General features: G+C 53.1%; 4 protein-coding genes, 1 long non-coding RNA gene and 1 pseudogene across 5 annotated transcripts in view; 3 read left to right on the top strand and 3 right to left on the bottom strand.

Moving 5' to 3' along the window:
• Positions 1-7,671: 7,671 nt before the first annotated feature.
• Positions 7,672-15,937, bottom strand: LOC104668894 (putative golgin subfamily A member 8F/8G; the record flags this gene model as incomplete). The annotated part of the gene is made up of 11 exons (XM_030930847.1): positions 7,672-11,122; positions 11,209-11,364; positions 11,454-11,554; positions 11,637-11,737; positions 12,305-12,396; positions 12,824-12,899; positions 14,235-14,303; positions 14,571-14,848; positions 15,246-15,333; positions 15,529-15,636; positions 15,743-15,937. Coding segments are annotated over 11 exons (1,446 nt in total), but the record flags the coding sequence as incomplete, so codon positions are not given.
• Positions 15,938-17,544: 1,607 nt separating this feature from the next.
• Positions 17,545-20,542, bottom strand: LOC104682617 (golgin subfamily A member 8S). The gene is made up of 5 exons (XM_030930845.1): positions 20,321-20,542; positions 19,358-19,477; positions 18,714-18,773; positions 18,451-18,531; positions 17,545-17,592 (listed from the first exon to the last, which is right to left on the bottom strand). Exons 1-5 carry the CDS (start codon positions 20,540-20,542, stop codon positions 17,545-17,547), a joined length of 531 nt encoding a protein of 176 aa, XP_030786705.1.
• A 35-nt stretch (positions 20,543-20,577) lies between these two features.
• Positions 20,578-21,219, bottom strand: LOC115897585 (annotated as a pseudogene).
• Positions 21,220-29,271: 8,052 nt separating this feature from the next.
• Positions 29,272-38,891, top strand: VPS18 (VPS18 core subunit of CORVET and HOPS complexes). Its single transcript, XM_030931290.1, has 5 exons — positions 29,272-29,712; positions 30,787-30,928; positions 33,801-33,892; positions 34,038-35,908; positions 37,548-38,891. Exons 1-5 carry the CDS (start codon positions 29,622-29,624, stop codon positions 38,271-38,273), a joined length of 2,922 nt encoding a protein of 973 aa, XP_030787150.1. The 5' UTR covers positions 29,272-29,621; the 3' UTR covers positions 38,274-38,891.
• Positions 38,892-41,447: 2,556 nt separating this feature from the next.
• On the top strand, positions 41,448-44,521 carry LOC104666891. The gene is made up of 2 exons (XR_748609.2): positions 41,448-42,075; positions 44,010-44,521. It is a non-coding gene; the product is annotated as an uncharacterized LOC104666891 (long non-coding RNA).
• Positions 44,522-64,617: 20,096 nt separating this feature from the next.
• DLL4 (delta like canonical Notch ligand 4) overlaps positions 64,618-68,761 on the top strand; it is a 9,518-nt gene continuing 5,374 nt past the window's right edge. The window contains exons 1-6 of the mRNA XM_010369035.2: positions 64,618-65,019; positions 65,132-65,401; positions 65,915-65,972; positions 66,793-67,056; positions 67,490-67,550; positions 67,636-67,766. Coding sequence (XP_010367337.1) covers positions 64,954-65,019; positions 65,132-65,401; positions 65,915-65,972; positions 66,793-67,056; positions 67,490-67,550; positions 67,636-67,766 — 850 coding nt within the window. The 5' untranslated portion in view covers positions 64,618-64,953. The remainder of the gene's footprint in view (positions 65,020-65,131; positions 65,402-65,914; positions 65,973-66,792; positions 67,057-67,489; positions 67,551-67,635; positions 67,767-68,761) is intronic.

The following is a 68,761-nucleotide window of genomic DNA, read 5'->3' as shown; positions in this document are numbered from 1 at the left end:
TGAGGTCAGGAGTTTGAGACCAGCCTGGCCAACATGGTGAAACTCCATCTTTACTAAAGACATAAAAGTTAGGCAGGCGTGGTGGCAGGAACGGTTTTTTTTTTTTTTTTTTTTTTTTTTTTTTTTTTTTTTTTTTTTTAGAAGTCTCCTTCTTATCCCCCAGGTTTGAGTACAATGGCACCATGTTGGCTCACTGCAACCTCTGCCTTCCGGGTTCAAAGGATTCTCCTGCCTCCGCCTCCCAAGTAGCTGGGATTAAGTCGCCTGCCACCACGCCCGGCTAATTTTTGTATATTTTAGTAGAGATGGGGTTTCACCATGTTGGCCAGGCTGGTTTCGAACTCCTGACCGCAAGTGATCCGCCCGCCTCGGCCTCCCAAAGTGCTGGGATTACAGCCGTCGGCCACTACACCCGGCCAAAACCCCGAAAATCTTAAAGACCTTTCCCCTTCCCCGCCTGGGCTCACAACAACGCCGGAGCCGCCCTACCCTGCCCTGTCGCGGTCCCGGGAGCAGGCCGGCTGACCCCGACTGTGGGCGACCATGGGTCCCGAGAGGGCGACGGGGGCCGAGAGAGGCCAGTAGCCCCCAAGCCAGCCCCGTGCGAGGAGCCTGAGGACGCGCCCTCCGTCTCCTCCCACCCATGCCTTGCGCAGTCGGGGGCCGGGCTGGGCCAGTTGCGGGAGAAAGGGGCGGGGAACCGGGGCCTCTCCGGGGCAGGTTCCTCTTTGTCCCGGGACTCCGGGCGCGTCTCCCTCTCTGCCCTCGCCCTGCCCCTCGAGGCCGCCGCCGGGCGCCTCACCGTCATGTTGCAGTGGAGCATGAGCCTCCGCTGAGGCTCCTGGTTCTTGTGGAAGATAGACGCCAGCAACTTCAGTTTGGCCTTGAACCCAGACACAGACATCTTCCCCTCATCTCCCGTAGGAGGGACGGGGAACGGAAGCGGTCTGGAGCTGCTGTCATGGCCACGACCACCCGGCGGGGCCGCCTGGCCCAGCTCTCCTGGCTCCGCCTCTCCCCGCCGCCCAGACCCTCCTAGGAGCATCGCTGGAAAATGGCAAGGGGCAGGAAGGCCTTGGCAGGAGCTGGGTGGCGGCCTGGGGGGCTGCTCCCTTTGTAACCAACTCCACCAACAGGAGGCGTGACTCCTGTCAAGCCGCAGCTTAAAAGGGCAACAGGGCAACAGCACCACTGCCTCCGCCACCGCCTGGGAAAGGGCTGCCCTTCCCCTGCCCCGTCGCCCCTCGCCCCTGGGCGCACCCTTTTTGGAGGGTGCGCAAGTCTACAGCGTGCACGCGCCCCGGGCTGCCCCCTCCTCCCTTGACCCAGCACCTTTCTGCCTGACCCATCTGGTCCCTTCATCACACTCACCAACTGTAGCCTCAGGGTGGCGCAACCACCAACTGTGTGTGTGTGTGTGTGTGTGTGTGTGTGTGTGTGTGTGTGTGTGTGTCCCAAGGGAACAGAGCACTGCTGAGTTTAGGCTGATTATTAGCTCGTGGACTGTCAGCAAAATAGGGTCACGAGAAGGCTATGTGCTGTTTTGTCTTTTGTGGTGACATCATGTTGCTCATGTTTTATATTTTTCAGTTCATTCGTTTTTTTATCATTATACTTCATGTTCTAGGGTACATGTGCACAACGTGCAGGTTTGTTACATATGTATACATGTGCCATGTTGGTGTGCTGCATCCATTAACTCATCATTTACATTAGGTATATCTCCTAAAGCTATCCCTCCCCCTTCCCTCCACCCCACAACAGGCCCCAGTGTGTGATGTTCCCCTTCCTGTGTCCAAGTGATCTCATTGTTCAGTTCCCACCTATGAGTGAGAATATGCGGTGTTTGGTTTTCTGTTCTTGCGATAGTTTGCTGAGAATTATGGTTTCTAGCTGCACCCATGTCCCTACAAAGGACATGAACTCATCCTTTTTTATGGCTGCATGGTATTCCATGGTGTATATGTGCCACATTTTCTTAATCCAGTCTGTCATTGATGGACATTTGGGTTGGTTCCAAGTCTTTGCTATTGTGAATAGTGTCACAGTAAACATAGGTGTGCATGTATGCATGTGTCTTTATAGCAGCATGATTTATGATCTTTTGGGTATATACCCAGTAATGGGATGACTGGGTCAAATAGTATTTTTAGTTCTAGATCCTTGAGGAATCGCCACACTGTCTTCCACAATGGTTGAACTAGTTTACAGTCCCACCAACAGTGTAAAAGTGTTCCTATTTCTCCACATCCTCTCCAGCACCTGTTGTTTCCTGACTTTTTAGTGATCACCATTCTAACTGGTGTGAGATGGTATCTCATTGTGGTTTTGATTTGCATTTCTCTGATGGCTAGTGATGATGAGCATTTTTTCATGTGTCTATTGGCTGTATAAATGTCTTCTTTTGAGAAGTGTCTGTTCATATCCTTTGCCCACATTTTGATGGGGTTGTTTTTTTCATGTAAATTTGTTTGAGTTATTTGTAGGTTCTGGATATTAGCCCTTTGTCAGATGGGTAGATTGCAAAAATTTTCTCCCATTCTGTAGGTTGCCTGTTCACTCTGATGATAGTTTCTTTTGCTGTGCAGAAACTCTTCAATTTAATTAGATCCCATTTGTCAGTTTTGGCTTTTGTTGCCATTGCTTTTGGTGTTTTAGACATGAAGTCCTCGCCCATGCCTATGTTCTCAATGGTATTGCCTAGGTTTTCTTCTAGGGTTCTTATGGTTTTAGGTCTAACATTTAAGTCTCTAATCCATCTTGAGTTAATTTTTGTATGAGATGTAAGGAAGGGATACATGTTTCAGCTATCTACTTACGGCTAGCCAATTTTCCCAGCACCATTTATTAAATAGGGAATCCTTTCCCCATTTCTTGTTTTTGTCAGGTTTATCAAAGATCAGATGGCTGCAGATGTGTGGTATTATTTCTGAGGGCTCTGTTCTGTTCCTCGGTCTATATCTCTGTTTGGTACCAGTACCATGCTGTTTTGGTTACTGTAGCCTTGTAGTATAGTTTGAAGTCAGGTAGTGTGATGCCTCCAGCTTTGTTCTTTTGGCTTAGGATTGTGTTGGCAATGTGGGTTCTTTCTGGGTTCCATATGAACTTTAGCTTTTTCCAATTCTGTGAAGAAAGTCATTAGTAGCTAGATGGTGATATCCCCTTTATCATTTTTTGTTGCATCTATTTGATTCTTCTCTCTTTTCTTCTTTATTAGTCTTGCTAGTGGTCTATCAATTTTGTTAATCTTTTCAAGAAACCAACTCCTGGATTCATTGGTTTTTTGAAGGGTTTTTTGTGTCTCTATCTCCTTCAGTTCTGCTTTGATCTTAGTTATTTCTTGCCTTCTGCTAGCTTTTGAATGTGTTTGCTCTTGCGTCTCTAGTTCTTTTAATTGTGATGTTAGGGTGTCAATTGTAGATCTTTCCTGCTTTCTCTTGTGGGCATTTAGTACTATAAATTTCCCTCTACACACTACTTTAAATGTGTCCCAGAGATTCTGGTATGTTGTATCTTTGTTCTCATTGGTTTCAAAGAACATCTTTATTTCTGCCTTCATTTCGTTATGTACCCAGTAGTCATTCAGGAGCAGGTTGTTCAGTTTCCATGTAGTTGAGCGGTTTTGATTGAGTTTCTTAATCCTGAGTTCTAGTTTGATTGCACTGTGGTCTGAGAGACAGTTTGTTATAATTTCTATTCTTTTACATTTGCTGAGGAGTGCTTTACTTCCAACTGTGTGATCAATTTTGGAATAAATGTGATGTGATGCTGAGAAGAATGTATATTCTGTTGATTTGGGGTGGAGAGTTCTGTAGATGTTTGTTAGGTCTGCTTGGTGCAGAGTTGAGTTCAATTCCTAGATATCCTGGTTAACTTTCTGTCTCTGATCTGTCTAATGTTGACAATGGGGTGTTAAATTCTCCCATTATTATTGTATGGGAGTCTAAGTCTCTTTGTAAGTCTCTAAGGACTTGCTTTATGAATCTGGGTGCTCCTGTATTGGGTGCATATATATTTAGGATAGTTAGCTCTTCATGTTGAATTGATCCCTTTCACATTATGTAATGGCCTTCTTTGTCTCTTTTGATCTTTGTTGGTTTAAAGTCTGTTTTATCAGAGACTAGGATTGCAACCCCTGCCTTTTTTTCTGCTCTCCATTTGCTTGGTAGATCTTCCTCCATCCCTTTATTTTGAGCCTGTGTGTGTCTCTGCACGTGAGACGGGTCTCCTGAATACAGCAAACTGATGGGTCTTGACTCTTCATCTAATTTGCCAGCCTGTGTCTTTTAATTGGAGCATTTAGCCCATTTACAATTTAAGGTTAATATTGTTATATGTGAACTTGATCCTGTCATTATGATATTAGCTGGTTATTTCCCTGAGCAGTGGTTTGTAAGAGGTCCTTTACATCCCTTGTAAGTTGGATTCCTAGGTATTTTATTATCTTTGAAGCAATTGTGACTGGGAGTTCACTCATGATTTGGCTCCTAGGAATGTCATCCTGGGCACGCCGTACCTGTTGTGCAGTCTGAGTCATGCTGCCAGGGCAGGGCATCCAGATCCCAGCCTGGGAGTGCTGAGAGCCAAATCCACTGCAGAGGAGGGGTGAGAGTCAGGGTCCCACCTCCTCTGTCTGTCGGCAATCCAGTGGTGATCTAGGATAAAACCTCGAGAGTCCCATACACACGGTCAACCCACAACACACCTCACAGGCCAGACAGGGACACACGGCCCCGTCCCTCCCTCCCAGGTACCATCATAGCTGCCAGCGTGTGACGGAAGGCAGGGTCCCTGGTCCCTGCTGAAGCACTATCGCCGGCCAGCAGGCTCACGCACCTTGGCCTGTTGCTCCTAAAGGTCGCCTCTGCTATTCAGACAAGGGGACCACAGTGACTGCTGGCCTGGCTGAGCCCACCCACCTCCCCTGCCATGGACTCTCCCTCTTCTACTTTTCCCAGCAGGAAGGACTCAGCCTCACCTATGCAACCTGCAACCCCCAACAAGCTGAGGCTCCCCTATTAGACTTACAATTCTATAGCCAGTGGAATCTGGCTGCCTGCCCTCCCTGCCTCCCCCAGGGTCCCTTCAGAGGGTCCCGGGCTTTCTGACCGCCCAGAGGGGGCTCCAGCGATCACTCCAGCCACCCATCCCTTTTAGCTTCATCATCCTGGTTCAAGCAGTGTTCCTTCTCTATCAGGCCTGGTGGCTGTTGTGTTGGGCTCCCCAAGGCGAGAGGTGGCCCCGGACCAGTGGGTTGGAAGACAGGGTGACCAGACAAGAGGGAAGCCCGAGGGGGCCGAGCATTGGTCTGAACAGTGGGTGCACTGCCTGGGTGCCGTGGAAGAGGCCAGCGTGTGTGGGGTTGGAGGGCTGCCACAGCCCCCAGGCACTACCTGTGAAGCTCCGGTTCATCCCTCGATCATTCTCCCCTTTCCCTTCCAGCCCCGCTTTTCCAGGAACCTTGCCACACCCACCCCTGTGCCCTCCGCTCCCGGGCCTTCCGCAGCTGCGGTGGCACACCTGTGCTCTGCATTTGCCTCACCAGCTCTCTGCTCGCTTTTCTCTCTCCTGTTTTCTCTCTGTTTTCTCTCCAACTGCCAGCCGATCAAGTCAGGCAAGTCCATCCTATTCTGAGAGCCCCAGGCCCTCCTTTGACCTCTAAACAGATCCGTCCTCTTCTCGGAGACCTCCCTTTCCAGGCCTGCCTGGGAGGCTGTTCTGTGACTTGGCAGTGGCTCCCTCAGCCCCAAAGCCAGCCCCCTTCATCTGTGACTTGGTCTGTTGTAGTGGTGAGCTGACACCTCCAGGTGTGACCATTGCTGAAAACTTGTGCCCCCCTCTGTGGTATGCTCCTGCCCTGTTCTAAAAATATCTATAAATACACACACACGCACACACACACCCCTACACGTGGCCAACCAACTCAGCTCTTGCACTGGGAATCAGTCACCGTGCTGTCATTTTGGAGTCTTGTGGCCCAATAAGAGAAAGCTGTCCCCTGACATTGCCCCTCCAAAGTGCAGCACCTCCAGTGAGCCTCCCTGACCTGCCCAGCCTATGGACAAGCAGCCCCCGCCATCCCTCCCACCCCCACCAAGCATGGGAGCGCTGTGCAGGCAGCTGTGTGGCCTGACAGTCTCTAACAGTCCTGCTGTCCCTCGGCTGAGAATCAAACCCATTTCTGGATGGCGGGGAAATGTGTCCTCTGCTGGCTGTGTTCTCTGTGGAGCTCAGGGGAGGGGAAAGACCAAGCCATTTCTAGGGTGTTGCTGGGAGCGGTGAAAAGGCCATACCCTTTCCAAGGGGCACTTTTCCTGCAAAGACCTTGGAGCTTACTGGCTCTTATCCTGTGAAGCCGGCTCTGGCCACCAGGGGGCAGGGCCATGAACTCAGACTGGAGGGAGCCTGCTGGGCAGCTGGCACTCTGGAGGGACAGACAGAAGAGGCCACCAGGTGCAGACAGGAGAGGGAGGCAAGGGGACGGAACGGAAGACGCCTGGGGTGGGTGGAAGTCAGTGCCCTTAGGTGCTGGTACCTGTCTTCCCGGCCACCGCTAGATCAGGCTTATGAGCCTGTTGGCTGTCAGGGCTGGACTGCGCCCCATAGGCGCCATGGCAGTCCCCGTGGAATCCCCCAGGTGCCACCAGGCAGCATACAGGTAACAGGCCTGGAAGTTCCCCAACAGCCTAGCTGGACATGCTCAAGACACTCTGGGGCTCCTCGTTTGGTGACACAAACTCCAGAACCCAGTGAGGGAAATGGGTACACAGCAGGCCGAGGAGTATGGCTAAATCCGTTTATTCCAAAATAAAAAGCAAAATAAACAGGAGTCACATCACCAGGGATGCATGACCCCATCCCCACCTCCTTCTTCTGTCCAATGCTAGCAATAAATAAGTTTCCAGCCACAAATAATCATTAGAACCTCCTCCCCATGTGCCAGTTCCAACCACCACTAGGTCCGATACAGAGGCAGCCCTACCCTCTGGAATATACAAAAGGTTACACAGACACAGTATGTACACCGGGGAAGTGGGCCACCCCCGCAGCCCGTACCCTCGCCTGGTCCACAGTTAGCCCCACTGTCCTGCCTCAGCTACCTCTCTGAATAAGAAGATGGGAGCCCCCCTGAGGGAAAAGTTGCTATGGTGAGAGTAAGGAGGCCATCAGACCTCCTCCAAACAAACCAACTCCACCAGCCTCTGGCTCTTAAATAACAATCATCGTCATCCAGAAATTTAAAGACTCAGCCCTGGTCAAGGGGGCAAAGGGTCTGTTTGTCTTTCCCTATTAGACAGAGGTCTTGTCTTGCTACCTTAATTGTAAAGGGGTGACTGGGAAGGGGTGGCAGGGACATGGTGGCGGTGGAGACTCCAGCCCAACTTCTCCAGGGCTTGCTGTCAGGGGCCTGCTCTTAATTTTATTTTTGTCCCATGACTTTAAAATCCCGTAACTTCTTTTTCGTAAGTTTTTTTTATAACTTCCCATAAAACTTTTTTCTCCTTTTTTGCCACAACTTTTTAAATTTTTTATCCCATAACTTTTTCACCCCGTAACTTTAATCCCATAACTTTTTATTTTGTGTTCTTTTAATAAACACTTGCAAAGTTATATTACCATTTTGTAAAAATGAAACAGATGATCTCATGCCAGGTGTGCCCCGCATTTGTGCACTATCAATACCTTTAATCCTATAGTTTTCAAGACTCGCAAAATAAAATTTTAAGGAAAAAACAGCACTTTGCAACCATTTAATCATTTATTACATTACAGTAGCATGACACCAGCAGTCAATAATGCCACTTTAGGCAAAAGTCTTTCAGTATTTCCATTATACATTCTGTTTACAAGAATTCATAAATTGGTAAAATTCATTCTAAGAAAACTTGGCAAACAAAGCTTTGGGCTGGAATTGGCATTTCTTTCTCTGCTTTTCCTTCCCACCGTTTCGTTCTTTTAAACTACAGCATTCATATTTTAAAATGTTTTAACTTATTTCAGAACATTAAGTTAGCAGTTACATTTTTTAATAGTTATATTATTTTAAAATGACTCTTGAAGATAAGGTTTTAGAGAAACTATATTATGGATAGGGCTGATTTACATTTTTAAATTCCTAAAAATCAGCTTTGGTTTTAGAGCTCAGTTTTTTTTTTTTTTTTCATTTCTGGAAAACCTATCAGGTTTAATCAAATACTTTAAAATGATTATTATATATTGCAATTTTTAAATAGGTGTTTTGATTCTTGCTACAGAAATTCAGATTTATTCAGCTGAACTCACATTTTAAAATTCTGTGTTTCTGATGAACTCTAACCTTCCAATGTTGCCTTCTAAGCAAATTGAAAGCTGCCTTACACTGAATGAGGAAGAGCACAAATACTTGGCTAAATGAGGTATCACAAAAGACTGCGTGCACTTTGAAGAAAGACTTAAGTTATTGTCATACCATTTCCATTCTTTTTAGCTTTTTCTTAAATATATGACAAATACCTGCACAAAGAGTGGAATTTGAGTTAATACAGTAAATTTATTTTCCAGACTGACATTCAGCTGAAATACGCCAGCGTGTGATTTAATCCATAGGTACCTGATGAACACATTATGGTCAGATTGGTTACAAATACTAAACACTATCTGAAGGTCATTCCCAGTCATTGATATTTCTCGGGATAAAAGTGAAGTGATTTCAACGATAAAAGTACTTTTGAAATAATATATCCATGTATTAGGTAAACCCAGTTTCAGAAGGATAAAGAAAAAACATTTGACCAAATAATGTGGCTAATTAACAGTGGTCCGATTTCTAGCCCGAGGTTTTAAAATGGACTTAAAGTAACTGTCTTTAAACTGAACTCAGAGAATGCAAAAGTGGCAAGTTCGGAGAATAAAAGGCAAGAACAGGACTTTAAGTCCATTTTAAACCCACAGGCTAAAAATCGGACCACTGCTAATTAGCCACATTATTTGGTCTAACATTTTTTCTTTATCATTCTGAAACTGGGCTTATCTAATACATTGCTACATTCATACAATTTGGAAGAGTCGGTTGAAGTCACAAGGACCCAATATTTGCGCTCTTTCAGTGAATGCAGGCAAATCTGTTATTCCATCGGTAAAATCGTATTTTGCTCTCCTGTTAGAATGTCATATTTATAAAAGTGTCATGACGATGCCAAATGCTAAAAATGGAGATGGTCTAGTAACTAGAAATCTCCACCCCAGGGAGCACACGTACATCCTCTCTACATGCTAATACTGTGATGTGTTTTGGACACAGACATTAGAACCTCATGAAGTTTTAACTGTTGAGTCTTTCCCAAGCATCATCAAAAGTTATGATTTAGGCAATGTCTGACTGAAATTCATTCATTCCTCGTGCATAGGCACAATCACATAAATATTGCACAAAATATGTCCCTAACTGAAACCGAGAGGTACAAAAACATATTTCACTCTTCGTAAAGAAGTTTGTGAGGAAATATACCTGATTGTATAGACACGTTTCCTGATAATACACTGACATTCACAAACAGTAGATTGTACTGCAGTTTGTAAATATCTTAAGTTGCATAAAGTTCTCCTTGATTTTTAAAGATAGTGTAACACTGTCTACTAAAACTCCTTTCTGTTTCAACTTAGTACTCTCACATATATTAATTTATAATAATATTTGTTATTATTTTTTAAAGTGTTTTCCATTCAAGGAAAACAAGTAAATTCCTATGTCAGAGTAACTAAGGTGGTTGAAGAATAGGTATTAGCCAGTGAGGTCTAGATGGTAAAATCAATCTTCAAGCCTCAAAGAATCTCCGTGAACAGAGAGGAATGCCAGGTGTTACACGGCTTTCCTTTACTCTAATTCATTCTTGACTAGAGCCTGTATGCCTGTTCCTGGGACATTTATACTCAAAAAGGATTTCTTATGATCTTTACTAAATACATTAAGAAGATGCCAGCCAGCGCCCTTCTGTGAACTGGGACATGTATGTAGTCATGTAATTAAGACACGTAACATGAACTGGGACTTTAAAATGTATTCCAGACACAAATGCTCTAAGCTAGGAAAGGTTTTCCACATCCACAGTCAGCGATGGGAGACTTTCATTCCTCGGAAATAATCCCTTTCTAGGTCATGGAAAAAGAGTACAACTGCTGCAGCTCGTGATGCAATATCTTCATGAGCCCAGAGCGCACACAAATCCTAAGGGAACTACCATAGTACAGCGCTCATTCCTGGCACCGGAACAAAGGAAACACACTCTGTCCCTCACACACCTGCCGGAGCAGGCCACTGTCCTCTTCTGTGAGATTTAAAAAGCTCCCCCAGAACGTTATTACTCCCATCACCAGTACACAGAAAATGGGCGAAAGGCTGTTTCCAGTTCTCAGGCTTTAAACAACTCTAAATGTCAGTACTCATAGTGGCATATTACAAAGTAATCAACAGTGCACTCTTAGGGGCAAACCACATATTGAGCTAATGAAGAGCTCACTGTGATTAAGATTGGATCAAATAACAGTAAAACATAAGCAAATTTTATCTGAATTCTATAATGAATATACACGCTGCAACAACATTAAAAAAGCATGGCAGCCTATTCCAAACCAACGAGAATAGTTTTGTGCAAATAGTGGGTCTTTGTGTGTTTGAACTCCCACCATGTAACGGCAAACTCAATATCCATGCTAATGACCTACAATTATGAAATTAAAAAAGAAAAATGCTAAAGGATGCCAGAGTGAACTTCAGTGAAAGCCACAGAGACCCAATCTCTTTTAACTTCTTACAAATAAACTTAAAGTATAAATTAGAAACACAAATAAACATGAATAGCTCTAACATGCAAATGAAGTAAATGAATTGTGTAGCAGATTAACCCTATAACTTTGTTTCTTTTTAAAAAGTTTGTTGACCAGCTCTTTGATGATGGTGATGTTTATCTCCTTCTCCGCAGCCAAGCCCAGCAAAAGAATGGCCCAGAGCGGTTGCTGCCCAAGCCTGGGTGCTCCTGGTGGTCCTGCACGATGGGCTGTGCAGTAGGGTTGTCGTTGGGAGAACCCTCCTTGGCCTCTCCTTGCGCAGGCTCGGCGCTGTCGGTGAGGCTCACCTCACAAAGATCTTTGGAGAGAGGGAGGCGGGGATCTGAGCACAGTGCGAGCGCCCCCTGCTCCTGCCTGCCCGCCCTGCGTGAGGGCTCTACTCACCACCATGCTGGTTGGCAGCCCCAAGCTCCTGGGGGGGTGGGGCTCCTGGACTGGGCTCATGAGCAGGGTTCTGGGCAGCGGCCAGGAATTTGCTGTGCTTGTTGTTGAGGTCAGCACAAGCCACAACCGCATCTCCTGCAGTGCCAGCAGCTTCACCTGGAGGAAGGAGTGCTCAGGTGTCACGCTGCTGCCGGCGCCCACCCTCACGCCCACCCCCACCCCCGCAGAGATGTTGCACACCCTACCTTCATCTCCTCCCTGTGCTGGACCAGCCTGATGATGTCCTCCTCCCATTGCTGCATCTTTGGCACTGCCCCCTTCCTCTATTATAAGCAGATGAACATTCCTACAGGAGGACAGGGCTTAGACGCTGGGGCCCCTCCGAAGGCCCTGCAGCTCCCCGTGCCGTGCCCTGGCCTCCCACTCACTGATGGCATCTCTCTCCCCAGTACTGGATTGATGGAAGTTCCTGTTTCTTCACCAGCTCACTCAGGTCCGCCATCTCCTCCCAGTGGTCCATAATGCCACTCTGGAGCCAAAATAATGGGGTCACATCTTGGCAGCAACCTGCCCTCCGGTAGCATTTTCAAGTCATGGTGAAGCTGGAGGTGAGTCCTGGCATGGGCCAGCTTCCCTATGACTTCCTCAGGGCCCGGTGGGTCTCCCCACTCACAGACTCGCCCCCAGTCCCTGGGGCTGGGACTGCTGCCTCTGGCGCCTTCTGGGCCGAGGCCACCCAGTGAGCCAGGCGCTGGCAGCACACCCTCTGCTCTTTCACCCGCTCTCATAACCGTGCCTGCTCCTCCTGGGCACTGGCTCCAGCGGACTTGAAAAATGCCACCTGAGGGCAAGAGGTGAGCATTCTTATAGGGGCATACACAGAACAAATGGGGCAGAAAGGTGGAGCGCAGCCCCTTCCCTTGGGGCCTCAGAGAGTGCACTTGTTGCTCACAGGGGAAATGGTGTCTGACCCCTGGCTCTCGGAAGGGGTGAGGGTGCAGAGAAATCAGAAGGCAGGGAAAGTAAGAGCATAAAGGGGTTCTCGAGGGACCAGAGAGGAAGGTGGCAAAATAGGTGCAGGGGGAGTCAGGCTCACCATGGCCTCCCAGCTCTCCAGGTCCTCTGGGACGCTCGGCATGGGCCGAGGTCCCTCCTCCTCCTCACTGTCCAGATGTCCTCCTCCATCTCCTGTGGGGGGTGGCCAGAGGGCTCCTCAGACAACCCAACAAGGCAGGTACTGTGGGCCCAACTCTGCCCCCACCCTCACTATGTAACCCTGAGCCAGCTCTTCCCAGAGAGGAATGAGCTGCTGTTCTTTATTATTTTTAAGACCCAAGATCTTGCTATACTGCCCAGGCACAGTCCCACTACCAGTCGGTGTGGGAGTTCTGACCTGCTCCCTTTCTGACCTGGGCCAGTTCAGCCATCCATAGGCAACTTGGTGGCCCCCCGCTCCCAGGTGGTCACCATATTGATGCCGAACTTAGTGCAGGCACCCAGTCGGCATAATGACCAGCGGTTCTAAAGGTCTCTTCCAACTCCTCAATCCTATGCTGCTCACAGTCTCCCCTTCCTCCTGGGGCTCTCTCCTCTTCCTCTGAGCGGTCTCCCGTACCTTCCCCAGGGAGAGCCATGAGGTTCAATGGGGCATTCAGCTGCTGGCTCTGCTGGCTGGCAGCTTCCAGGCGCTCCTAAGGGGCCAGGAAAGAGTGAGAAGGCACGGAGTTTGCCAGGTCGTCCCCCTCACAGCCCCATCTTCAGCAGCTCCCTCCCCTAGGTCTCCTGCAACTTTTGGCGGGCCGTCTTGGCCACCGGTTTGTCCCAAGATTCCTGCTGCTGCAGTTGGTTCATTAGCTGGGTCTGCTGCAGTAACTGCCTGTGCAGCGCCTCCTTCTCAGAGGTCAGCTGCTGATAGGCGGCCACCTGCTGCTGATAGGTGGCCACGGACTGCTGCAAGTGACCCAGGTAATGGTCTGGCTGCTGCTGCAGACTCTGAGCCTCTTGCCTCTTCAGCTGCACCTACAGGAAGACCCTGGGTGTGAGGGCACCTTGTGGCTGGCTTCCAGATTCTGGGCCCATTAATAGGGTCACGAGGGCACTGTGGGGCTCTGTCACCTGCCCAGGACCCTCGCCCCTTACTCCAGGCCTAAGTGACTGCCTCCCTTTCCTAGAACACCATGTCTCCTTCCCCAGGCTCAAATCTCATACCCTCTTCTCACCATTTAAACTGTAGGCCACAGACTGCTGGAAAAGCAGTGGGAGCCAGCCGCCATCTGCTAAGTGTGCTACAGGCCTAGTGCTTTCCATGTATTATCTCATTTAATCCTTAGCACCTCTGTAAGGAAAATGCTAACTTCCTTTTAAAGTTAAAGAAATAGAAACTTAGAGATGCAAAGTACTTGAATGGTGACCAGTGAAACCAAGGCTGGAATCCAGTTGTAACCTAAGCAGCCTTTTTGGTTTGTTTTGAGACAGAGTGTCACTCTGTGGCCCAGGCTAGAGTGCAGCGGTGCAATCTCAGCTCACTGCAACCTCCACCTCCTGGGCTCAAGAGATTCTCATGCCTCAGCTTCCTGAGTAGGTGGGATTACAGGCGTGCACCACCATGCCCATTTTGTTTGTTTTTGTAATTTTAGTAGAGATGTTACCATGTTGGCCGGGCTGATCTCAAACTCTCGACCTCAAGTGATTCTCTTGCCTCAACCTCCCAAAGTGCTGGGATTATAGGTGTGAGCCACCGTGCCTGGCATAAGGAGATTCTTATGCCACTGTCTCTTCCCCTATGAATGGGGGCTCCATGCCTCTAGCTGGGATGATGATTTCCAGACCTGGGAGTAGCCCAGGGCTACCCACCTCTAAAAGTCAGAAGGCAGGAAGAAGAAGCAGTCACAAGACTGCCCTGGAGGGTGCTGGGGTCACCTGCCCCGAGGCTGCAGCTGCCTCTGGCCTGGCACCTCCCCTCCCCAGAGGCTGGTGCCCGCCTCCCAGCCCTTCTTGGATGGGGCAGAGGTTACTGTCTCCTTCACCTCGTCCAGCTTCTCCAGTAGCTCTGCTGCTTGCTGCTCCACCTGCGGTGCGCACTTGTTCTCGTTGTTCTGGACAGAGAGAAGCAATCAGCAGCCACCCACTGCAGCTGGAGACCCCAGAACTTGGTGTCTGCCTCCCATGGCACCAGGAAGGGTGGAGGCAGGTTAGAAAAATCATCCCCTCTCTCCCACAGCTACCAGAGCGGGGCTCTGGCTCACAGGTGCCTATAGAAGTAACATTTCACATGAGGGCTACACTGCCCCATTCTACACGTTGGGAAACAAAGGCCTGGAGGGCCAGGGAGGAGGGCAGGCTCCCCAGGTGGGGCAACGCACCAGCTCCTCGACGCCGCTCTGTGGCTCGGCCAGCTGCTGAAGCCTCTCCTCCTGCTCACGAAGCCTCTCCTGCTGCTCCTGAAGCCTCTCCTCCTGCCTCCGAAGCCTCTCCTCCTGCCTCCGAAGCCTCTCCTTTTGTGCCTGGTTCAGGAGACTTACGTGCTGATGGTTTTCCACCTGGGCCTGGAGCTCTGCTGACACTCGCTCTAGTTCCTTCCTCAGGTGCTGCAGCTCCTCCTCAGGGGCCACTGCTGGGGGCTCCAGGGGCAGGGGTTCAACTGAGAAAGGAAGCAGACAATAAGGGCCTCTGGATTCTCAAAAACAAAAACAAAACAAAACAAACAAAAACAACAAAAGACACCCTCCTCTTGGTGCACAGCTCCTCTCAGGCTCCCCACACTTGGCCTCACTGCTAATGATTCCTCGCACCCGGATGGTAGCCAATCTTCCAACCACTTTCAGATGGAGAGCACTGTGGGTGGCTGACAACGGGCCCTCTTTGCTGATGGGGACACTCAGGATCATGGAGATGACAAGATTTGCCATCTCCCGGCACAGACCTCTTTCCCTCTGCCTCAAAGCCCTTCCATCCACCCACCTCCGTGGGGCATTCTAAGCCCCCCCACAGCCCTCTGATGCCAGGCCTGCTCCCAGGTCACGCCAGCCCCATCTTACCCATCTGGTTTTTGAGTTTGGACAAGCTCCTCTTCAGCTCCTCCACCCGATGCATACCATCCTTCTTCTCTTTCTTCAAGGTGCAAACCTGCCCAAAGCACAGGGGAAAGGGGCCCTGGAGAGAGGGGCTGGTGGCTGGACAGGCTGCCATCTCCCTCTCTGCCCCCACCTCCACAAAGCCCAGACCCATGACCACCTCTGGCTGTACTATTCCCATGTTACAGACACTTAGAAAGATCCAGTGACCTATCTAAGATGGGGGAGCTGAACGGTCAGACCTCACCTCCTGCGACATTTTTCTCATCCTCTCCTGCCACCGGGCCCTCTCTCCTTTTAGATGTTGAGCATATTCATCTCTCTGTAACTGGGCTTTTTTAAGCGACTCCCTCATCTGCAAGAATGGGCACAGAAGTTAGGAAGGGCTGTCACTGGTCCTCACCTGCTCCCGGCCACTGGGATCATTTTCCTTCCACAGCTCTCCCTCTGCAAAACCTCACCCGTGTCAGGCATTCTTTCAGCCGAGCCTTCTCCTGTATGGACCGCTCTAACTGCCACTCAATAAGTGCTTGACTGCGGCTTGAGAACTGGATGGTGAAGAGTGAGAAGTTTCCATCTGGGGAGCCCGGGCCATTCCACACAGTGCCCCTTAAAGGGCTAGGGCTGGGCTCAATATACAACTCGGTCAGTACAGATCAAGGCATTTCCAAGCCCAAGGTCTGGTTTTTAAAAGAACTCAGTAAAGTTGGAAGGGACAGGGAAAGAGATCGAATTCACAGCTGGCTAACAGAGGCCCAGAGAGATCAGATAATGTTGCTATTGTTATTACTGTTATTACTAGCACTGTCTGAACCTTTATGGACTCCGTCACCAGCTACCATGCTAGCAATCCCATTTAATCCTCGCAACCACCATAGGAGACGGTTACTATGATGACCTCTATTGTGTAGATGAAAAAACATGGAGAATTTGAGGTTAAATGTTTGCCTAAGATTACTTAGGCAGAGTTGGGATTTGAACACCCAGGTCTATCCGATTCTCTAAGCCCATTTTTCTTGCTGGGGATGGGGGCACAGATAGGAAGGGGACAATTAATCTTTTGTTTACTTTCTGAAAAGATGATACATTCGTATAGTCCAAAACTCAGACGGTACAGAAGGGAAGTATCTCCCAGCCACCCCATTGCTCTCTCCTGAGTTTATTATGAACCTTGCAAACATGTTTTATGTATATTATCATAGTATGTACACACACACACACACACACACACACACACACACAGTTTCCTCTCTACAGAAATGGTAACATACTAAAGGTACTCTTCTGTACCTTCACAGAACAAGTACCCAATACCCCACCTAGGACTTGGCCAAGACCGCAGCCAGGTAAGGGCAGGGCAGGCACTTGGCCTCCAAGCTCTGCGTCCAGTGCTCGCTCCCCACCGCACCCCCCAACTCACCCACAGCAGCTGACTCAGCCCCAGGCTGCCTCTAACAACCAGACACAAAAGCAGCAAGAAATGGCCATGATGCCTTCTGGGCAGATCACTCCATCCTGCAGAAGGGACCTTTAGGCTCATTCCTCCATCTGTAAAGCTGGGCTCCCAGGGGACAGGGCAGGTGGTTGAACTCACACTGATCTCCTTCTCCTCCTGTGTGGCGGGGACAGCAGAGAGAGCCTGCTCTAACTCTCCTATACGCTGCACTGTATGTTGCAGGCGGCCAGACAGATCCTTGGACTCTTCTGTAATGAGAGAGTTGAGATGGGGCCCAAAGGACTCTCCCTAAAGACCTTTCAGGTTGAAGGATAACAGGGTGCCCAGATTCCCACCTTTAAAGTATCTGAGAGAACGTTCCAGTGTGATACGTGTCCATATTTAGTTTCTTTATCTGTCTATTCAATCTCTGGATTTGAACCTTTGGGAGAAAAGCCAAGCAAGTGCTGGAAGAGAAGGAAAGAAACATTCTCCGGAGGACAAGAGAAAACTTCACACCCTCCACTCACCTCTAGCTCCCTTTCGGCTTTCTGTTTCTTGTTGTTTGCCTTCTTTTCCTACAGGAAGAGGAAGACAGAGCTCTTACCAGGGGGAGGCAGAGACGGCACAGCAAGAGACATGCCCCAGAATGTCATCAATGCCCCAGGACAGGCCCACCCATGAGACCAGGTTATCAGGGACCCTGTGGGGATGGGGTGGAATCTCAGGGGTGAGCCTTCTTCCCCAGGCTGGGAGTGGTCGAGACTGGGGCCTCTATGTCTGAGTGTCCCTCAAACCCAGCAGTCATGTTGTGGGTAAACAAAGAAATCACATTACTTCTTCCAGCTGATGTTCCACTTGCTTCTTCTGTTGTTCCTGTGGGGAGAGTCAAATTAAGGTGACGGAGGGCGGCCCCCTCAACTCTATTCCCCAGGCCAGGAAGCAGTAGGCAGGGGCCAGGAATGGATTTTAAAGGCAAAGTTCTCAGACCCAATAGGAACACGAACTGGTCAACTCTCCTCAAGCTCCCAAGGACAGAGGATTTGTGTCTTTATTGGTTTCCGCCCACAGCCACAGAACTCAAAGTCTGAATGTGGAATCTCTTGAGAGGACAGGAACATAAACCTCTGGAGTTGGAGTTTGAGAAAGGCCCCCCCTTCTGCCCGCTTGTGATTTAGAAAAGTGCGTTCATTCAATAAACATTTACTGCGCACGAACGGGCCAGGTAGGGTTCTTCACATCAGGTATAGGCTAACGGAAAAGGACAGACAGAAGCCCTTGGCCCTGAGGTTTCCATTCTAGGGGGCCTTTAAATCTCGGACTCTCACAGCTAACAGACACCTTTGATACTCACTACCTCCTCTGGAAACACGAGTCCAGAAAGCAGAGGCGACTTGTCCAGAATCAAAGAGCAAATTAGGGACTGAGTCATGGCAGAAATACGGGGACCCTGACAACCAGTCAGGCTCGCACTCCCCCGAGAGGCCACAAACCCACGGCGTGTGTAGCAAAGACTAGAGCAGGGGTGTGTGGAGAGGAGAGAGTCGGCAAAGAGGGCAGCAAAAGAACAGCCACACTGCGTGCTCTGGGGTCCCTCCAAGTGAGGTCAGGGTGCCCCAGCTCCCTATTTGCACTTGGCACCAGGGACCCCCAGTCCCTTTCTTCAGGGCCCCAAGGGAAAACTGGAGCCCGGGATTGGCAGCCTGGAATCAGGGGACCCCAATGGACTCTTACCAAAGATTTGATGATGTTATTCAGTTGATTGATTTTGACGGACCTCGAGTCCAGGGCTGCTGGTAGTTCTTGGCACGGGCTCTGAGGCGCATGCAGAGAGGAGGAGGTGGAGGAGGAGTGGGGGAGAGGTAGAGAGAACAAGCATTAGGGCTGGGGCGTGTGGGGGCTGACTCAGCTGGCAGAGGGGCACCCAATCCCCGCTGTGGGAGGAGGTTGGAGGGCTGCCCTGCGGGGTCACTGCACCTCCGCCCAGAGCCTCTTACCTCCAGATCCTTGAGGGGTGCAGATGACGTAGGGCCCTCTCCGTCGATACCTGTTGCTGACTACAAGTGATGAGAGTGCACATGGAGATGTTCTGTCCCTCTCAGTGTCTAAGCCCTCTGACTTCCGTTCTTCCCCATCAACTGGCAACATTTTCTTTTCTGCCTATCTTGAACCCTTTGTCCCATAACCCCTTTGTGCCAACTTCTCTCATGGTTCTTATCTCCCCACCATCCCACCCTGGGGCCCTTTCAGTGACTCCTGATGGCAAGTGGCTGTTCTCATTGTCCTGGCTTCCCCATGAGACTGGGGATGAGGAAAATCGAACAGCAATGACCATATCCTGGTGTCCTGGGTGTTTACAGCAGGCCATGTACTAGGGATTAACATAAAACACTAACAAATCTCATTTAAACCTCACAAATGGAAGTCAAACAATAACACCACCTCTATTATACACATGTGCTAAGAGAGGCCCAAAGAGCTCAAGCAACTTGCCCTAAACCCTATCCCTAGCAGACAGAGAGGCAGGATTCAAACCCAGAGTTCTGAACCAGGACCCAACCGTCCATCCACAATCTTTACTATTGCCCTCTACTGCCCCTTGTGCCCCCTGCCCCCAGGAGCCTGGTCAGCCAAGACTCACATCCACAGGTGAGTGGCAACCACCAGAAGTGGCTGTCTCAGGGACACTGCCATTTGTTTTCCTGTTCTTCTTCGCTCCTGCTGGACCACCAGGGCTGTTTCTCTGCCAATATTCTTTTAACTGTGGGAAAGAAGAGCAGTAATCCTCATGGAACCATGAGCCCCTACAGCCACATCCTCCTTTACAGTTTTTACAAAATACTCTTATACACCTCTGATTTAATGACACCAACAACTGTACAAGGTGTTGTCACAATCATTTAGTGACTGAGAGGGATTGATATCATGGCTAGGAAAAAAAAAAAAAAAGGAAAGGAAAAGGTGATACTGGAACTTTGAAATCAGTCTTCTGACTCCAAGCTCTGGGGTTTTGAGAAGAATCAGCAGCTGCCTGGGACCAAAACCAGAGGCAGAGGTAGAAAAGTAAACATTAAGTAGGCAGGAACTCTGTGCCGTGTGGTTTAGTCATACATCCTGACATGTCTGTTAGTGTGAAGAAGTGCACCAGTACCTCTCAAACTTTATATCAATGCATCCTCATGGCAGAAGGCAGCCTTTCTGTGAAATCTGGGAATTTATCAGAAAGAGGACAACCCAAGCCTCATTTCAGAGAGAAGTCTGATATACTCTTGGAAACCTGTGACTGTCATCCCTAAGTACATTAATGTTTTTTCTCCTGATCTCAAGAGAATCAAGGGAAACTGATGCTTCAGAAAGATGTCCCATATTTATCCCGTGGCACTCAAGGTACACCAGGTTGAGATAATATGGGGAAGAGTCAAACTGTCAAGTTCAGTTTCCCAAGATCTATTCCACAGAAGATGAGCAAATCTCACTTCAGAGACGACTGACTGAAGGGCAGTCTGGTCCCAGAACCATGGAGAATTAGAATACGAGGTGGAGAACTCAGAACAAAATGTTAAAATCTCTCTCCGGAAAGTAGAAACCTGGGAGAAAACCAAACCAAACCAATTCTCTCATTGTCACCCAGAGATACTGTCAAAGTTTTGCGCTCAAGGGGAAAGTGGAGGCTTTTCCCCCTGTCAATGTCGATGTTAAGGGAGTGAGGCAGCCTGTAACCTCTTGCTCCTAGGTCCCACAGTCTCCATTCCCCTTTCAGCTGGAAATTTGTGCTGTGACCAGAGGAACCAGAAATGGGGTGAGAACGCTTAGGGGACTGGGTCATAAGATCAAAGGCCAGTCTTCCAGTAATGACAGTTCCTAGGCAGACTGTGACATCACTACATTCCACTCCTCCTGGTGAGGGGGAGGGACCACATCAGCGCAATGTCCTAGTCACCACTCCACTATGGGGGAGGGAAACACAAGGTTGGGACCCAGGTCCTTGGAGACGCCAGTGCAAAGAGCCCAGGGAGGTCGACCTTGAGGCAGCAGGATGGGAGGGCAGAGTCTGCAGCAGGGAGCCCCAGGAGTCACCAGCCCAAAGTCACCCGGGGATGACTCAGGAGGGCAGGGCCTGGGGCTGGGGGACCCAGGTCCCTAGAGATGCAAGCCCAAAGAGCCCAGGGAGGTCAAGCTTGGGGAAGCAGGAGATGAGGGCCCAGTAATGCAGCAGGAAGCCCCAGGAGTCACCCGCCCAAAGTCACCCTGGGGTGCTTGGCAAGGGCAGGGATTGGGCTGCTTGCTGAAGGGGTGAGGCTGACTGACAAAACTTTGATGGGGGTAGCCCAGAGGCACCAGGGTTAGCAGGCCCAGTCCGGTGTGCCTCAGGAGTGGTATGGACTCTGGCAGTGGTCTTGTTGTCAGAGCGGATCTGTGGCTGGGTTGGGGGGCCATGACCTGGTATGTTTTTACCTTTTTCTTGGCCTCAGCCAATATGCTCTGTCGAGTTTCTTCTGCCATTGCAGAATGGGGAGGGAGGCGGGGTTGGGGCCACATCAGCAAAATCCCAGCGAGCACTGATCAACACCTCCAGTCACCTACCAGGCAGCTGTGTGACTGAGCCAGAGGAGGCATAACCAGGGTTGCAGTAGAATGCCAAATAGGGGCGTGGCCTTAAGGCTCCGAGCCCATTGGTCAATTAGAAAGATGAAAGGGAATGGGGGCATGGCTAGACAGCAGTGTGTTCAGAGGGACTGGTGGCTCACAAGGAAAGCTGCCCATGCAACTGCTGTCCCCACCCACTCTAAGAGAGGGGAGTGGTTGTCCACTCTGGGAGAACGGAGGGGCTTTAAAAAAGCTTTGTAGTGTTAGTAGAGACGGGGTTTCACCGTGTTAGCCAGGATGATCTCGATCTCCTGACCTCGTGAGCCGCCCGTCTCGGCCTCCCAAAGTGCTGGGATTACAGGCTTGAGCCACCGCCGGCCCGGCCAAAAGCTTCAAAACTTTAAAAAATATATGTGTGTGTACTTTATATATATGTGTGTCCATGTTTACTTCCAGAGCTGTCTTCATTAACCCAGTTTCTATGCAAGATCTGTGATTTTGGCCTATAATTTTTCATCTTCAAAATACAGTATAAAAATTACCAGTATACCCTTAATGAGATACAGAGCCTATAAAAATGGAAAATCCATAGCATGCTTGATGATTAATGAAGCAGACTATATTATCCAAACATTCCAAAAAGAAAAAATAATCACAATGATTTCTCTATTTTGGAAAAACATTCTCTTCTTCTACGTTATTGTTAAGATTTTTTTTCCTGTCTGGTGAGAATTAGAGAAGGCAGGGGCCTGATCCTGGCAAGGGGAGGAGTATCAGGGAAGGGAAGCCATTTCTAGAGGGAGCAATCCTCAACACCAGATACTGTAATGTCCAAATGGGTGTGGTGCATTTTGGAACATCCTTAGATCAGCATGACTGGGGCTCTGAGCGATGAAAACAGATGGAGTTTAACTGGGGATGGGGGCAAAGGACTGCTAGGTTTTCTTTCTTAGTAAGTATTTTTTTTTTTTTTTTTTTTTTTTTTTTTTTTTTTTTTTTTGAGACAGCAGGCTCACTCTGTCACACAGGCTGGAGTGCAGTGGCACAATCTCAGCTCACGGCAACGTCTGCTTAGTGATTCTTCAGGCTCAGCCTCCTGAGTAGCTGGGACTACAGGCGTGCATCACCATGCCCTGGCCAGAATTCCAAAGGATTATGCAGATACTTCACCCTCAAGGAAGCAAAAACTCCCACCCTTAAGTGCAGGGTGTGTAGTGACTTCCTTCCAAACAGTACAGCATGGAGAGGAGGGAAAAGAGTAACTCTGTAGTGGAGAATCCTGACAAGCACTATCTTGGTCACGTGATCAATACCAATGGTGATAAGTCATGTTGATAGTGTGTATCCTTGATATAACAGAGAGGTGTTGATAATGGTTCTTTATCTCCCCAAACCCATAAATAGCCCTAGTCTAAACATGAAAAAAAAATAGATGAATTATGAATTCCAACAGTCAGCATTCAACAAAATACTTGCCTAGTACTCAAAATTATCAAGGTAATCAAAACAAGGAACATCTGAAAATTTAAACACTGCTAGTCAAGAGCAGTTCAAGGAGACATGACAACTGTTTTTCCCTGTACATAACCTGTGATAAAATTTAATTTATAAATTAGGTCCACTGTGAGGTTAACAACAATAATAATATAGGACAATTATAACAACAGACTGCAATAAAAGTTATGTAGGCTGGATGAGTTGGCTCACGCCTGTAATCCCAGCACTTTGGGAGGCCGAGGCAGGCAGATCACCTGAGGTTGGGAGTTTGAGACCAGCCTGACCAACATGGAGAAACCCCGTCTCTACTAAAAATACAAAATTATCTGGGCAGGGTTGCGCATGCCTGTAATCCCAGCTACTCTGGAGGCTGAGGCAGAAGAATCACTTGAACCTGGGAGGCGGAGGTTGTGGTGAGCAGAGATTGTGCCATTGCACTCCAGCCTAGGCAACAAGAGTGAAATTCCGTCCCAAAAAATAAAAAATAAAAATAAAAATAAAAGTTATGAGGCCGGGTGTGGTAGCTCACACCTGTAATCCCAACACTTTGGGAGGCTCAGGCGGCCAGATCACCTGAGGTCATGAGTTGGAGACCAGCCTGGCCAACATGGTGAGACTCCGTCTCTACTAAAAGTACTAAAATTAGCCAGGCATGGTGGTGGGTGCCTGTAGTCCCAGCTACTCGGGAGGCTGAGGCAGGAGAATTGCTTGAACCCAGGAGGTGGAGGTTGCAGTGAGCTGAGAACATGCCATAGCACTCTAGCCTGGGCAACAGAGCAAGACTCCATCTCAAAAATAAATAAATAAATAGATAAATAAATAAATAAAAGTTATGTGAATGTGGTCTCTCTCTCTCAAAATATATTATTGTATTATCCACACCTATTTTCAGACTGCCATTGACTGCAGGCAACTGAAAGCCTGGAAAGCAAAACTACAGATAAGGGGAACTGCTGTACTTCAAATGGACACAGGCATCAATGAAAGAGCTTCCAGCAGGGTGCAGTGGCTGATGCCCGTAATCCCAGCACCTTGGGAGGCTGAGGCGGGAGGATCATGAGGTCGGGAGATGGAGACCATCCTGGCCAACATGGTGAAACCTGTCTCTACTAAAAATACAAAAATTAGCTGGGCATGGTGGCACGCACCTGTAGTCCCAGCTACTCAGGAGGCTCAGGCAGGAGAATCGCTTGAACCAGGGAGGCGGAGGTTGCAGTGAGCCGAGATTGCACCACTGCACTCCAGCCTGGTGACAGAGCCAGACTCTGTCTCAAAAAAAAAAAAGAAAAGAAAAGAAAAAAGAAAGAGCCTTCAGAGGCCAAAACAGGAACAATCTGAGCAATAATAGAAAGTAGTATTGGTGGGTTCTGGAAGTTAAAAATAAAAAATTTAAAATAGACCTGGAGCAGTGGCTCATGTCTGTAATCCCAGCACTTTGGGAGGCCGAGGCGGGTGGATCACCTGAGGTCAGGAATTCGAGACCAGCCTGGTTGGGTAAAACCTTATCTCTACTAAAAATACAAAACTTAGTCGGGCGTGGTGGCACACACCTGTAGTCCCAGCTATTCGGGAGACTGAGACATGAGAATTGCTTGAACCTGGGAGGTGGAGGTTGAGGTGAGCCAAGATTGCACCACTGCACTCCAGCCTGGCCAACAGAGTGAGACTCAGTCTCCAAAAAAAAAAAGGGGGAACAAAAGAAAAAAATGTTCATAATTCTATACTGATAAATAAACAGAAAAAGGGTGAAAAAAACTACATTTGAGAATCCTGAAGAACACTCCTTCAGCCAGGTAATCAAGAGTAAGATCAATAGTGATAAGTCAAGCTGATATGCACCCTTCATATAGTATGACGAGAATGCAGTGTGGAATGCTGGATGAGATCGTGTTCCAGAAAAAGGACATTCAAAGTAAGGGCCAGGCACGTTGGCTCATACCTGTAATCCCAGCACTTTGGGAGCCCAAAGCAGGCAGGTAGCTTGAGCTCAGAAGTTCAAGACCAGCCTGGGCAACATGGGAAAACCCTCTCTCTACAAAAAAAAAAAACAAAAATTAGCTGGGTATGGTGGTGTGCACCTGTAGTCCACGCTACTTGGGGGGCTGAGGCAAGAGGATCGCTTGAGCCCAGGAGGTCAAGGCTGTCAGGCCAGGCCTGGTGGCTCACAGCTCACACCTGTAATCCCAACACTTTGGGAGGCCGGGCCGGGTGGATCACCTGAGGTCAGGAGCTCAAGACCAGCCTGGCCAACATGGTGAAACCCCATCTCTACTAAAAATACAAAAATTAGTCAGGCATGGTCGCGTATGTCTGTAATCCCAGCTACTCGGAAGGCTGAGGCAGGAGAATCACTTGAACCCAGGAGGCGGAAGTTGCAGTGAGCCACATCAAACTATTGCACTCTAGGCTGTGCGACAGAGCAAGTCTCTGTCTCAAAAAAACAAAAACAAAAAAAGAAAAAAGAAAAAAGGCTGCAGTGAGCCATGATTGAGCCAGTACACTACAGCCTGGGCTACAGAATGAGACCCTGTCTAAAAAAAAGAAAAAGGCCGGGCGCGGTGGCTCAAGCCTGTAATGCCAGCACTTTGGGAGGCCGAGACGGGCGGATCACGAGGTCAGGAGATCGAGATCATCCTGGCTAACACGGTGAAACCCCGTCTCTACTAAAAATACAAAAAACTAGCCGGGCGACGTGGCGGGCGCCTGTAGTCCCAGCTACTTGGGAGGCTGAGACAGTAGAATGGCGTGAACCCGGGAGGCGGAGCTTGCAGTGAGCTGAGATCCAGCCACTGCACTCCAGCCTGGGCGGCAGAGCGAGACTCCGTCTCAAAAAAAAAAAAAAAGAAAAAGAAAAAAACAAAAAACACTAAGGAAATTTGAATGGAATATGAACATCAGTTAATATCAGTTAACACTAAGTTAATTAATCAACTCCAACCAAAACATTCCCATGGCCCATTGAATAAATTTGCAACCTGGCCACAGCCTGCCTCATTCCCTCCAATCCCTAGCACTCCAGTGTTTTACCCCAAAATCACACTGTTTGCAGGTCATTGCTGTTTTTCTTTCCTTTTTCCTTTTCTTCTTTTTCCTTTTTTTTTCTTTCTCTTTCTCATTCTCTCTTTCTTTCTTTCGTTTTTTGAGGCAGAGTCTCATTCTGTCTCCCAGGCTGGAGTGTAGTGGCACAACCTTGGTTCACTGAAACCTCTGCTTCCCAGGTTCAAGCGATTCTCCTGCCTTAGCCTCTCGAGTACCTGGGACCACAGGCATGCACCACCACACCTGGCTAGTTTTTGTATTTCTTTTTTTTTTTCTTTCCTTTTTTTTTTTTTTTTTTTTGAGACGGAGTCTCGCTCTGTCACCCAGGCTGGAGTGCAGTGGCCTGATCTCAGCTCACTGCAAGCTCCGCCTCCCGGGTTTATGCCATTCTCCTGCCTCAGCCTCCTGAGTAGCTGGGACTACAGGCGCCCGCCACCTCGCCCGGCTAGTTTTTTTTTTTTTTTTTTTTTTTTTTTTTTTTTTTTTTTGTATTTTTTAGTAGAGACAGGGTTTCACCATGTTAGCCAGGATGGTCTCGATCTCCTGACCTCGTGATCCGCCCGTCTCGGCCTCCCAAAGTGCTGGCATTACAGGCTTGAGCCACCGCGCCCGGCCTAGGTTTTGTATTTCTAATAGAGACAGGGTTTTGCCATGTTGGCCAGGCTGGTCTCAAACTCCTGGACTCAAGTGATCCTTCCACCTCAGCCTCCTAAAGTGCTGGAATTACAGGTGTGAGCTACCATGCTCAGCCCTGCTCTTGGTTTTCTTGAGGACTGCATAATACCATCTCTTTTTGCCCTTAGAGGTACTACATGCTCTTCAAGTCTTAGGTCAAATTCAATTGCTTTCTTACACAGATCCTCTCTCTCACTGGCCTAGCAGTCAGCTGTTACCTGTCTCATGGCAACCACCACAATGACTCTGAGGACTAGAGGCTGGTGCATATGTCTCTAGCTACGAGTTCCCTAAGACACCTCTGTATCTTCATGCTCAGAAATCCCTGGGTTATTTCCTGCAGTTTCTATCAAAGTAAAATGTCCACACTGCATCATTAGGGGCCCCCAAGTGGCCAGGATAAGAAAAGCCAGCTGGGCACAGTGGCTCTCACATGTAATCCCAGCTACTGGGAAGGCTGAGACAGGAGAATGGCTTGAGCCCAGGTGTTTAGATGAGCTATGATCACACCACTGCACTCCAGCCTGGGTGACAGAGCAAGATCTCTAAAAAAACTTCTGAGGGATCCAGAGAGGCTTCAGGGAAGAGGAGGACTTGAGAGAGACTGTCAGATGAAAGTCACATTTAGAGTTTATTAAGCACATGCTCCATGTTGGCCATTATGCTATAGCAGTGAGCTTTCACATGGATCACCTCATTTACTTCTCAACACAGACCTAATAGGTAGGTATTTGTCTCTGTAGATGAGGAAAGTGAAGCTAAGAGCATCTACTGTGCAGTGTCACAGCTAGCAAGTGACTGGGCAGGAATAAGAGATACAGCTTGCCCTTGGAGATCATACATGCACTTCAAGCCTTGGGTCAAATTCAACTGCTTTCACACAGGAATCCTCTCTTTTGATGCCCTAGCAGTCATCCCTTACCTGTCTCATTGTAACTGCCACACTGATTCTGTGGCTCTCAAAGAATCCAAAGTCCAGCCTAAGGACTGAAGAATGAGTAGGTGGAGATGTACTGTGGTAATCAACGCATGAGGGAGACTGCACTGAGTCGGCCACAAACAGGATCCACCCAGGGCCTATCCCACACATCCCGGAGAGCAATGGAGCCAAATAAGGGGGTGCTGGGGACCCTTACGCCATAGCTGCAAGTACTCTGTGTCCCTAAGGCAGCACTCCTATGCTGACCTCCAGCTGCTGATGGGCTCCATGCGGCAGAGACAGCCCTCTGCACCTGCCAGACCTGAGGGCAGATGGCAGGTGACCTGGGGGTGAAGTGTTATGTATGGAGCAGGGCAGCTCCCTATCTGGGATCACTTTTCTTAGAGGAAGCCTCCTGCCTATTGTCCTGCTCCTGCACTTCCCTCCTGGCACCTGGCAACCTCAGGTGGGAAGGCCACATTGAGGCTGCAGGCTTGGTCAGGAGAAGCAGGACCCTGATGCGAAGGGAAATGAGGCTAGATGGCATACTTGTCACCTGCCCCAGGGCTAGTGCCCCTCCAAGCCAGAGAGCCCTCAGTAGGGCTGGTGAGAGTCAAAGTTCTCCGCATGTGGCCAGAAAGTTGAGCAAGAGTAACCCAACCACAAAAGGTATGGTGCAAACCTGGAAACTTCTGAGAGCAAAGAGATACTACTGTTAGTCGTTAGGTGGGGGCCGCCCAGCAAAGCCAGGACGGTGGCGACCCTAGTCCAGAGTCTTCCACTTTAGCAAGGTAGAATCCATCGGCCCCAGAAGGGAACAGACTCCATCTGGGTCGCCTAAGCAGGTGGGAGAGGAAAACCCAACCATAGTCGCGCCCCAGCCCTCGCAGGTCCCTGAGTGAAGGCTCCCCTCTCCACCTCAGGCTGGGTGGTCCCCGCCTTCACGCTTGCTCCCACTTGTCCCTCGTTCTTGATGGACTTGGCAGGCATTTGTTCCCTGCTCCTCCATGCTCTCACGGCGCCGTGGCCACGTCGCTGGGAACGCCCCACCAGGCCAGAGACATTTTCCGTCTGGTTCTCTGCCACGTCCCCAAAGCCTGAACAGTGCATGGTACATTGTGGACGCTCATTCGTGGAGCAAACGCCTGATGGATAATCTATCACTTGCTTTTCTAGTATGAATGGTCTATTTTAATGGGTCCAGCGACCCTGCTGCCTTTTCCAGGGCGGGGAGGGTTTGTCCTCATCTCTGTGACCCCAGCTGCCAGCCCAAGCCTGGGCACAGAGTAAGTGCTCAACCACATTTTGGTAAATGAGTAAATGGAAGTGGCCCAGCAACCCTCAGCCAAGGAGCCACTGTGGGGCAGGTCAGGGCGGTTCCTGGCACAGGGTTTCCCACTAGCCTGGCCACCAGCTCTGCTGTCTCCCGGAAGCTGGGGGCCTCTGGGTAAGGGAGAAGAGTGGCCAGGACTTCTCTGCGTGTGCCCTGTGACGGTGGGCCCGAGCCAGCGATTGGATTGAGGAACGGGAGGTTCTCCGAGGCTGTTTAGAAAGGTGGGAGCGGGAGCTGGTCCGGGAGGCTGGACAGACCATGAGAGGGAAGCACAGCCTGGGCACGAAAGCCAGGGCTGGGCGGCGCCAGGCCGGTGGGGAACGCGGGCTGAGAAAGCCGGGATTGCCTCCTGGTGTCGAAGCCTGGAACTGCAGCAGGGTCCTGGGGCTTGTGTTCGACAGCACTCGCCACACGCCCCGCCCGCAGCCCTCGTCTCGCTTTCTGCGGGCGCGCCGGGCGACGTTGTGCGCCAGCGTACGTGGGGCTCTGAGAACCCGGAAGTTACGTTTTAGGTCCGCGTCACGGGGGCGGGAGTCAGCTGAGCTGCAGGGGCGAGGTTGGGATCACCTGGGACCAGCTGAAGGGAGCCTGTGATCTTTTGTTGGGGGTGGGGCGGCGGGGAGTAGGGTGCAAGACTGCGCCAGATTCAAGGGCGAGGACTGCCCGATTATCTCGCTGCATAAGGCAAGAGCAAGAGGATCCTCAGGATTTTAAAGAGGAGGCGAAGGTTGCAGGTTCCCAGGATCTGTCAGAGGCTGGGGAGTTATAGCTTCCATTCTGGGGCGACGGGGACCCCGGGGGGGAGCCCTTTTGTAATCCCCAGACCCCGGACAAAGGGCCCAGAGGCCGGGCACCATGGCGTCCATCCTGGATGAGTACGAGAACTCGCTGTCCCGCTCGGCCGTCTTGCAGCCCGGCTGCCCTAGCGTGGGCATCCCCCACTCGGGTAAGGAAGAGGAGGGTGCCGCTGCCCCTTTCGGCTCTCCTAGCATTTGCGTGGGAGCAGCGGGGAGGGCAGCTCCAGGAGCTCGAGGTCGTCCCCTGGGCCATGCCTTCCGGGTCTAGGCCCCTGATTCTCCTCAGGCTCTCTTGGCCCCCAGCTGGTGGATAGTCAAAGTTTGAAAGAGCTAGGGGAGCAGCGGCGTGATCTAGGCTCTACCGCTAGGGTCCTTTTGAGAGGGAATTGGGGCCCAGATAAGGAAGTACTCACCTACAGGGCGCAGTTGGGCTGTTGGGAGAACTTAGAATGGGCTCCCGGCTTCTGCTGATGCTTCTCCCACCAGGCCTCTTCTGGAGGTGGGAGGGAAGGAATGGGCAAAGAAAGCGGTGAAGGCGGAATATTGCAGAAGAAGAAGGGAGGGTCCCAGAGGGAATTTTGTCGCTGAACAGGGGAAAATGGAGATTAAATCTTTTCGACCTTGGCTATAGCTGGGTGCAGTCTGGAGTTTTGGGACGTTTTTTGTAGAAAGTAGTGAGTCTCCAGGAGAATGAGGGCATAGGGAGCCCTGGGGAACTGTTCCAGTGAGTGGTGTTAACGAATTGCAGCTGCTTTCACTCTAGTCTTTACCCTCATTCAGTGCTCAAAATATCCCAGCACTTGCCAACTCTACACTGAGGCCCATTACCGCATGGGCAGGGAGGGGGTAGAGAATGGGGCTATACTACTTTCGTTAAGCTGGGATTGCTGGGCCAAAGACCTGATAAGGGAGAATGCCCAGACCACCAGTCCCATCCCATCCCCACCCAGCCCCATTACCGCTGGGAGCAGGTACATCATGCTTGACAGCATCTTAAGGGTTCAAAGAATCAACCCCTCACTGCTGTCAGAGTGTGGAAAGAGCCCCAGACCTCTAATGTAAAGGTGACCAGCAAACGACTTGATATCAAACTATTTGTTAACCAAGGTCCTGGGGACAGGAATATGTCAGGAGAGTGGCGAGGAGCACCGTGGTGTTTTTCTGCCTCTCCTGACCCTTCATCTCTCTCTTCCATAGCTAATCTTGTCATTCCTTACCTGTAGGGTATGTGAATGCCCAGCTGGAGAAGGAAGTGCCCATCTTCACAAAGCAGCGCATTGACTTCACCCCTTCCGAGCGCATCACCAGTCTTGTCGTCTCCAGCAATCAGCTCTGCATGAGCCTGGGCAAGGATACACTGCTCCGGTAATCAAGGGCTCACAGAGCTTAGGAGTAGGGACTAGAGAGGTGTTTGGGGACTATTAACTCCTGGGGCCTTTCTTCCATTCCAGGCAAGTAAAGCAGTGAATTTGGAGTTTTCAGGAAATATCCTATCCCTTTCCAAAGAGAGCCAATACTTTGTAGTGGGTAGTGGTTGAGAATCTGGCCTGGCAGGGCATGGTGGCTCAAGAATCTGGCCTGGCAGGGCATGGTGGCTCACACCTATAATCTCAGCACTTTGGGAGGCCCAGACAAGAGGATCACATGAGATCAGGAGTTTGAAACTAGCTTGAGCAACATAGTGAGACACCCATCTCTACCAAAACAAATTTTTTAAAATTAGCCAGGTGTAGTGGTGCAGTCCCAACTACCGGGGAGGCCGAGGCAAGAGGATCACTTGAGCCCAGGAGTTCAAGGCTGCAGTGAGCTGTGTTTGCATCACTGTACTCCTGTCTCTTTAAAAAAAAAAAAAAAAGCCCAGGCACAGTGGCTTACACCTGTAATTCCAGCACTTTGGAAGGCTGAGGAGGGTGGATCACCTGAGGTCAGGAGTTCCAGACCAGCCTGGCCAACATGGTGAAACCTGTTTCTACTAAAAATACAAAAATTAGCTGGGCATTGTGGTGGGCGCCTGTAATCTCAGCTACTAGGGAGGCTGAGGCAGGAGAATTGCTGGAACCCGAGAGCCAGAAGTTGCAGTGAGCCATGCCATTGAACTCCAGCTGGGTGACAACAGGGAGACTCTGATTAAAAAAAAAAAAAAAAAAAAAAGGAAAAGGGAAAAAAAAAAAGCTGTTTAGGAGTGTGGAGTGTAGACATAAGAGTATTGATTGCAGCATTCTTGTGGTAGGAAAAACTGGATCCAAGCTGAATGCCCATCAACGGGAAAATGGTGATTAAATTGTAGTTCAGCCATAAAATAGAATATAATGCAGCTGTTTAAAAAAAAGAATTATCCTGGCTGGGCGTGGTGGCTCACGCCTATAATCCCAACACTTTGGGAGGCTGAGGCAGGCAGACCACCTGAGGTCAGGAGTTCAAGACCAGCCTGGCCAACATGGAGAAACTCCATCTCTACTAAAAATACAAAATTAGCCATGTGTGGTGGCGCATGCCTGTAATCCCAGCTACTTGGGAGGCTGAGGCAAGAGAATGGCTTGAACCCGGGAGGCAGAGGTTGCAGTGAGCCGAGACCATGCCACCGCACTCTAGCCTGGGTGATAAGAGTGAGACTCTGTCTCAAAAAAAAGAAGAGTTATCCTGGAAAACTGGGTTTGGGGGTGAAAAAAAACCAGTTAGAGCTATATCGATTGACTAGTGGGATGCTCACGAAATATCATTAATTTACAAATTAAGACACATACACATATATGCAATATGAAGGCATTTTTGTAATAGCAACAAAACCACCCTATTTGTGTTATGAGTATGAAAAAAGATGTTAACATGAGTTTTCTCAGTGGGGAATAACAGGAGTTTGAGAAGAAAATTAAGTCATTCTTTATACATCTTTGCGTCGATTCTTTAGTTAGAACAAGCATATAATTTGGAAAGACTTTCATAAAGAGAATATAAACAGGAGTACTCCTCAAGGTTTTTGTCAAGATGGATTGAGATAATACTAGACTGATGAAGCTTTCGGCATGGGGCTTGGTATGCAAAAGTGCCCAGTAACTATGAGCTGCTCTTCGTTGCTCCCTTCTTAACCCAGCAGTCTGGGATATCTCTGCCTGTCTTCCCAGATGCACTGGAGATCTTTTGGTTTTTTCCCCCAAGTCTGATTGAGTCTTCAATGGAGATTTTTTGAGCAGATGGGAAAATCTTCTCCTTAGTGATTTCTCAAAATAAGGTGAGGGAGCTTGCAGAGCTAAGGGGGTTTTTTGTTGTTTTTTTTTTTTTGAGACGGAGTCTTGCTGTCGCCCAGGCTGCAGTGCAGTGGTGCCATCTCAGCTCACTGCAAGCTCCGCTTGCCGGGTTCACACCATTCTCTTGCCTCAGCCTCCCGAGTAGCTGGGACCACAGGCGCCCGGCTAATTTTTTGTATTTTTAGTAGAGATGGAGTTTCACTGTGTTAGCCAGGATGGTCTCGATCGCCTGACCTCGTGATTCGACCACCTCAGCCTCCCAGAGTGCTGGGATTACAGGTGTGAACCACCACGCCTGGCCTATTTGTCTTTTTTTTCTTTTTCCCCCTTTTTGTGGAGAACATGGTCTTGCTATATTGCCTAGGCAGGTCTCAAACTCCTGGGCTCAAGCTGTCCTCTCGCCTCTGCCTCCCTAAAAGCTGAGATGACAGGTGTGAGCCACTGCGCCTAGCAAGAGAGTTCTTAAGTAGGACCCAGGGCTGGCAAGAGAGTTCTTAAGTAGGGCCCAGGGCTACTCCATAGGCAGAGCTTCTGTATTCAGCAATTTTTTTTTTTTTTTTTTTTTTTTTTTTTTTGAGATAGAGTCTCACTCTGTTGCCCAGGTTGGAATGCAGTGGTGCAGTCTCAGCTGACTGCAACCTCTGCCTCCCAGGCTCAGATGATCTCCCACCTCAGCCTCCGGAATAGCTGGACCACAGGTGTGTCCACCACACCCGGCTACTATTTTTTGTATTTTTTGTAGAGATGGGATTTCACCATGTTGCCCAGTCTGGCCTCAAACTCCTGAGCTTAAGCAATCTACCCGCCTCGGACTCCCAAAGTGCTGGGATTACAGGCCTGAGCCACTGTACCTGGCCTGTATTCAGCATCTTATGTGTAGATGTAGACTTCAGGGAAGAAAGTCTATGGCTTTTATCAGATTATTAAAGAGGTTCATGATCCAAAAAAGGATCTTCCCTTCTCTAGAGTGATAGTGACGCTTGTCCCCACAGCATTGACTTGGGTAAGGCAAGTGAGCCCAACCACGTGGAGCTGGGACGTAAGGATGACGCAAAAGTTCACAAGATGTTCCTTGACCATACGGGTAAGTGACAGTGGAGATCCGAGGAGGGGGCCTCTGGTCAGTCACTGCCTGGGTGGGTGGGCTCTGAGGGTGGTGTGGGGGCCAGGAGGAGGCTGAGAGTGGGAATGGCAGCATCCACTGGGGTGCCATACTCTCCCCACTCCAGGCTCTCACTTGCTGATTGCCCTGAGCAGCACGGAGGTCCTCTACGTGAACCGAAACGGACAGAAGGTACGGCCACTAGCACGCTGGAAGGGGCAGCTGGTGGAGAGTGTGGGTTGGAACAAGGCACTGGGCACCGAGAGCAGCACAGGCCCCATCCTGGTCGGGACTGCCCAAGGCCACATCTTCGAAGCAGAGCTCTCAGCCAGCGAAGGTGGGCTTTTCGGCCCTGCTCCGGATCTCTACTTCCGCCCGTTGTACGTGCTCAATGAAGAAGGGGGTCCAGCACCTGTGTGCTCCCTTGAGGCCGAGCGGGGCCCTGATGGGCGTAGCTTCGTTATTGCCACCACTCGGCAGCGCCTCTTCCAGTTCATAGGCCGAGCAGCAGAGGGGGCTGAGGCCCAGGGTTTCTCAGGGCTCTTTGCAGCTTACACGGACCATCCACCCCCATTCCGTGAGTTTCCCAGCAACCTGGGCTACAGTGAGCTGGCCTTCTACACTCCCAAGCTGCGCTCCGCACCCCGGGCCTTTGCCTGGATGATGGGGGATGGTGTGTTATATGGGGCATTGGACTGTGGACGCCCTGACTCTCTGCTGAGCGAGGAGCGAGTCTGGGAGTACCCAGAGGGGGTAGGGCCTGGGGCCAGCCCACCCCTAGCCATCGTCTTGACCCAGTTCCACTTCCTGCTGCTGCTGGCAGACCGGGTGGAGGCAGTGTGCACACTGACTGGGCAGGTGGTGCTGCGGGATCACTTCCTGGAGAAATTTGGGCCACTGAAGCACATGGTGAAGGACTCCTCCACAGGCCAGCTGTGGGCCTACACTGAGCGGGCTGTCTTCCGCTACCATGTGCAACGGGAGGCCCGAGATGTCTGGCGCACCTATCTGGACATGAACCGCTTTGATCTGGCCAAAGAGTATTGCCGAGAGCGGCCTGACTGCCTGGACACGGTCCTGGCCCGGGAGGCCGATTTCTGCTTTCGCCAGCGTCGCTACCTGGAGAGCGCACGCTGCTATGCCCTGACCCAGAGCTACTTTGAGGAGATTGCCCTCAAGTTCCTGGAAGCCCGACAGGAGGAGGCTCTGGCTGAGTTCCTGCAGCGAAAACTGGCCAGTTTGAAGGCAGCCGAGCGTACCCAGGCCACACTGCTGACCACCTGGCTGACAGAGCTCTACCTGAGCCGGCTTGGGGCTCTACAGGGCGACCCAGAGGCCCTGACCCTCTACCGAGAAACCAAGGAATGCTTTCGTACCTTCCTCAGCAGCCCCCGCCACAAAGAGTGGCTCTTTGCCAGCCGGGCCTCTATCCATGAGCTGCTCGCCAGTCATGGGGACACAGAGCACATGGTATACTTTGCAGTGATCATGCAGGACTATGAGCGGGTGGTAGCTTACCACTGTCAGCACGAGGCCTATGAGGAGGCCCTGGCTGTGCTCGCCCGCCACCGCGACCCCCAGCTCTTCTACAAGTTCTCACCCATCCTCATCCGTCACATCCCCCGCCAGCTTGTAGATGCCTGGATTGAGCTGGGCAGCCGGCTGGATGCTCGGCAGCTCATCCCTGCCCTGGTGAACTACAGTCAGGGTGGTGAGGTCCAGCAGGTGAGCCAGGCAATCCGCTACATGGAGTTCTGCGTGAACGTGCTGGGGGAGACTGAGCAGGCCATACACAACTACCTGCTGTCGCTGTATGCCCGTGGCCGGCCGGACTCACTGCTGGCTTATCTCGAGCAGGCTGGGGCCAGCCCACACCGGGTGCATTACGACCTCAAGTATGCGCTGCGGCTCTGTGCTGAGCATGGCCACCACCGCGCTTGTGTCCACGTCTACAAGGTCCTGGAGCTGTATGAGGAGGCCGTGGACCTGGCCCTGCAGGTAAGCCAGTGCATCTTGACTCCAGCTGGGAGAGGGACCCAAAGAGCAGCAGCTCTTTGTGGAAGGGCTTGGGAGGCCGTGGCTAGAGGGTGTTGGCTTCCCTTGCAGAGAAGGACGGTTAAGAGCTGGACTGTTAAGTCAGATTTGAATTCTGGCCATTTCACTTACTAAGCTGTGTGACCTTGGGCTAGTTTCTGAACCTCTCTGTGCTCAGATTATTCGGCCACAAAAGGGGGTCAGTGTTATAGTACATTTACCTCATAGGGGTGATAAAGTTCTGTGTATGAAAAGTACTCAGAGCCGGGTGTGGTGGCTCGTGCCTGTAATCCCAGCACTTTGGGAGGCCAAGACAGGCGGATCACAGGGTCAGGAGTTCGAGACCAGCCTGACCAACATGGTGAAGCCCCATCTCTACTAAAAGTATAAAAATTAGCCAGGCATTATGGTGCACGCCTGTAATCCCAGCTACTCAGGAGGCTGAGGCAGGAGAGTCGCTTAAACCTGGGAGGTGGAGGTTGCAGTGAGCTGAGATCATGCCATTGCACTCCAGCCTGGGTGACAGAGCAAGACTCCATCTCAAAAAAAAAAAAAAAAAAGAAAGAAAAGAAAAGTACTCAGGGCAGGTGCGGTGGCTCATGCCTATAATCCCAGCACTTTGGGAGGCCAAGGTGGGCGGATCACCTGAAGTCAGGAGTTCGAGACCAGCCTGGCCAGCGTTACTAAACCCTGTCTCTACTAAAAATATAAAAATTAGCTGGGCGTGGTCGCCCGCACCTGTAATTCCAGCTACTTGGCCGAGGCAGGAGAATCACTTGAACCTGGGAGAAGGAGGTGTCAGTGAACCGAAATCGTACCACCACACTCCAGCCCGGGCAACAGAGTGAGATTCTGTCTCAAAAAGAAAAAAAGAAAAGTAGTTAGAACAGTGCCTGGTACATACACGTTAGCAGAAGAGGAAGGTGCTGATTTACACTTCTCAAACCATGAATTGTCACCTGCCTTAGCATCACATGAAGTGCTATTTAACATGCAAATTCCTAGGCCTGAACTCAGGACTTACTGAATCAGAATGTTTGGGGACGGGGCTCAAAATTTGTATTTTGAGTATGTTTCCCAGGTGATTTCTTTCTTTTTTTTTTTTTTTTCTTTTTTTTGAGACGGAGTCTCGCTCTGTCGCCCAGACTGGAGTGCAGTGGCCCAATCTTGGCTCACTGCCAGCTCCACCTCCCAGGTTCACGCCATTTTCCTGGCTCAGCCTCCCGAGTAGCTGGGATTATAGGTGCCTGCCACCACGCCCGGCTAATTTTTTTGTATTTTTAGTAGAGATGGGGTTTCACCGTGTTAGCCAGGATGGTCTCGATCGCCTGACCTTGTGATCCGCCTGCCTCGGCCTCCTAAAGTGCTGGGATTACAGGCGTGAGCCACTGTGCCCAGCCTCCCAGGTGATTTCTAACTTCACTAAAATTGGAGCCCTACTACTCTAAGTAGCTTTTACATAGCTGTGGCAGGGGCAGGCCCCCTTGCTTTCGGGAGTGCTGGGAATCCTGCCTCGGGGCCTCTCCTCGGCCATCTCTCTCTCCCATAGTCTACATGCTGGGCAGGAAGGGGCTTGGCCCTAAAGCTCCTGCTCTCCCCACAGGTGGACGTGGACCTGGCCAAGCAGTGTGCAGACCTGCCCGAGGAGGATGAGGAATTGCGCAAGAAGCTGTGGCTGAAGATCGCACGGCACGTGGTGCAGGAGGAGGAAGATGTGCAGACAGCCATGGCTTGCCTGGCTAGCTGCCCCTTGCTCAAGATTGAGGATGTGCTGCCCTTCTTTCCTGATTTCGTCACCATCGACCACTTCAAGGAGGCGATCTGCAGCTCACTTAAGGCCTACAACCACCACATCCAGGAGCTGCAGCGGGAGATGGAAGAGGCTACAGCCAGTGCCCAGCGCATCCGGCGAGACCTGCAGGAGCTGCGGGGCCGTTACGGCACTGTGGAGCCCCAGGACAAATGTGCCACCTGCGACTTCCCCCTGCTCAACCGCCCTTTTTACCTCTTCCTCTGTGGCCATATGTTCCATGCTGACTGCCTGCTGCAGGCCGTGCGACCTGGCCTGCCAGCCTACAAGCAGGCCCGGCTGGAGGAGCTGCAGAGGAAGCTGGGGGCTGCTCCACCCCCAGCCAAGGGCTCTGCCCGGGCCAAGGAGGCCGAGGGTGGGGCTGCCACTGCAGGCCCCAGCCGGGAACAGCTCAAGGCTGACCTGGATGAGTTGGTGGCCGCTGAGTGTGTGTACTGTGGGGAGTTGATGATCCGCTCTATTGACCGGCCGTTCATCGACCCCCAGCGCTATGAGGAGGAGCAGCTCAGTTGGCTGTAGGAGGGTGTCACCTTTGATGGGGGTGGGCAGTGGGAGCAGCGGCTTGAACCCACTTGGGAAGGCTGCCTCCCAGGCTCTGCTAAGTCATCTTGCAATTGCCCCACTGTCACCATGTTGACGGGAGCAGAGTAGTGCTGTTGGCCAGGAGGTGTCAGGTGTGAGTGTATTCTGCCAGCTTTTCATGCTGTTCTTAAAGCTGCAGTTATGCCAGACCATTAACGTGCCTCCTGGTAGAGGCCCTTTACCTGGAGAAGTCAGAAATCTGACCCAGTTCCACCCCTGCCTCTAGCAGCTCTTTTGTCCCTGTCATTCCCCACACACATCCTGTTCACCTCGAGAGAGAGAGAGCACCTTTCTTCTGTCTGTTCACTCTGTGGCCTCTGAACTCCAGCTCTTCTCCCTCAGAAGAAGCCTTCTCTTCCACCTGCCTGTAGATGTCCCAGAAGTGAGAAGGCAGCCTTCGAAGTCCTGGGCACTGGGTGAGAAAGTGATGCTAGTGGGGGCATGCTTTTATGCACACTGGGGCTCCAGTGTGAAGGGTGCCCTGGTGCTGAGGCCTTGTGGAGGATGGTGGGTGATGGTGATGGAGGTGGAGAGCATTAAACTGTCTGCACTGCACTGGTGGCTTTGTGTTGATGCTGGGCCAAGTGGTGTGTGAGTGATCTCCAGGCGGGGCTGGAGTGTCACAGGGAGGCTTCCAGGCCCTATATGCCCCCATACCTTGGCACACGGTCCTTCACCTTGTCCCCCAACTCTACCTCTCCAGGGCTCATTGGGGATTGCAGCCAACCAGCCTGAATTGGGAAGCAGGGGCAGTTCTTCCCTTTGGCCAGCAGATGGTGCTGCTCCCCACAGAATCCTTTTGCTTTCGGCCAACTGGGAGCAGTGATTTCTGTCACTCTGTTAGTGCTTGCTTCCTCCCTACTTGTCCCAAGAATTTTCTTGGAGTCAGCCGAGTGTGGTGGGTCAAGCCTGTAATCCCAGGACTTTGGGAGGCCAAGGTGGGCGGATCACGAGGTCAGGAGTTGGAGACCATCCTGGCTAACATGGTGAAACCCCGTCTCTACTAAAAAATACAAAAATTTAGCCGGGCGTGGTGGCGGGCGCCTATAGTCCCAGCTGCTTGGGAGGCTGAGGCAGGAGAATGGCGTGAACCCGGGAGACGGAGTTTGCATGAGCTAAGATCACGCCACTGCACTCCAGCCTGGGCGAAAAAAAAAAAAAAATTTCTTGGAGTCTCCACTGTCTAACCATAACTTGAAGCCCCTCATTCTTCCTCCCTCAAGTAGCCCTCAGGCATGCTAGACTTTGCTTGCCCCTCTGCCAGCTTGGATCCCTGCCTTCCCCGCTCCTGCCTGGCTTTAAGACAACCCTACCACTGTCTACCATTTAACTACAATGTTGAGGCCCAGCATGAAGGTGAAACTGCTGTGGCCTGTATCCATGGCATTTGGCGGATATGTTTTCTCATCTTGCTCCTGTGACCTGCTCCTCCCCGCAAATTACACATCTTCAGTTGTGGCTAAATCCTAGGGAGTCCTGGAGTGGGGCCTCCCTGTGACATCAGCAGAGCACCCTTTGCCCTGTGGACTGGTGTTCACAGTGCACTGCCCAGCTCTGTGGGTGTGATCTATCAGCTGGCAAAACAGTTCCTGCAGTCAGGCCAACATCACTGGCCACTGCAGGCTGCTTTTCCCTCTTCCTAGCCAGGCATGGGGTCTCACACTTGTAGTCTTAGCTACTTAGGAGGATGGTTTGAGCCCAAGAGGTGAAGCTGCAGTGAATTATGAATGTGCCACTGCACTTCAGCCTGGGTGACAGAACAAGGACCCTCTTTTTTTTTTTTTTTTGAGACGAAGTCTTGCTCTGTCACCCAGGCTGGAGTGCAGTGGTGCAATCTTGGCTCACTGCAACCTCCGCCTTCTAGGTTCAAGGATTCTGCTGCCTCAGCCTCCCGAGTACCTGGGATTACAGGTGCACATCACCACGCCTGGCTAATTTTTGTATTTTTAGTAGAGATGGGTTTCACCATGTTGGCCAGGCTGGTCTCGAACCCCTGACCTCAAGTGATCCGCCCACCTCAACCTCCCAAACTGTTTGTATTACAAGCATGAGCCACTGTACCCAGCCAGAACCCTCTTTTTTTTTTTTTTTTTTTTAAAGAATTTTATCTCCTGCAGTACAGGTTGAACTTTGCTGCAGAATTCCCTAACTACTAGAACAAGAGGATCTCTTCATGGCTTCTGTTAGCTGAGAGGGCTAATGGGAAGCTGCGCTTTTTTTTTTTTTTTTTTTTTTGTGAGACGGAGTCTCGCTCTGTCACCCAGGCTGGAGTGCAGTGGCCAGATCTCAGCTCACTGCAAGCTCCGCCTCCCAGGTTCACGCCATTCTCCTGCCTCAGCCTCCCGAGTAGCTGGGACTACAAGCACCCGCCACCTCGCCCGGCTAGTTTTTTATATTTTTTAGTAGAGACGGGGTTTCACCGTGTTAGCCAGGATGGTCTCGATCTCCTGACCTTGTGATCCGCCCGTCTCGGCCTCCCAAAGTGCTGGGATTACAGGCTTGAGCCACCGCGCCCGGCCGAAGCTGTGCATTTTTGATGACCCCTCAGACTCCTGTCTTCCTCCAGAAGCAAATGTGGGGGAGGGGCCCCGTTGAGTAGAGCACATCCTAATTCTGTTCTTCGCACTGTCCCAGAAGGTTTGGAGGGCTCCTGCTTCCTTCTCCCCATGTGGCCTAGGCTCCCCTTACACCTACCATAGTCAGCTGAGGGCTCAGGGTCTTTGTCCCCCGACTGTGAGTATAAAGCTTAGTTTGCCTCTGAAGGGGTCACTTTCTTACTTAGAGAAAACAGACGGCAGCCTCTGTCTTTGCACATAATGAGTGCCTAATACATGTTAGTTAAACAAACACTGCCCTATTGCTCCCTGCTCCCAGAAGGCTTGGCTGAAGCAGCCTGGGACACCCCTGCCCCTTCTGTCTTCTCCCAAGCCAGCCCATCTGGTCCTAGGCTGCTTCCTCTTTCCTGGGAAAAGGCCCCAGGCTTCCCTGGCAGGGACAGAATAGGGTTCCGGTGAGTCAGGGCAACGGGAAGCCACAGCTCTTAGATCCCTGGAAGCCAAGCAAGACCTGGAATGGAGAGCGGAGCGGAGGCCCTCAGGACTTTGGCCCTAAGCCTGGGGGAGGGCCAGAGGGGGGTGGGGTGTGGGAGCAGCTGTGTGGGCAGGGGCCAAGATGAATGAGCTACTCCTGGAGCGGTCACTGGAAATAGGAGGAGTGGCCACAGGCAGTGACGCTGGGACCAGGGCAGGAGGCCTGTAAACAAGGAAGCCACCTGGGGGAGACGCAGGGCGGTCACTGGTCCTGGGGAGCAGGTGCTTCCTGAGGCCCGCCCTGGAGAGGGCCCTGGGGGCCGCCCGGCCGAGTCCGCAGCAGGCGCTAGGAGGCGCCGTCTACCGGCTTCCAGAGCCCACCGCTCCCTACCCTGGCTCCCGGGGGTGTGGCCGCCGGAGGGTGTGCCGGCCCAGAGTCCCAGGCCCTGCCGGCCCGGCCTCTCCCTCCCTTCTGTCACCGCAGCCGACTGGCCAAGGGCACCAGCCCTGGAGAGGGCTCGGGGCTCAGCCTGGCCTGCTCTGCTGTGAGCTCATTCCCCGAGTCCACCAGTTCTAGTTCCTGCCCCTCCCCCAAAGGCTCGGGTCGCAGGCTGGGGCCTGGCACCCACCCCAAAGTTTGGGAGGGGGCTCCGAGGCCATCAGGCTCCAGGCCGCCTTTGGCTCTGCCCCCTGGCGCCAGGGAAACAAAGGTTAGGGGCCCAGAGGGAGTTATCTGGCCCCATCCCCACCCGGTGGGGGAAGGGGGACAAGAGGGGGCGCAGTTCCCCTCCACTCCCCCAGCCGTACTGATTCTTCGAGACACTTTCACAGGCGGAAATTCCCAGAGGTCAGAGGAGGGAAACGGTTAATTCCTTTTATTCAATGGGTTCCCCCCTACACGCCTCCCCCCAACTTCCTCCCTCCACTTCCCGCCCCCCCCTGTGTGAACAGGAAGTGGAGAGGAAAAGGCTCTGAGCGGAGCAGCTGGGAGCAGGAGGCAGGAGTGGGCGGCGGGCTTGGTGCCAGCCCTGCCCCTCATGCTTAGTTGCCGGAGGGCCAGGCCAACTGCGGCCTGGGAAAGAACCTGCAGCCCCGCTGGCGAGTGACAGTTGAGCCGGGAAACAGCAATGTCCATGCCCCCTTTCCTTAACCTGCTCCCAGGTTACAGGCTGCTGTCCTCAGGGTGCCAGACATCTTCTGCTCAAGAGCCAGCTGCCCTGGCCACCGCAACCCCACCTCCACCACCAGGCTGGGCATCCCGAGGCTGGCAGGCATCTCTTCAGGCAGCCGCCAGTCCTGGCACTGGCTCCCTCACTCAGCCCCTTGGCCCTGCCAGCCCTTTGAAGCTCATGCAGTGCTTCCTGTTTGGGGCGGGCGATGCCAGGGCCCCTCCCCCACCATTGTTCTGAAGAGACCATAGGTCCATCTGTTGCCCCATGGTGGGGCCCCTAGGCAGTGCCACACGGGAGCAGCACCACAAAGGACCCTGCTGGCAGCTTTGCTTATGTGGGGTGAGACTGGGCCCTGTAGCAGGTTGAGGGTGAATGGTGGTCAGAGGCAGGCCTGGGGCGGGCAGTGGGACAGGATGCTAGAAAGTTCTGGTGTTTGGGCAGCTGGAGCCCTCAGCTTTTTCCTCCGCCTGGAGCATGGAGATGATATTCAGGGAGCCATGCATGCTGAAGCCACCAGGAGAGGGCCACCATTCTCATGCCTGGATTCCCAAAAGGAAAACTGAGGCAGAGGGGCAAACTTTGGTCTAGGATGGCCAATAAAAGGGCCACAAAATAGGGTTGTCATTTCAAGGGGATTGGCCCCTCTCCGAATGCCCGGTAATTGGGTGCTTTCCTCTCCCTGAGCAGCTTTACCGTGGCTCAGCTTTCACCTTGAACCAGCCCTTACTGAGCCGTCAGAAACCATACTGTGAGGTCAGGAGAGGTTGCACGGCCTTAGTTTGGTGGCCAGCAACCCATGTCCACTGAGAATAAGCTTGGGCAGAGAAAAGGGAAAGGGGCACTGGTCTGGCCCCCAGGAAGGTGGCTGCTGCTTCTGGTTCCCAGGCTGTTGTGACCAAAGGTCTGTTTGTGTTTGCCAGGTGCAGAGGCAGGTGCCTGCAGCTCCCCTTCCCTCCATGGCATGATCTCCCAGTTCTGACCCTTGACCTGCTCCCTCCCGGCATCCCCATAGGGCTGGAAGGTGAACCCCACTTCCCTCACCAGGTCCTCTGATTTCTCTTCCCAGGCCAGGACCTAAACTGTTCACAACTCCCAGCAGGCCAGAGCTGCAGAGACCTCAGATAGAGACTGTAAAGTGCTGTGGAAGCCTTGTTCAAATAAAAACATTCATGAATGTCCAGTATTTGAAATTGATATGCTGAGATTCTCCAATGGAAACTGGGCTGGAGGCACCCACACCCCTGTTCACTCAGCCTGTTCTCCTCTCCTATCTCAATCTCTCTCTCTCTCTTTTTTTTTTTTTTTAATAGAAACAACACCTTGCTGTATTGCCTAGGCTGGTGTGCATTGGCATGATCATAGGTCACTGCAGCCTTGAATTCCTGGGCTCAAGTGATCCTCCACCCCAGGCTCCTGAGTAGCAAGGACTATAGATGCCACACCTGGCTAATTTTTATTTTTATTTTTTGTAGTGACGGGGGGTCTTGCTAGGTTGCCCAGGCTGGTCTTGAACTCCTGACTTCAAGCAGTCCTCCCACCTCAGCCTCCTAAAGTGTTGGGATTACAGGCGTGAGCCACTGTGCCTGGCCCCCTATCCCAATATCTATAAGATGCCAGGATGCCCAGTAACCCAATTTGAAAGACACCGTGCTGCTGATGCCACCTCCTGACTTTACAGCTGCTGAATTGCAGAAGACAAATTGGTAGCTAACAGGAGGCTCCATCCTGGATCCTGCCCCTGTCCATGAGATTCAGCCTTGATTAATGGTGTTCCCATGATGGTTGTGAGCAGGGCATCATCCTAGGTCCTTCTTTATACTTGTTTTCCATCTCCAGCCAAAATGGGTTGAACTGAGGAACAAGGACATACTCTGTAAAAGGGCAAGTGCAAGTCTCTGCTCTGCCCCTACCGGCCATCAGGCTAATCAAGCCCTTAGAACCTCAATTTCTTCTCCTGTAAAATGGGAATAACTGTTACAGACCTGGAAAGGCTCTTGCGAGGCTGAAATGAGAGCGGTGCCGCCCATCTGTCAAGGTAGCCCAGGGCCTGGCGCCCAAGCAGCCCCAGGCACTTGCCCTCTTCCTTTCTACTCTGTGTCTCCTTTCTGTAGGCGTGGGACCCTGAGACCTGTCCCAGCACTACCCTCACAAGGCCCTCTGACTTCTTCACATATCAGCGTGGGATTGGAAGAAAGAAGCTTGCTTGAGTAGGTTTTTCTGGTTTCTTGATGAATGGCAATTCTAATGAAAAGAGGTTCAGGATGAGAATGAGAGGAAGCCCACAGGCATGTAGAATATGGCCACAGGTGGGACAAAAGTGCTTCCTTGGGATGGGGGCTTGGTTCCCTGAAGGAAAGGAGACAGGGCACTACTCCAGCGCCAGGAGTCTCATAGGACAGGCCGAGGGGGCTGGGCAGACACCATGCTGGCTGCTGATCAGGCATGACTCCTCTGCCAGCCTGCCCTTGCAGGCCAGCCCAGAACTTGCACAACAGTCGGCCTGGCTGGCACTCTCCCGGGAGCTTCAGGAAGTCCCCCTTGTCCTCCCCTTGACCTTTGACCCCTTGGGCCTGCTGCCGACCAGACCAGAGTACGAGGCAGATGTTCTCTCTTTTACCTTCTGTTCCTGGTCTTTCCCTCTAAGGCTGGAACTCAGAGATACCTCAAACCCCCACCTTCCAGCTCATCCTTCCCCAGGCTCTCAGCACGGACCAGCTGGAGCCTCCACGGGGCCGCTCTCCACGTGAGCCATTGTGGATCCTTGGCCACAGCCAGCAGGACACATGCAAGTACCCCGACTCCAGACATCCTCACAGGTGTCCTGCCCGACTACCTCCCTGTCCCAGGCCCCAGCAGGTGAAGCAGGAACAGCAGACAGAGCCTCCTTCCCTCCCCGGCATCCTCTGAACAGCCGAAGTTGGAAGAACCCTAGATATGGTTCCACATTAAACTATGCACGCCTCGTGGCACTCAGTTTCACAATCAGATAACTCCCTCTGGTTTTCTAGTGGAATTTTTGCTTTTATTTTATAGGGTTTCTTGGCTTCTTTTTTTTTTTTTTAAGCAATCAGTCTAAATTTGTCATCACACATCCCCCATTTCCGCCCCTAAGGGCCTCCTTTTCATCCCCTGGAATCTGGAAACCATATGTGTGGCAGAAACCCCCCAGCATCCCCCACTGCACCCTGGCCCAGCCTGGCCTCCACAGGGACAACCGTGTTAGCTGGGGAAGAGTCTACACTCCACACTGGGGCTAGAAAGGGAGTTTCTCTTTGGACCTTCCCAGCTCAAGCCATGGAGAAGCCGTGTGGTCTAGTGGTTAGGGCTAGAACAGATGGGTTCTGTTCCTGGCAATCTCTTTGACTAACACCAGAAGCCTGGGAAAGTCCCCTTAACACCTAAGGGACTCAGTTTCCCCACCATCTGAGGGGCTCAGAGTTTCACCAGCTAGCTCTTCTCCTACCTGCCTTGGTGGAAAGAGTTTTTGATCTGGAATTTCTGCTATGTCACTTACCAGCTGCTTGACCTTGACAAATTGCTTAACCTTTCTGAACCTCAATTTCCTCATCTATAAATTAGAGACGATTATTGTACCTACCACCTACCTGGCTATTGTTGGGATTAAATAAGAAAACATATTCTCAAGGGCCTCGCACCAGACGTACTGTGAAAGCTCAAGAAGCAGGCGTTGTGATTGTTAACAATAAGTAGAAAGGCACAAAGAGGTGGGAGTGTGTTCTCACGAGTCTGCCCTGAGCCAGACCTGTCTGCCCCTGCCTCTCCTGCTCTGGCTGCCTGGTCCAGACCTTCCCTGGGCCTCCTCTGCTCTGGAAGGCAAGGATGCATTACCAGTCATTGTGGGTCAGTGCTGAGTCCCGGCTGCTCGTCCCTGTCTCCATGACGACCCCAGCCCCTCCCCTCCTTCCTTCCTCAAGAGCTTTCTGTTTACTGTAAACAGCTGCCCCAGCTCAGCCCTAGCTGATCCCCCCACACCCAGGGCCAGCCAGACCCTCTCTGAACCCGGCCTGGGCTGGTGTGAAGGTTCGCACACTGTTTCCTGGGCTCCACAAGGCCTCAGACAAACTCTGTGTTTCCACCTTGCCTGGCTGGGAGGGGAGAGGAGGAGGGGAGGGGCCTGTTACCTCAGACCAGGGCAGCCAGGGCCTCAGAGACAAGGAACAGATGGGGCGTAATGGAGGAGGACCACACCAAGAGAGTTTGGTGGAGACATCTCTGGCTTGGCCTTAGACTGACCCGGGTTCAAATCCTGGCCTAGATTTGCTCACTGCATGACCTCAGGCTGGTCACGTAACTTCTCTAAGCTTCATTCAATTTATCGATTTGTAAAATGGAGACAATAATACCTCCCTCAGAGGGTTGGCTGCTGGGCAGATTGGTAATAATGCAGGTAAAACCCCTGGCTCAGGTCTTGACACATTGCTAGCCTACAATGATGGTGGCTGGACTATTATTTCACTTTTCACGTCCTCTCCTTCTGCTCAGCAACCTTGCACAAATCCCTGCCTGTTCCTTGACCTGGCTTGTCTCAATCACACAAGGCTGCACATATATGTGCACAAAACACATATATATGTGTACACAGCAAACATACAAGCTGGGTAATGAAATGAAAACTCACAAGTGTATCTGAGGCACAGGAGACTCAACGAGAGCAGAGGAAGATTCTGTTTCCACAGGCCTGAGCTGGGACATCCATGTGTGCCACCATCACCAGGGCACTATTGACTTCCTCCCTCTTCCTCCACTTGGCGTCCAGGATTGCACCCACTCTCCCTGCCCAGTGGAGCATAGTGCAAGGATACAGGGAATGCTCTATGGGATAGCTCCCCTTTCCTGTGGGCCAAGCTTTTAGGGCAAGATGGTCTGGGATGTGAGGCTCCTGGCTCCCAGCTCCTGATGGGTCCAAGTTGGCTCCCTTGACTCACCAGCATCCTTGGAAGTGCTGGCTAATTAACACTGCCTTGTGAGATGAGATTTAGACCTGCCATTTCTCTTACCACCAGGCCCGCCCAGCAGCCCTGGGGCAGAACCTGGGGTTAAGCAGGGGCATTCATCGATTTGAGTCATTCCCCACAAGCCCATGAGTAAGTATGGTGCTGGATTTCCAGACCCCTGTCCCCTCCCTGAGATCCTTGTTGGGGTCTTCCAGGGCTGAGTCTCTGTTGGTTGCAGGTACAGCCCTGGGGTTCTCTTGAGCAGGGCGTGGCGGCTGGAGGCTTTCAGGCCTAGCTAACTCCACTGCCCCCACATGGTCTTGCCCACAACCGGGTCTAACTCCAGCGTTTTACATGGTCTTGCCCACAACCAGGTCTAACTCCAGCGTTTTACATGGTCTTGCCCACAACCGGGTCTAACTCCAGCGTTTGTGTGCTCATCCCAGCCTGGCTGCATGAGAAAGGAGAGGAGCCCCCAGTACTGAAGTCAGCCCCGCGGGTTGGGCTGGAAATTCCCCACTTCTTACCTTGGCCGCTTGAGGAAACAGCCTCCCGGCAGAGGGCCGCCTCCCGCCAGGGACTTTTCTCCTGGGGATGACATGGAATGCAGTGCAGCTGCAGGGACCCCAGCCTCACTGAGCCACACATCAACCAGCCTGAAGGGCAGGGGAGTATGTCGGTCACACAGGACCACTCTCTCCCTTGCAGGGAGCTTGGCAGCCAGGGTCCTAGAACCCATCTGAGACTTACGCAGACCTAAAGGGGGAACAGGGAGAAGGAGGCCATGTGGACCAGTGGTGGCCAGGAATGTCCAGACTGCTGTGTGGTTCTGTAGCTGGAGCTCACCAGCCCTTCCTCCACACTCCCTTTCCCCACCCCAGCACCCAGCCTGAAACTGGCTTCCTAGGATGGAAAGCCCTCACTGATCTTCCAGGATGGTGGTCTCCAGACTTTTTTTTTTTTAAACAGATGGGGGGGGGGGTCTCACTATGTTGCCCGGGCTGGTCTTGAACTTGGGGCCTCGAGTAATTCTCCTGCCTTGGCCTCCCAAAGTGCTGAGATTACAGGCGTGAGCCACTGTGTCTGGCCTCCCAAACTTTTTTTATTGTGAATATTTATGCATACACTACAGTAAAAACACATATTAAATATTATTAAGTTTTATTTATTTATATATATTTTTGGAGACGGAATTTTGCTCTTGTTGCCCAGGCTAGAGTGCAGTGGCACGGTCTCAGCTCACTGCAACCTCTGCCTCCCAGGTTCAAGCATTTCTCCTGCTTCAGTCTCCCAAGTAACTGGGATTACAGGCGCCCGCCACCATGCCCAGCTAATTTTTTGTATTTTTAGTACAGACGGGGTTTCACCATGTTGGCCAGGCTGGACAGGCTGGTCTCAAACTCCTGAATTCGGGTGAATTCGGGTGATTCACCTGCTTCAGTCTCCCAAATTGTTTTTTAAGTAAAAAATAAATCAAAATAGAAATCATATTTCCTCCCATCCCCCAACAAATGCCTCACTGGCCCCATACAGGCCACTGTGGAGCCCACCATGTGGATAGAGGAAGACAAGAGAGCCTCTCGGAGCAGACCATCACCCTACAAGTGGATCCAGGGCATGAGGGAGCGACTGATTTTCTTAATCTGTTGCCAACCACATTGAGTAACCCACATCTGAAGCCGTTCTATTTGTTGTTGTTAACTTGAAATGAAACTTGGTCATCTTAGGCAAGGCCCTGTTGCTGTGGTGGTGGTTGTGCTGCCAGTTCCTACCCCAAAGGCCCAGGCAGCCTGTCCCATCCTAGGACCACAGCACCCAATGTAGAAAGTGAGAGTTTATCGAGGAAGAACACCCAGCCTGTGTGTGTGTGTGTGTGAGTGTGTGTGCACATGTGTATGTGTGCGTGCACGTGCTGGCCCAGAGTGTGTCACTCTAGCAGAACCCACCCGGTGAAGGCCTCTGCTTTCTGGTCTGCTCGTCTGGGAAGCCTCACTTGTGTCACACAGGTACTGAGACACCTGCATTAACCCTTCTGATGGAGTCATAGGAACCCCTGACATTGAATTTGAATCTTTCTCTCATCTACATCCTCTCCACACGGCTGTTTAGGTAGGTGAGGCAGGCATCAATTTGTCCATGGTGGCGGGCAGGGGGCGCCCACGGCACAGAGAGGTTCGGGAAATTGCCCAAAGTGACACCGTCTGGTGGAGCTGGGTCTCACGTGTGCTCACACCCTTCCTAGGTGTCTTTCCTCATGTTCTGCCATCCTGGTCCCACAGGGCTGCTTGACAGTTCAGAATTCTGGCCTGGGAAGAATCAGTTCCCAAGGACCCTGGGACCTCTCTCCTGTAGCTGGGAGGCAGCCTGCCCTTCTGCCCCACTAGAGAGAAGGCAGGCCCAGGACCCTCTCCCTGTCCTTAGACATGTGGGCCCGTGGGTAACAGTCTTCGCAGGAGCAGGGTCCCTGCTGGTAGAGGAGAGAAGCCTGACTTTTCTGCCAAGGCCAGAGTTGCCCCTGGCTCCAGCTCGCCTGACTGGATCTGGGGCCAGGGCTTCCTCCTTCATTCAAAAGCTCGGCCCTCTGAGGGTGGCAGGAGGGGAGGGTGAAGGGCTCAACCTCTAGCCCCTCCCCCCCTCACTGACAGCTGTAATCTGCTTGGGAAAATCTCTTTTTTTTTTCTGCACAGGAAAAAATATTAGTTGTCCCGATAACAAGGAAAACAAAATCTAGCGCAGGGCATCAGAGACTTCCTGAGGCGGGAAACAATGTCCAGTGGAGAGCTCAGTGGAGAAGGCCCGAGCCGGGAGGCCGAGGGGGAGCTGAGAGAGGACACTGGTCCAGTCCTATCCGGCCAGGGGGGAGGGGCATGACAGATCGAGGAACTCGGAAAAAAGATTTCCCCCCAAAACCTTGAAGTCTGGGCTGTTGAGCTATATCCGGGAAATGATTCAGGACCAGAGCATGTCCCTGCCTGGGGCCAGGCCCCATTGGCTCAGGTGCTCCGGGTCTACCTTCTTTCCCTCCCAGTCCCCAGCCTGCTCTCCCAGGTGCTACTCCAGGCCTGGGGGCCTGGAGAGTGAGGCAGTAGGGTCCCTTCGGAGGTGGTGGCTGAGGCCACAGGTGCCTCATAGGCAACCCACACCTCCTCCCACCCCTGGGGCATCTTGCTTTGTCTGCCCACAACTGCTTCCCTGGGTAACTTTCCACTAAGGGAAGGGGTCAAGAAGATGAGGACCTCTCCAAAGGCCTGGAGACTCTGGTCCCCTCCACCTCTACCAGGAGACTGTGGCAGTGGGCAGCGGTTCTAGGAGCTTGCCATGGGGGGGCTTATGAGGGAGGGCTCCAATCCCAACTGCCTAGCCGTGGATGCGGGGACACTGGGCTGTTGGGTCCAGTGGGCGTGGCCTCTGAGCACTGTGCGCCTCAGCGAAGGGACAGGAGGAGGAACAGGAGGCCCTGTGCTTCCAGGTAGCAGTACCCCTCAACCCTGGCTGCACACTGAGTCACTGGAGAGCTTTTGGAAAATACCAGTGCCTCCAAGGCCTCATCTCAGAACAGTTCTATCAGGGTGCCCACAGGAGCTAGTCAGGTGATCCTGTTGCATGGCCAGGGCAGAGAACTCCTGCTCAATGGCCCTGTAACCCTTTGGTCACTTTCTGGCTGGCCCCTTCCACCTCTGCCAGCAGAACTGGCCCCTCCGTTTCAGAGCCCCTCAGAGATGCCCACCTAGCCGGTGGCTGCCCGAGGTACCCACAGAGTTCCCTGCCCCAGCTGGAGGCCAGTTGTCCAATCCAATAGCAGGTTCTGGGTTACCCCCACTCCCTCCCTCTGCTCCTTCTCTTTCCCCCTGGGCAGTGATGCTGGGACCTTTGTTCTCAGCCAACAGGAGAGTGACCAGAAACCTACCCGCAGTTTAATTACAGTCCCACTCAGTGGCCATAGGCTGGCCACGGTCCTCATTCAGCCTGTAGCTAGGTCAGCCTGATGCAGCTCCTCCCCACATCCCAGGGTCATGCCAGCTTTGTTCTCAGGAGGACCCGCTACTCCTTCCCCCCCAGTGCCCTCAGCCCTTGCTCTGCACAAGGCCCTTGGGGAGGTGCAGAGGGAGGCCCGGGCTCTGAACACAGAAGCTGGGACCTTACCCAAGCACGGGGGGCCCTGGCAGGGTGCTGATGCTATTGCTTGCTGAATCGTGGGCTGACACAGCAAAATCTTTGAAGTCAGAGAGGTGATTTCTGGTCCATTTCTGATTGGTTACAAGCATGTACCAGTCACCTACTAAGCACTGGATCTGTGGGGGGATATGCAGAGGGAGAAAGTCATAGTTCCTGCTCTCCAAGGCCTTTTTTTTTTTTTTTTTTTTTTTTTTTTTTTTTTTTTTTTTTTTTTTGAGACGGAGTCTCGCTCTGTCACCCAGGCTGGAGTGCAGTGGCCAGATCTCAGCTCACTGCAAGCTCCGCCTCCCGGGTTCACGCCATTTTCCTGCCTCAGCCTCCCGAGTAGCTGGGACCACAGGTGCCTGCCACCTCGCCCGGCTAGTTTTTTATATTTTTTTTTTTAGTAGAGACGGGGTTTCACCGTGTTAGCCAGGATGGTCTCGATCTCCTGACCTTGTGATCCGCCCGCCTCGGCCTCCCAAAGTGCTGGGATTACAGGCTTGAGCCACCGCGCCCGGCCTCTCCAAGGCCTTTTCAAGGCAGAGGGAAGGACAGCGCTTACAGTAATGAGCTACCACAAGGTAGTACCATTTATATTCCCCGCAACCTTTCCAGGAACTCCCCACTGGCATGGCATAGGGAATATTATTAAGTGAAATATGTTAAGTGAATATTTGTTACTTAAGTAGAGCATAGAATGTCCCTTCTCTGGCATTACAGATAGAGGGAGACATCTCAGGGGTCAGGGACAGAATGAGTTTCAATTGCATCAAATGTTGAAGAAGGCCAGGCGCAGTGGCTCACACCTGTAATCCCAGCACTTTGGAATGCCGACAGGGGCAGATTGCTTGAGCCTGGGAGTTCAAGACCAACCTGAGCAACATGGTAAAACCCCATCTCTACTAAAAATACAAAAAATTAGCTGAGTGAGGCGGTGGGCACCTATAGTCCCAGCTACCTAGGAGGCTGAGGTGGGACGATCACCTAAGCCTGGGAGGTGGAGGCTACAGTGGCGTGCGATCCTGCCACTGCACTCTAGCATGGGTGACAGAATTTATATAAATATATATATATAGCCATGTTGGAAGAGGCAGAGGATGGAATGAACCCGGACCTGCAAGCTCGCCATAGAGGAGCACTCACTAAGATCCCTTTTGGTTCCTGGCCGGGCTGTTACAAGCTGACGGGGCTTGCAAGTCCCTGGCATCTGTCTAGAGGGCCTGTGGGTGACCACCCCCTCTGCCCAAGTGGTCTTGCCCACCTGGAGGTTCACCAAAGCCTGAGAAGCAGGACCACAGAGCAGGCTTTTTTCTCCTCTTTAGGGGGGCTTCTTGCTCTAGGATTCCCAGGGGTCTCCCCTTTCCCTCTGGAGGAGCCCAACACAGCCCTTTCCCTCATTGAGGTATTTTCCAAACAGGTGGAGGATGCTGTGGCCCAGTAGCCACCTGGCTGCGGGAGAGGGAAGCCCAGTGCACGTCCCTGCGGCTTCTCTCAAGCTGCGGCCGCTCCTCACGAGCTTAGGCTCTGACCCTTGGCCTGGGCAGTGGGCAGCAGCTTCAGGAGCTTGGAGTGAGGGGGCTTACGAGGGAGGGGGTCCAGTCCCAGCTGCCTAGCTGTGGGTACTAACAGGCCACGCTGGGGCGGGGTCGGGGGGGCAAATAGATTGAGGGGGGCACCACCACCTGCTTTTCCTTGTTTTGTTTTCAGGGCACTAATTACTGTGCTGAGCTCCGAGCTGCCTAATGAGGCCGTTTGGATTTCCTGTTGTTCTGGCTTCCCAAGACCCTTAAAGGGCCAGCATGGAACTGAGAGTGTGATCTGGGTGGGACACCAGCTCCTCTGGTGGGGGTAAGCACAGAGGGGCTATCCCCGGATTTGGCTGGAATGCCAGGGGCAGTGAACGGATGAGGGGCTGGTCCAGTCCGCTGCTCCCATGCCTCTGTGAGTACCCACTCAGAAGTGCCCATGCCGGAAGAAGGAGCTGCAGAGTTGCGTAGCCTGGCCAGGGCATGGGGTGGGGAGGGGGAGGCAAGGAGGCCAGGGCTGAGGAGGAAAGGCTGGTGATGTCACCAGTGCCCAGACTGTGAGAACCGCTGCCGCCCCAGGCAGGAGGGAAACGCTGTGATGTCCTGCCTCCGCACTGGAAAATAAACACTTGTTGTCTGAGCAGGCAGCACCACTTCCAGAGGGGTAGGCTGGCGAGCCTAGGGGCCCAGAAACAGGCCCGAGCCCAACGTTGGACAGAGATCTTTGCCCAGGCTGGATGCAGGAAGGTCAGGCTGCCCCCCACCTAGCCCCACTGTTGCACACCACCCAGCAAGGCCCATGGGCTGTGCTGGTCCCCTCTGCACCTTAGGGCTCTTCCGTGCATGCAGAGGAGCTGAGCATGGCTGAGCCCACTTCCTTAATGGACTGGCAGGGCAGGAGGGCACTCATCTGCCCGCCTGTGTCTGCCTCCTATTTGGGGCACAGCCTCCGCCCCAGGACCTATCCCAAGTGCCTCTCAGGCTGCCCCAGGCGGTGAGTCCCCTGGGCCCCTAGTATGCCTGGCCTACAGCACCCTCCCCCCCAGACAGGGTGACGACATTGTTGTTCTTATACGGGGCCTTCCGCCTGAAGTTCCGGCTCTGCTAAATGGTGGGAATGAGGGTCCACGGGACAAAGCCAGCCTGGTTCCCGCAGCCATCTCAGAATGGACGGAATCCCCATTGTGTGCGGGCGCCTTGTGCCCACCCTCCCCTTACCCTCGCCGGACGTTGCCAACAAACAGCTCATTGAGCCCAGGGAGGGGCCCAGGAGACAACAATGTCCCCCAGCCGGCCAGAGCAGTGAACTCAGCTAGGGGTGGGAGCTGCCACGGAGGCTGGAGGGTGATGATCTCAGCCTGGGAGACCTGAGTCTGACCTGGGTCTGGCCTCCCTGGTGAGGGTGAGAAGGGCTGACCTGGCGGCCTCACCCTGGCTGCTCCACCCCCAGCTCGAGCTGGAAGCTTCTCGTGGCCCAGCCTAGAGGACCAAGCAGGTACAGCAGGCTGTCCACAGGACCCAGCAGAGCCATTCCAGGCCCAAGGGGCTAGTGGACCCCCCCCTTGCAGTGCCATTCTGGAATTCCCTCCGCAAGGCCTAGGCCGAAGCCCTCCCAAACCATCAGCCCAGTGCCAAGCATGTGTCGGGACTTTCAGATCCACAAGAGGCTGCACTTTCTGTAAGCAGGACCATCTAAAGAGCATGGAGCACCCTGGAGAGGGGGTGAGAGTCCTGTCCCCAGAGGTATTCAAGTCATTAGTTATTGAATGTGGTGTTGGTCCAAATGCCCTTCAGAGCTCACCTCACCCTGAGCTTCTAACATAGGGCCCCAAATCATTCCTCCAAGGTACCTCTGGACTCCCTTTTTGCGTTCCAGGCTTGAGCCAACCTTTCTCCTCTTCCAGGCAGTCTGGGCTGCCAGGAAGGGCCTCGGGCCTCTAAGGGGGAAAAGGAGGCAGGGGAGAGGGCTGACCAGGACAGCAGCATGGCCAAAGCTGCCCCCACTTTCAGTATGGTTGCCAGGGAAGCCCTGATGCCAGTCTCATGTTTGCAGGGGCCTATCTGGAAAGCAGAGGGTGAGAGGAGAGAGAAGCTGCCTTCAGGGAAAGTGTGGAGTGTATCTCAGCCAGTCATCAGGCCTCTGGCATTCTCAGGTGCATAGAGCCACCAACTCAGGGACAGGACTCAGAAATAAGTGCTCACCTGGTCACCAGCCACAGATAAGAAATGTTCCTAGCTGCCTCTGGGCTTCTTTCTGTACCTCCCTGCTCCAGACTACCCTGCATACCACTGCTAGAGAGCATGCAGAGGGCACTCTCCTCTGCTCAAGAACCCACAGGCTTCCTAGTACCTGTCAATCAAATCCAAATTCATCTGCCTGGTGGGTTTCCATGCCACAGCTATGGAACTTCATGTCCACCCCTCCACAGGCAAAGTCTCTGCCCCAGCCATACTTGCTTCATTTGCACCCAGATCCTTTGCCTCTCTTCATTCCCCCACCAGGAATGCCCTCTCTTGTCTTTTTTTTTTTTTTTTTTTGAGATAGCGTCTCGCTTTCTCACCCAGGCTGGAGTGCAATGGCATGATCTCGGCTCACTGTAACCTCTGCCTCCCAGGTTCAAGCAATTCCCCTGCCTCTGCCTCCCAAGTAGCTGGGATTACAGGCGCCCGCCACCACACCTGGATAATTTTTATAGTTTTAGTAGAGACAGGGTTTCACCATGTTGCCCAGGCTGGTCTTGAACTCCTGAGCTCAGGCAATCCGCCCGTCTCAGCCTCCCAATGTGCTAGGATTATAGGTGTCAGCCACCGCGCCCACGCCCTTACCCCCTTCTCTTTATCTAAATTCTGTTCTTTTTCCAGGCCCAGTGTAATCCCTCCTCCCCTACAAAGCCTCCTGTAACCCTCGGGGCCCCAGTTCCTCTCTGAAGCCTGTTCCACAGGTTATCACACTCCTTTTCATGTGCTTCTATCTCATTTCCAGCTGCTGTGAACAACAAGGGCTGAATTTTATGTTCCTCTGTGGCCTTACTAACCCGAGCCCAGTGCTAGGCATGTGGTAGACCTCATCCACAACTGAGTGGCTGATGGACCCAAACTCTGCATATGCGCATCACACACACACAGGGTCCTGGGAACACTAACCATGGGGCCTATAGGGCCATGCCCCAGATAGAATGTACCTTTGGCATGTCTTCTTTTCTCTTGGTGCTGGTTTTGATAGACTTGTCCCAGGTCTCCCCAGCTTCCTCCTCACCTGGAGAAAGAGTGTAGTAAGGGGATGGGGGTTAAGCCACAGGAGGAGAGGAGGGGAGGCAGGAGAAGGGAGTCAGCCATGGGGAAGCACAGGGATCTCAGCAGCCACAATGGCTCCAACAATAGCAGTGTTCACACTGCCCAAGCAGGACTCATGAGACTGGGGCAAGTAAGCCCGAGCGTGGATACCTATATCTTTTTTTTTTTTTTTTCTTTTTGAGACAGAATCTTGCTCTGTTGCCCAGGCTAGAATGAAGTGACATGATCTTGGCTCACTGCAACCTCTACCTCAATGTTTCAAGGGATTATCCTGCCTCAGTCTCCTAAGTAGCTGGGATTATAGGCGCCCACCAACACACCCAGCTAAATTTTTTTAATTACTATTTTTAATAGAGATGCGGTTTTGGCACGTTGGCTAGGCTGGTCTTCAAACTCCTGGGCCCAATGATTTGCCCACCTCGGCCTCCCAAAGTGCTGGGATCACAGGTATGAGCTACTGTGCCTGGTTGATGTCTATTTATTTATTTTATTTACTTTTATTTTTATGGTTTTGGGACAGAGTTTTGCTCTTGTCACCCAGGTTAAAGTGCAATGGCTCGATCTTGGCTCACTGCAACCTCTGCCTCCCAGGTTCAAGCGATTGTCCTGCCTCAGCCTCCCAAGTAGCTGGGATTACAGACACCTGCCACCACGCCCAGCTAATTTTTGTATTTTTAGTAGAGATGAGGTTTCGCCATGTTGGCCAGGCTGGTCTTGAAGTCCTGACCTCAGGTGAGCCATCTGCATCAGCCTCCCAAAGTGCTGGGATTACAGGCGTCAGCCACTGCACCTGATTGATGCCTGTCTATTTCTAAACATACAGAATTGGTGGAGGCTGTTACTGAAACCCCTGGTGCTAAACACCCTAACTACACTGTCGCTTGGGAAATTCTCTATAAGCTCCCAGATCTTAAATCCAGCCTGCCCCTTTGCTGCAAAATTTGTGTGGCTGGACAGCTCCACTGGGCTTGATTTTCTGAGAGCTGCACCCAGAGGGATGGGGGCAGGAGAGGCAAAGTGAGCTTGGCTCACAGTGGTCTAAACGTTGTCCAGAAAACTCCTTGGGGCTCCCAGGGAGCCTAGCTCCTGGTGCCTCCAGGTTTCTCTGGAATTCTTCCCTGGGGAAAGTCTAGACACAAGGAGAATTCTCTGGGCTGGGGTTTCTTTGCTAATCACAGGCAAGGCAAGTTACTCATTAGCAAGCATCAACGTGCAATTCTCATCAGTTCAGGGGAGAGTTCAACCTGGATTAACAACTGGGATCCACTGTATAGACACTCTGTCACAGGAAGTTCTCCCATACGTCTAACCTAAATCCTTCCTGCCACAATTGAAACCTGTTTCCTCTCATTCTGACTGTGGTGGGAGAAGGAGACAGCCGGTCATCATCCTCTGCTTAAGACCCATCACCTACTTGACCATGGCAGTGGGATTCCTCCCCAGCCTTCTCCAGGGAACAGGGGCCTGCCTGTTCAGGCTGTTGTTCACAGTTGGCATCTGTCCCCCGACTCTCCCCCTGTTTCTTCCTCTGTGTCTGAGAGTATTTGAAACACTACTTCCTGGTTCAGACTTGACCCTTCTTTCCAGGGAGTCTGCTGGGAAGCAGGGCGGATCTAAGTACAGCCCACTCCCAGGTTGCCCCAGTGGGAGAGAGCGAGGTGTGGCGCCATCCCTGCCTCATGCTTGCTTCAAGTCCTGGGTGGCAGCTGGGATCAGAGATCAGAGGTTATGTGGAAAAATGAGGAAAGGTCAGGGTTTCTTCCAGAAGATGAATTGTCACTCAGTGGGGTGAAGGCGGAGGACACGCAAGGACCTGGGGACACCAAGAGATTGGGGCAGTCATGGGCCTGGACGCTGATGGAAGGCCAGAGCCAGTGGCGGGGTGTGAAGCTGCCGGGGAAGGTGGGGCTGGGAGAGCTTCCCAGCTGGCAAAGGTCACAGAGGAAACATGTTTCAGGGATGGGCAACCAGTATCCTGAGAGGGGGCAAGAGGAGAGGACAGTGATGTGAGCACAGCCAGGGTGGAGGATGAGCAGGTAAGGAAGCTTTTACAGGGGAGGCAAAACCTCAGGGTAGGGAGGCAGGTCCAAGAGGGTGGCTGAACCCCTGCTTTCAGGTCAGGCTCTGCTCCCCCACCCCACCATGTCCTTCAGCACAAGTTCTCTTTTGCCCCAGTGACTCCCAGCAATGCTTTGCCCTGTGCCCTCCATTCTCTGACCCTACAAGACCTCTCAGAGGCCTCTGAGCCCTATAGGATCCAGGTGGGGAGGCAAGGGTAGGCTCGGGCCAGGCCTCCTACCTAGGGGTCTTCATGCAGAGGCTGCCCTGAGCCTTCCCTCCCTTTCCCTGAGCCTCCCTGCTTGCTGGCTAGGGTAGGGACAGGAAGGAGCTAGGGAAGGGGAAGCTGGGGGCTCTGGGAAAGTTGCTGCGGAGGCTGCCCTAAACCCTGGCCTGCTCCATGGCTGGAAATACCCACTGCGTGGCTCCTGGCCCTAGCTTTCCAGGCATTCCCTGGGTTTGGCAAATGAAGCTGGGGCAGCTGCTGGGTCACCATAACTCAAGCCCTTGCAGCAAGGCCTATCTAGGCTTCTCTGGCCGGCAGGTCTTCACCCTGCCCCCTCTTCTTTCTCTCCTGCTGACCAGCACCCAGGAGGCCTGGAGAGAATGTCTACCGGCCATGAGTCATGGTTAGAAGATGCTTCTCATGTGGAGGACCATCAGCTTCTCCTCTCTTGGGCCCATTGTCTCTGCAGACCCAAGCTGTTCTTCTCCAGAAGAAGACGGCCCAGTCTATACCAGTTACCCCAGTGCCAGGCATCTCCTGCACTGGAGCTTCTGAGAAGGCAAGGGAGTCTGCAAGTAGCCTAGGCCCTCGGGCTCCTGGGGAACCTGGGAGGAGGAGACGGGAGGCCCTCCTGGTCTTGTGAGAAGCAAGAGCAGGGACTCTATCTCCTGCCAAGCGTCCCATCCACTTGGACATCCCTTCCTTGGCACATTTGTGTCATGAGCCATCCACCAGTGGACGGTCCAGCCCCGTCAGTTTGATCTCTTGGTGACATAGAGGGGGCTGATCTGCCAGGACCTCCAAGGACCAGGGCAGAAGATGCCCCTGTTTCCTGCCACAGGCCTCGGCTCTGAACTGCCACCATGAAGGAGGAGGGGTTCCAATTTGAAACCTACACTTGGCCCTGGCAGGAGTGCCGTCTTGGTTTCCAAAGGCCAAGACTGTGAGTGGTTAGTTCCTCCAAACCTTCATATCTTCCCCAAACCCATTCTCAAAGCTCCAGTCTTCTCCCTCTAGTCAAGAACTTTGTCACACCCTTTCGCCACAAAAAGGACCTCAAACAGTTGGCTTTTTCCACAGGGTCTGGATCCCTTCTGAGCCCTACCTAACTTTCCTCTCTTTTTCCCCACCCTCTGGTCCTCATGCCTCATCTCTTATGAGCGTTTGTCTTTGGTTCTGCTTTTTCCTTCATTTCCTTCTGGAACGCATTTGCAGTCAGGGAGCTCCCCTCCACTCCAAGTCTGCTCCTGACTGTCTGGATGTCACCTGGGGGAAAGGAAATGACTGTTTATTGGGTTGCATGAATGCATAATCTGATACAGTCCCTCAGCCACTCTCCAAGGCTCCAAGGTTGTTATTATTATTATTATTATTACTATTACTATTTGAGACAGAGTCTCGTTCTGTCACCCAGGCTGGAGTGCACTGGCATGATCTCTGCTCACTGCAACCTCTGCCTCCCAGCTTCAAGCAATTCTCCTCTCTCAGCCTCTTGAGTAGCTGGGATTACAGGTGAACACCACCATGCCTGGCTAATTTTTGTATTTTTTTGGTAGAGACGGGGTTTCACCATGTTGGCCAGGCTGGTCTTGAACTCCTGACCTCAAGTGATCTGCCCTCCTCAGCCTCCCAAAGTGCTGGGCTTACAGACATGAGCCACTACACCCGACCATCCCTATTATTATTATCCCATTGCACAGATGAGAAAACTGAGTGTAGAGCTAGAGTTAAGTTACAAGCCCAAGACCACATGGTTAGGAAGTGCCAAGAAGCAGGTCCATGTCAGGCTTATTCACTTGCCTCTTCCCCATCTCTGCTCAGTCCCCCGGAGGGAGATTCTTCAGAGTTTGATGTCCCTCAGCGCCCATGCCCTACCCTTCCTTCTCACCGGGGCCCTTCTTATCATCAGTCACTGCATTCTGTTCCTCCCTTGAAGCCCCCAGATGAGTTCTCAAGGCCACCACCAAGTCATCACTTTCCTCTCTCCTCGGCCAGTCTCAGGCCTGTTCTATGGGGAACCCACTCTGTCCCGCGGGAAAAACCCGCAGCAGGCGGTTCCTTGTGGGGGCTCCAGAGAGAGGTGAAGGAGGCCACGCGGGGCGCCGCCCGCTGAGCGGGAATCCCGTTCCTAACCGCTGGCGCCCCTCTAGGGGAGGGGCGAGGGCGGAGGTGGTTCTGCTGCGGCATCTGTCCCAGGCGGGCGGGAAGCTGCTGCATTAAATTGTAAAATCGATTTATTGACCGGCAGGTGCGAGCAGCGGCAGATGGAGAGTAGCCCTGCCGGGGCGCATCTGCGGGGAGCGGCGGCATCGATCCCGGCCCCCCTCTGAAACCCGTCGGTCCTGGGCCTTTCTCGCCAGCTCACTCCCAATTGTAGGGCCAAGGTCCTCGAAACTGCGGCGCCTGAGTGGCTAGGGTAGCTCGACTCCCTCCCCCCACACCGTCCTGGCCTCAAGCCCCGGGCTGCGCCCCCACGGCTGCCAGGCTCTGCCAGTCCCACTGCCCCAGTTGGCACGCGGCGGGCCGGGCTGACGCGTGGCAGCGCCCTGCGGCAGATGAGGCACGCGCCGGCCTCATTTCAATGTGAATGGATCGAATGGAGCAGCCATGTGGCAGCAACAGTTTGCAAATCTCCACGCCTTCTGTGCAGCTCCCCGGCCGCCGCTCCCTACACGTGGCCCCTTCTCCGCAGCGACCGCGGCGGCGCCCCTCAAGGCTTAAGCGCCCCGCCCAAGCCAGGCCTGCTTCCCCGCCCCTGATCTGCCCACCGGGCACGGTGGCCCGGCCCCCACCAAGTTCCTACCCGGGTGCAGTGTGCCCCGCGAAGAGCGCCGTCCCCTGGGAGGGGGTTGGGGAGAGGAGAGGCAAACCGCGCTGAAGGTCTCGGAGCTGCGCCTGCGGCCCTGGGGAGGGCACGGAGGCTACGCTGCCGTGAAGCAGTCCCGAGGCTCTACGCCGCTCCCGTTGAACCCCAATAACCCGGGGTCAGCTTGGGGACACGGCTGGAAGGCGACCTTGGCGTTTCCCGGTCCTCAGTGCCGGTTCTTCCGGCTGGGGGACTGTGCGCAATGGCTACGCGTAGGGGGACAGCAGAAGCAGAAGGCCTCTAGGGGCAGAGGCGGTGGGCTTTTCGTGAAGCCAGGCCTCGATCCTGCACCCGCTTCCGACGTTGGGGAGTGTTGAGGGTGCGGTCGGATTGAGGAACTCTGGGCCTGCGGAGGGTCAGTGGTCGTTCGGACTCTGGGTCTATCTGTGCACCCTCTCCACGGTGTTGTGGAGGGTCTGCGTCAGGGGCGGGGGCAGCCGACTTCGACGGAGGTCCAGCCCCACGGTGATCCGTGGCCTCCCATCGCCTCTCAGCCTCCTGCTCCAGTGTGCCCCCAGGATGACGCGTGTAGCGTTCTTCCGCCCGCAAGTCCGAAAGTCCCGAGTGGGAGAAGAAGGGAAAAGCAGCCCCAGCTGCGGGGCGGAGAGAAACACTTGCGGCCTTCGCATTGGGCTTCCCATCCACAGCGTGACCCTCTCCTGCTCAGCAAATGTGGGCAAAGCTCGACCGCAGCATGTGGGAGCGCTTGTAGTTACCCAGGGCCAAGGGTGGCAGTGTCCTAGCCCAGGAATGAGCTTCTGGGACAGCGCCTCCGCAAATAAGTGTTTCAGGAATGTCTTTTGATGCTGAGAATTTAACCCTTTCCTCTTCTGGTCAGAGCCTTTCTAGATCTCTGGGATCCCCTGGGTTCCGCCTCTCTGAAGATGATAATCCCAACTTTTGTTAGGTCCTTGATAATTTGCAAAGTACATTTGGGCACATTAGTCTGGGCGTGTATGAGGGAAGAGAGTGTTCCAGATTTTCCAGTATTGGGAGAGATGCTTTCTGTGGGACTAGAAGTCTCCCTTGAGGGTCAGGTAAGCAGGGCCAGCGCCAGAAAAGGAGGGCGTTTTTATTAACTCCTGGGCCAGGATTTGGAGTTGAGAGAGGACAGGGCTAGGTAAAGCTAGATGCCAGCTTGGAGGAGAGCAAGCAGCACCTGCTGGCATCTTAGAAAGGCAAGTCCAGGGATCCAGAGGGTATAGGCGGAGAGAAGATCTGGGAGCCCACTTGCCAGGATCGCCGGGAGGCACGCCCCAGACTCCCCCTCCCTCGGGCCTGGGACTCCGCCTGCCCATAACCTACATTAACTCCCGAGCGCAGCCTGGGCCCATCTGCCGCCCCGCCCCACCTCGGTTCCCCACGCCAACCCGCTCGCGCCAGATGGTGACTGGGAGGGGTGGCCGTGCGTGGGGGACCCCGGAGCCCGTCTCCTCACCTCGCCCCTCCCCCAACCCACGCTCCCAACCTCTTGTTTCTCATCCTCCCCCCGCCCACACCCGCCCCCGAGTCCTCCACCACCACCACCCAAGTCAAAAAAAAAAAAAAAAATCAGACTATGCTCGGCATTGGCAGCTGTTGGGCTCCTCGCCGCTCCCCTACCCTTACCGCCTCCCCCGGGTTCGCGCCGCGTCCCGGCTCCCCCCCGCGCTGATCTTATCGCCCGACTACAGCCATCACCTTGAGGGCGGGCTGACAGCTGAAGACACAGGGCCCCCGCCGTCCTCAGCGTCGCAAAGAGAGCGCTCCCCTGCACCCCCGAGACTGGGAGAAGCCGGCCCTCCCCGGTCTGAGGCCTCCGGGGATCACGCCGGGTTCCGAGAAAGCAGCTGCGCTGCTGCCGCTTGGAGGAGTGGAGCCACCCGGGGGACCCTCGCGGGGGAGACTTGTGAAGCCACCTGAAACTCAAACAACTCCGCACACCTCCAGTTCCAACCCACATCCCGCCTTATGAGGCGAGGACCCGGGCCGACCCAGCCTTAGTCCCTCACCTTGATTCTCCAGTGGCCTGAGCCAACTCTGGCGTCAGGAGAGTTCCTTCTTGCCCCAGCGGAGCGACAGGGCGCGGCCGGGGGTTTGGGGCTGCTGGGGTGGGGGGAGGCAGTGGGCGCAGGAACTGAAGCCGGACCCAGGTGAGGGGACGCGCTGGAGGCGGGGCCAGAACCTCATTACCATACAGCTGAGGACGCGCCCCCCTCCTACCTCCGGGGCCACGCCCCGCCCTCCCCCACCTCAGGGACCACGCGTCTGGGTCTCTGGCACGCGCCAAGCCCTGGCAGGGGGCAGAAGGGAGAAGGCACGCGCTGGGCACGCCCCCGCAGCTAGAGAGGGAGACGCCCAACAGGTGCACAGAAAGGGCCCGGAGCCTTAGACCCTTAGCCCCTAGCCTTGCTCAGAGTGGCCACGGAGAGGTTAACGCTTCTGCTGGCTTCCCTGCTGCGCTGGGGACGCGTGGTGGGGTGGGCACTCATAGGTTGGGGGCCGATGAGACAAGGGCTCCCGAAGGTCCAGGAAGGAAAACGAGATCGGATTTCCCTAGCGCTGGTTTTCGCATTCCAGGTTTAAGTTCTTTTTACCTGCTTTAGAACACTAGGTAACTAGTGCCTGCTGCGGACGCACAGCCTACAGCGACTACCTAGTGTCTCCGCCCCCAAGACCATCCCCGAACCACCCGCTCACCTCCTGCCCCATTACCGGCCAACCCCTCTATCCTCCGGAGGCAAGGGTCTCAGCCCTTAACCCCGCCATCACGGAGGACTGGTCACCTCGGCACGCGCAGAGCTGGAGAACCTAGAGGTTGCTAGCTGCACGGAGGGGCGGGAACCTGCGCCCGACTGGCTGACGGGGAGGGGGGAGCGGCGGGGGCGGAGGCCCCCTCCGGGCGGCGCTGGGACTGTAGCTGCTAGAGGCCGGGAGGGGAGGGGAGAATGACCATGAGTCTGAGTGACAGGCGGCGAGGAGAGGAGCCAATATATATAAGGAAGGCTCCCAGCGCGCAGGTTTCAGTAGCGGCGCTGCGCGCAGGCCGGGAACACGAGGCCAAGAGCCGCAGCCCCAGCCGCCTTGGTGCAGCGTACCTCGGCTCTAGCCCGCTTGCAACCCCAGGATTAGACGGAAGACACGTCCTCTGCGCGGTCGCCGCCCAGTCGTAGTCACCTGGATTACCTACCGCGGCAGCTGCAGCGGAGCTAGCGAGAAGGCCAAAGGGGAGCAGCGTACCGAGAGGAGCGCCTCTTTTCAGGGACCCCGCCGGCTGGCGGACGCGCGGGAAAGCGGCGTCGCGAACACAGCCAGATTCAGGGCCCACGGGTGGAGAGAGCGACGCCCCAGGGGATGGCGGCAGCGTCCTGGAGCGCCTCTGGCTGGGCGCTACTGCTGCTGGTGGCACTTTGGCAGCAGGTAACACGTCCCGCGCCCTCTCCGTCCCCTCTGCCGCGTTCTGGGCCTGAGCCCCGGGCACCAGCTGAGCTGACCAGTCCCCTCCCTCCTTCCCTCGGTCCCTGTGCAATAGCGCGCGGCCGGCTCCGGCGTCTTCCAGCTGCAGCTGCAGGAGTTCGTCAACGAGCGCGGCGTACTGGCCAGTGGGCGGCCTTGCGAGCCCGGCTGCCGGACTTTCTTCCGCGTCTGCCTTAAGCACTTCCAGGCGGTCGTCTCGCCCGGACCCTGCACCTTTGGGAGCGTCTCCACGCCGGTATTGGGCACCAACTCCTTCGCTGTCCGGGACGACAGTAGCGGCGGGGGACGCAACCCTCTCCAACTGCCCTTCAATTTCACCTGGCCGGTGAGCACAGCCTGGGCGCATTGGGAGGTCGCAGAAGCCGAGAGAGGAGGCGCCCTGGGACCAAAGCCCCCTCCCCAGATTTCCTTGCACACACCCCCACCCCGCAAAAGCCCAGGATGCATTCTCTCCTGGCTCTTTCTTTCCGACTCTCTCTTGGGACCTAATCCCAGAGAAGGCTGTCACCAGTCTGCCTCTTCCCAGTTTATGTCCTCCCGTCCCCAGCTCTTGGGACACAACTTTCATTACCTAACACTCTGGTGCGGTACCCTACCAACCGCTCCTTCAGTGGCTCTCGCTTACACACTCTCTCGTCCCTCAACCCTCTCTCTACCGGGGGTTCTCCTCTCGCCTTCCCTGCTCAAGCGCTACACTGTGCGCAGCCCGGTTATGTTGACCCGGGCGCAGTAACTGAATCCTGCAATTAGATTAATTAGACAGGCTGCCGCAAGGCACCCCCACCTCTCCCGGCTTGCTCATCTCGCCATCTCTCCGTTCCCCCACCCCCTTTCCCAGGGTACCTTCTCACTCATCATCGAAGCTTGGCACGCACCAGGAGACGACCTGCGGCCAGGTGAGTAGCTCGCTCCGCCACCACACGGGGGCGACACGGCGCAGCGCCGAAAGAGTTAATCTGTTCTAGGCGGGGGAAGTACGGGCTTTGGGGTGGGAGGCAGGACGCTTAGCTGGGCCTGGAGCTGCGCCCCGCGCTGGACGCTCGGATTCCGCTCGCTGCCTGGACTCAGAGCACAATTGCGTTTCCTGCGGGTTATTTTTGGCGTGGGAACGCGGGGAGTACGGCGGTGAGAAAGGCTGAAGCTGCCAGCGCCGCTGACGGGCCCCTTCCTGTATTTTACACCTTTCGCGAATTCCGCTCCTTTGGAAAGGGAATAATGGCTTTGGGATGTTGTTCTGACACAGAGGAAAAGGATATTTCAGCAGCACAACAATTCTCACTTTGAAAAGGAAAAAAGAAAACCATTACCCACCTCTGGAGGCAGAACCCCTGAATGGGCACCAAAGGACCCCCTGCTTCCAGGGTCCTCCCTAGCCTGGGGAGCTTTTCTTTCTTTTTTTCTTTTTTCCATTTTGACCTCTTTTCCTCTTTCCCCTCCCTATCTGCCTCCAAGACCCTGGGATATCTTAACATCCTTCTATTGTCCCCTTTTTGAATACTATCAGGCCCCCTGCACATGCACACACATAGGGCAGCTACGGAGCGGGGCTTTGGGTCTCTCTGGCCTGTTCTTGCTGGCAGGTGGGGGTCATCTGGATAACTGGGCTGATTTGTTGGCTGATCACCATCATCACAGCCAAGAAGGACATTGGCCAGCCGTCACGGGCACCCCTGGGGACTGGCGACCCTTCCCTGACCCGACCCTCTGCCCCCTCAGAGGCCTTGCCACCAGATGCACTCATCAGCAAGATCGCCATCCAGGGCTCCCTAGCTGTGGGTCAGAACTGGTTGTTGGATGAACAAACCAGCACCCTCACGAGGCTGCGCTACTCTTACCGGGTCATCTGCAGTGACAACTACTATGGAGACAACTGCTCCCGCCTGTGCAAGAAGCGCAATGACCACTTCGGCCACTATGTGTGCCAGCCAGATGGCAACTTGTCCTGCCTGCCCGGTTGGACTGGGGAGTACTGCCAACAGCGTAAGCAGCCAAGCTCCCACCTGTGTGGAAGGGGAGGGTCCCCTGAGCAAACACAGTGAAGCTTCTTGGTCACGGCTTGTCTCCCTTGAAGAGTGGGTCTGGGCCTCCTACTAGCTGGGCCTCAGGGACACCTAGGGACACCAGGGACAGCTAGGGATGCTGAGGGTGGGCTGGGCCTCAGACCTCCTCTCTCTTCCCAGTGCTCCTCCCGTCATGCCAAAGCCCACAAGAAGCCCATGATGACATTCCATCCAACTTGACTTCTCCTTCCCTGTGCCATCATTTCACTTTAAGATACCCAGGGCTCCTCTGGGAGGCCAGGAATAGGAAGTGGGCCCAGGAGAGCTAGGGGACCCCCAGGGCCAGCAGGGGAGAATGGAGCTTAAGAGTCCTTGGCATCCCAGCCTCACCCAGCTCTGTGCTCTTCCCTTAGCTATCTGTCTTTCGGGCTGTCATGAACAGAATGGCTACTGCAGCAAGCCAGCAGAGTGCCTGTGAGTAGGGGACAGGAAGTGGTGAGTGGGAGCCCTCCCTTGGCCAAGGCCTCTCACCTCACTCTGCCTCTCTCTTGTTCCCCAGCTGCCGCCCAGGCTGGCAGGGCCGGCTGTGTAACGAATGCATCCCCCACAATGGCTGTCGCCACGGCACCTGCAGCACTCCCTGGCAATGTACTTGTGATGAGGGCTGGGGAGGCCTGTTTTGTGACCAAGGTGAGTCAGGGTGAAGAAAGGATGCAGAGTGGGTGGGAGAGATGGAGCTGGGGGGTGCAAATCCGATTTGTTGCCTGGATCCTTCTTACTTGGTGACTGCAGACTTGGCTTTCCCATGATCTTCCAAGGATCTAGGGTCTTTTAAGGATCTTTACAACTTGCCTAGAATGAGGCAGTGGGTCCTTCTCCAGGTGCGGAGGCAGGGGGTGGTGGAGCCAGGGTGACTGAAGAACCCAGGAGGATGACAAGGTCGGCAGCCTGGAGGTTGCACTCATAAATCCTCGCAAGACCAAAGAGAGAGGGATGCCAGTTTCAGTTCCTCTTTCTACCCTGTAGTTACCTATTAACCCCCTGAGTGTTTGCTTACCTTCCAGGGCTGTTTGAGCAGCTCTCCCCTAAACAGCTGTCTGGTGGGGTGTGCCCACCGGCCACCTGAGGCTGTGGGTGAGCTGGGCCTCTGGGCGGAGTGGCATCTAACCGACTTTTTGGTGTGGGCACAAACAGCCTCCCCTGTTCTTACCTAGTCACCACCTGCCTGAACCCATGCAGTCTCTACCTGGTGTTTAGGGGTAGTCACTCTCTGGCTATACAGGGGCCTTTCAGTCTCAACCTTAGGGGAGGAGGAAGGCTTTTTTCTTGCATCCCGCTAGCCAGCTGCAGCCTGTGCCTCCCATTTTCAGGATCAAATGGGTGCACCTGCTGCCCAGAGACACCAGTGCAGCCCTGGGTAGGGTGGGCGGAGGGCTTGCCAGGATGGAAATAAATTGCCTAGGCCCTGACTTACTGTCAACAAGGGTCTTGAGATTCAGTCCCTGTGTTCTGTGTGTGTGTGTGTCTGTCCCTTTACTACCATCCCCGCCCCAACACTCACGCATCTGGTTCCTGCTCATTCCCTTCCCTCTCCACCGTATTTGCTCCCAGGTGACACAGTCATATACTCACTGTATGCAAACACAGCACTTGCAGGCCCTATATTTACTCTGTCTGGTTCTCCC

The sequence above is a fragment of the Rhinopithecus roxellana genome, chromosome 5 (assembly GCF_007565055.1).
Source record: "Rhinopithecus roxellana isolate Shanxi Qingling chromosome 5, ASM756505v1, whole genome shotgun sequence".
Taxonomy (NCBI): Eukaryota; Metazoa; Chordata; class Mammalia; order Primates; family Cercopithecidae; genus Rhinopithecus; species Rhinopithecus roxellana.
Note: the sequence above shows the minus strand (reverse complement) of the source record. Positions and strands in the feature narration are given on the sequence as shown.

Bases quoted from the DNA above. Each gene is read 5' to 3' on its own strand.
- LOC104682617 (XM_030930845.1), bottom strand. From the start codon at position 20,542: ATGACCCAGTCCCCTAAGCGTTCTCACCCCATTTCTGGTTCCTCTGGT. The intron at 19,478-20,320 runs GTTTGGTTTTCT...TCTTTCCCACAG, and splicing joins ACAATGAGAGAATTGGTTTG to TTAAAAGAATATTGGCAGAG. The intron at 18,532-18,713 runs GTAAGAGGCTCT...CATGCGCCTCAG, and splicing joins CACCCCTCAAGGATCTGGAG to AGCCCGTGCCAAGAACTACC.
- VPS18 (XM_030931290.1), top strand. From the start codon at position 29,622: ATGGCGTCCATCCTGGATGAGTACGAGAACTCGCTGTCCCGCTCGGCC. The intron at 30,929-33,800 runs GTAATCAAGGGC...TTGTCCCCACAG, and splicing joins GGCAAGGATACACTGCTCCG to CATTGACTTGGGTAAGGCAA. The intron at 35,909-37,547 runs GTAAGCCAGTGC...CTCTCCCCACAG, and splicing joins CCGTGGACCTGGCCCTGCAG to GTGGACGTGGACCTGGCCAA.